General features: G+C 36.0%; 2 protein-coding genes and 1 pseudogene across 2 annotated transcripts; all 3 read right to left on the bottom strand.

The window, feature by feature from the left end:
* Positions 1-32,730: 32,730 nt before the first annotated feature.
* LOC149194628 (uncharacterized) lies at positions 32,731-34,202 on the bottom strand. Its single transcript, XM_089407737.1, has 3 exons — positions 33,722-34,202; positions 32,934-33,187; positions 32,731-32,796 (listed from the first exon to the last, which is right to left on the bottom strand). The coding sequence occupies exons 1-3, from the start codon at positions 34,200-34,202 to the stop codon at positions 32,731-32,733; spliced, it is 801 nt and encodes a 266-aa protein (XP_089263863.1).
* Positions 34,203-39,287: 5,085 nt separating this feature from the next.
* Positions 39,288-42,051, bottom strand: LOC149194627 (disease resistance protein Roq1-like). The gene is made up of 5 exons (XM_089407736.1): positions 41,921-42,051; positions 41,490-41,826; positions 40,731-41,222; positions 40,509-40,611; positions 39,288-39,430 (listed from the first exon to the last, which is right to left on the bottom strand). The coding sequence occupies exons 1-5, from the start codon at positions 42,049-42,051 to the stop codon at positions 39,288-39,290; spliced, it is 1,206 nt and encodes a 401-aa protein (XP_089263862.1).
* A 1,148-nt stretch (positions 42,052-43,199) lies between these two features.
* LOC149194626 (pentatricopeptide repeat-containing protein At2g13600-like) lies at positions 43,200-46,423 on the bottom strand (annotated as a pseudogene).
* Between the last annotated feature and the right edge of the window lie 25,666 nt (positions 46,424-72,089).

Below are 72,089 nucleotides of genomic sequence, written 5' to 3'. Positions count from 1 at the left end.
GTTGAAGAAACTAGTTAGGATGTTTTGATCACTCATTAAAATAAACTTCTTACCTAGGAGGTAGTGTCGCCACAATTTTAAGGCATGTACTACAATAGTCAATTCTAGATCATAGGTAGAATACCTCTACTCATGATATTTCAACTTTCGTCACTCATAAGCTATCAGTCTGCCTTCTTGCATCAAAACTCCACCTAATCCTTCTCAGCAAGCATCTGTACATATTACAAATTCTTTTGCAGGGTATGTAATTTTTAATATAGGGGTTGTGGCCAGTAAATTTTTTAATTCATCAAATCAATGTTCATAGTTTTTTGTCCATTTAAAATCTTTTCCCTTCTTCTAAAAATAAATTATAGGGTAAGATATTCTAAAAAAATTCTTCGATAAAACAACGATAATACCCTGCCAAACCCATAAAGGACTCAATATCTGCCATATTTTTAGGAATGGGCCATTCCATGATGGTCTTGATTTTCTCAGGATCTACAACTATTCCTTCATATGAAATTATATGTCCTACGTATTTTATTTGGTCCTTATTAAAATCACATTCGTTGTACTTAGCATATAGATGATGTTCCCGCAGAGTTTGCATCTCTACCTGAAGGTGTTTCTTAGGCTCTTATAATTTCTCTCAAAAATTTAAATATCGTCAATAAAAACTACAACAAATTTATCAAGGTAAGGATAGAAAATACCATTCATTAGACTCATAAATGTTGTTCAGGCAATGGTAAGCCCAAATGACAGTACCACAAATTGATAGTTCCCATATCAAGTTCTAAATGTTTTCTTCTAAATGTCTTCCTCCTTGATTCTTATTTGATGGTAGTCTAACCGTAAATCAATCTTAGAGAATACGGTGACACCTTTAACTTTATTAAAAAATCATCGATTGTCGGCAATGGGTATTTATTTTTTATAATTAATTTATTTAGTTTCCTCTAATCAATGCACAATCCTAGGGTGTCATCCTTCTTTCTACTAACAACATAGGAGCCCCCCATGGTGACACACTCGGATGGATGGAACCTTTATCAAGTAACTCCTGCAATTGCATTTTAAGTTATGTTATCTTAGGTATGTGATACGATAAGGGGTTTTGGGAGCTGGTGTTTCTCCCAGGATGAGTGCTATTATGAAGTCAATATTCCATTTTGGTGGCAACCCATGAATTTCTTCTGCGAATACATCAACAAAATATTGAATGACTAGTATGTTTTCTAAAGTGCTTGTTGTATCTTCAACATTAGAGTATCCAACTTGCACAACATAAATCTGGAAACCTTTTCTCGGGCATTTACTTAATTGGGTAGTTATAATAGTCTGTAACTTAATAGGCCTTTTAATGCCTTGACATTGTTTCCTATAACCCTCTTCTGTGAGGAAACTTATGGTATTCTCTTGACATTCCTATAAGGAACAATGTCCTTCTAACCAGTCCATACTGATTGACACATCATAGGATCCTAAAGGAAACACATTCAAATTCACCCTAATTGGTTGTCTAACTACTTCGATGAAATGGTTTTCTTCCTTAGCAGTCACCCTTCTTTTAGCCTGACTGTCCAACTGTACTAACAAGGTATTTTTGAATTTGTTGGCTTGTAATTGGCATGATTAGACTTGTTTTGGGTTGATATATTTTAGGCTTTCCGCTAGATCTATCAAACTGGAAATAATACAATTAGCTAGTTTACCTTCCAGTTTTATCATTGTAGGTTGGTACTCAGCCAGATGGTCCTCCATTGCAGCATTAATCCTTGGTATATTTATTGAAACCTATCCAACCGTAGAGGCATCTTGAATGTTCATGGCTGGTTATATTTTGGCGTGATGTAGACAATTCTTGTAATAATGGGGTTCTCCACAACCCCAACATAGTAAGAGAGGATTTTGCACCTGACATGACTCTAGTTTACTCGAAACTTCAGCTTTCTTAGATTCATTTTATAGTCTGATCTTCTGGTGATTTTACCCAGGTTGTTTATTTTGATAGGATTTGTGCCCATTCCTAGTGCTGGTAGTTTTTTGCATTTCTGATATTCTGGAGATTCTTTTGTCCTTTCTTATTTGATCATATTTTTCCACTATCTTTTTTTTACTTCATTCATTGATAGAAAATCCAAGCATTATGGATTTCCTCATCCATTATCTTTAGTTTATTAAATCCCAATTCCTCTTTCATCAATAGTGGTAAGCTATTGATGAAACGTTGTACCTTAGCTTTCTCTTCCCGGATGTAGTGACATATTGCAACAAGGAGGTGAACTTAGTTACAAATTCATCCATGGAAAAGTGCCCTAACCGCAAATCGTGAAACTCTTTATATTTTTTATTATATAATAGATCCATCAGATATTTATCTTTAAAATGTTTTTGAAAGTTATCCCATGTTACATCTTGCACATCGATTCCTCAATCAATATTAATCTATTCCCACCATAGATTAGGCTCACCTTGTAATTAATAAATCACCAAAATTACTTTTAAATTGTCATCATACTCTTAAATTTGGAAGTATTTATTCATATTAATTAGCCAAGCTTCTAATGTTTCCTCCATTTATCCATCAAATGTTGGGGGCTTAATTTTTTTAAATTGCCCTTGGAGTTCAATTTTTTGCATTTTGATTGCCTTTCCGCTAGAAATATTATCATATCCCTCTTAATTGTTCTTTCATTCCCCCTCAGATTCCATATGATATTCTCTTTGTCGATGCATTTTTTTTCTATTTTCATTATCAGGGACATGATCTGGGTTCCTCTGATTCTGTCTATCTGAGAGACTTTTCATAATTCTCCTATGTTCCAACCTCAACCTCTCATTATCATCTCTTAAGTTTTCCATCTCAACTCGTAGTTGTTGCAAAGTTTCTAACATCATCTCATTGGTATTGCAAGATTCCTCCCCCAATTGAACACACATTTCTAGGTTAACTTGAGCCAAAGCAACATGTCCCATTACCACAGTCAATCATGTAAATCCCTCTCCTCTTCTCATATTCTCTCCCCTCTTTGCATCATTAGATATTTGTTATTTATATTTCACCCAAATAGGCCACAATGTTGAATTTGTGGTGCTTTAACCACTTGTAACATCTATCCATGCAAACATTGTTAAAAAAAGAATAATACTAATAATCTTTATTATTATTACTATTCAAATATTGGTTTGAAAGCACATGGATTGATATTATAGGACTTAGAAAAGTCCACAGGTCTCGAAGTGGTAGATTATATTTTGTTTTAAATTTTTTATAAACCCAACATCCCAAATCTTACCAACTCATAACATTAGGGTTTCGGGAAAACTTAAGGTTATCCCTTGACATGAAATTCTATAGTTTGCTAAGGGTACACCATATTATTTTCTTATGGTTTCCATTATGCCCGGATCACCATAAGGTCATGCAAAATATTCAACATATGACATTGGTATGGCACATGTCCATCAAACCTCCCCAGCGCTTAGTGATTGAAAACATAACTAATCCTAAGCATAGATTCATTAGGGTTTGGATCTGATGGTCCAACCCTATTTTATGGAGTTTTGGTAACTACCTGGTTTTTCCAACCCTTATGTTTGTCATTTTTTTTCCTCTGCATGTTGTGAGAGCTCTGCACTAGTTTCAAAAGGGGTTTTGTCAACTTTCAGAGGTATGCTCTAGTTGGCTTACATGTAGCTCTGTTTGTTTAAGTCTCCCTACCTTTATTTACTTTTTTCTAACTTTTTTGACCCATATGCTCACAAGTATGATGGAAAGGGACATATTCTTGTGGAACTACGACCATATATCAAGAGATTTATGCATTAGGTATGGTTAGAATTTTCTGCTCCTCTCTGTTAGCTCTTTTGCCAAGATTTTATAGTAAATTATGCCTACATATTTGACTTATTTTATGTTTAGCTCGAAGACTACAACCCCGACATATTTCCTTTTCAAGTATCAATTAAAGATCCAACACAATTGTTTCCACTATAATTTTCCTATCCAGCTTCTCAATTTGAGAATAACTGTGTTTTTTTTTGTTCCCTGGTTGGTTCTCGCACATTAGCTCTCACATATGAGTGTTCCTTCTCTGGGTGGGAGGTCGACTAACTAATTGTGGAAATTTCATGTTGCTAGCTCGACAACCTAATGTAACTTGAGGTTCTTATTTCTAGGTTTTGTCGAATGCTTCCTCCAATTTTTCAAAGGTCATTTTTCGTGTCCTTTTGGTCAATGAATTTGTTTGTCAATTTGATGGTTACAAATGTGCTCTAAGACTTTCACCTCTGGTTATTTTAGGACCTATAAAATGTCTCTTGGATGTGGGGAAACAGGTCGATGTAAACCCTAACTAAGTTGTGGAGAATTTATTTACACTCTGTATGTTTATGTAATATATTGTGAACAGATGGGTTGGTTGTTCACGCCATTCCCTGTTATGGGTTATTGTCTATACAATTGTATATCAGCAAGACCTATGGATCTTTATATAAGATTTCTATTCCAACAAATTATATTCATATGGATCTTTATATAAGATTTCTATTCCAACGAATTATATTCATATGGATCTTTATATAAGATTTCTATTCCAATGAATTATATTCATATATGTACAGAGTGTTATTTCTTTTTGTGTTTGTTTTAGATGGTAGTGTTGTTAAGTTATTATGTTTAGATATTTGTTCATTTGGATTACATTACTTATGACAAATCCTTGCATGCGGTTGCATTTAATATTTTTGTAAGGGTTATGAACCAGAACGGACGCCTAGTCTGGCTTGGTCTGGAACTAAACCAGTTTCTTTCCTAACATTGGCCTTATGAAACCCCCTTACCACCAGTGAATATTCCTCAAGTTTTTTTTTTCAGTGTTGGGTAATAACTACAAAGTTATGTTGCTTCATATGTTCATAAAGCTCCAGTACCACTCCTATGTTAACTTTTTACCTCAAGCCTGTCTGCATATTGTTCTATGCTATTAGCCTTTTCTCACATTGTAACATGTGGCTTATTTCATCTATAGTTGGCTATCTATTTTTGGATATAGTTATGTCTTACTTTCTTGGCCGACCGAGGTTGGTAAGACCCTTCCATCAAGGGCCAGAATCAACATTATGTATAACGGTGTGTGAAATCGTGAAATCAATATTCCTGTTTTATATATATATATATATATATATATATATATATATATATATATATATATATATATATATATATATATATAGATAGATATATCAAAGGATAGGAGTCTCAACTACTCAACTAAGATAAATAACATTGTTGGTTTGCAATTAATTTTTTTCTTTCATCTATAACTTCAAGATTGTTCTGTGAGTGTTTTATCAGTTCCTTTATTTCTTTATTCAAAATAAAAACACAAAACATTTGTTTCCTTAGTTATCAAAACACATAAGCACATCTAATCTCATCAAATCAATTAACACAAATGATGTATATCTTTTCATTCAATTGTTCAAGAAATAAATTTCAGTTTACAAGAATAATCTTGTTTGCAATTTAACGAATTTCAATATATTTACGTTGTTAAACATAGACAGCTAAGGAATTGAACCAAGAGTCCTCTCCTCCCAACCACGAGAATGACAATTACATCTGGTTCTCTCCTCGGCCCCCGAGCTTTTAGTCTCCAAAAGAGAAGATAAACAGTGGCCCCTAGGACAAGTTCACTGGCATAAGGACCTCCAATCGAACCAAGAACTTTCCATCCACTTAATGTCTCCATTGGTTCACAACCTAGCTCAAGAGTACCTTATTGACAAGGTCCTGCAAAATCTTTTGTTTTCCCTCTCTTTCTTCGAACGCCTCCAACTTTTCCCACTTTTCTTCCTTAACATCATTTTCCCAATGAAATGTTTTATCTCTAGAGAAAGAATAACTAGATCTCTTTAACTTTGTGGTATCTAACAATCTCATTTTTAAGCCTCTTTATGGTATCTAACAATCTCATTTTTAAGCCTCTTGCTCTGAATTCCTAGACTTGTCATGTTTAAATAAAATTGAAATAATATTTTTTTTTAAAAGAAACAACTTTGCAATTATTTCTGTTAATTCCATTATCTACCAAGTATGCATAGTAAAAATAAATTATTAATATTTACAATACCAAGTGTTACATCAATGAAGCACGCTAATGAATTATTAGGGCTAAATTCGCCGTACTCACTCTTCTTGATGCAAGGAATTATTTCATGACCCCGCCATAATCGAAAGGTCCATTCAACTCAATTATCCACAACACTGGTGTGCGGGAGCGTTGTAGACCACATACACTCACTCTTTCTTTCTAACCTTTTATTTTTTATTTTTCGTTGTTGGTGTAATCAAGATCCTTATTTGTGCGCTTTATTGGTTAGAACACATAATTGTGAGGCGTGGTATTAAGTATTTAGTTTTTTTTTGTTTATTTATTTATGTTTATTTACTTATTACTTATATATTTATGTTGGACGATGAAAAAATTACATATTATTTATAATTTAATATTACAATTAAATTTTGTTATTTTTTAATATTATTTTAATTTATTTGTTTTAATTTTGATAAGTTATTTTTTTCCTTTGAGAAATTGTATTAAGCATTTTGTTTTTTTTTGTTTATTTCGCTATTATTTATATTTGATGAAAAATATATATATATTATTTCTAATTTAACATTAGAATTAAATTTTATTATTTTTACATATTATTTTCATTTATTTATTTTAGTTTTGATAAACTATTTTTTTCTACCTTATGTAATTCTTTGTAATTTAATATTACAAATTAAATTTTATTATTTTTTAATATTATTTTAATTTTGATTAACTATTCTCTTCTTAGGTAATCATTACATGTCACATTTAAAGTTGGCAAAAGAGTTCGATTTTTCCCTAACTAATCCTCTGCACAACGAAAAATTTCACGTAGTGAAGCGGGGGCATTTAAAGTCTGCTCGTCTTCACAGACGACCACAATTATAATGGAATGAGATTACTTCAGGAGAATGTTATGAAATAATTTGTTCGACTTTGTCAAATTTACCGACATATAAAAATATATGTAAACCACCAAATCTACTTCCAAGTTCTCTCCCTGTTTTCAGTAGTGATTCAGTAAATGAATTACTTTAATTTTCTAATTTATCTATGGGCAAGCTTGAATGGTTGAAAGTGTACCAAATGCAGTCTTCTTTTATTTTATTATAAGTTAGTGTGAAATAGTTTTATTATCATATTTTTTCTTTACACAATATTATCCATTTAAATTTATGTAAAAATTGTAAAGGAAAACCAATTTATTTGTCGTGTGAGATCCAGAAGGTTGATTTAATTAATTAATTTTAAATTATTTAAATAGTATTATTAAGTATAATTTAATACAAATTAGTTTAATACATTTGAAAGAGCTATTTAATATAAAATAAAGTATTAAACTTTCCTTTCTGGATTTAATTGAAATTTCAATATAATCATATCTTACTAATCCAATTGAGAATTTTGATTTGACTTAAATCTCATTAACACAATTAAATCTCAGTCAACTTTGATGTTTCATATAACAAAGGGTCATTTAATAAAATGTCAGCAACATAAATTCGATTTAAATTCACTACCACGATTACACCAACGACTTGGTCGCTGAGCGCGGTACTTGAGGAGCGGGAATCCCAGATCACGCCGGCCGTTGGCTTTCAGATGATTGACGCTGTGGCAGTTGAGCAACGGTCGTCTTCCTCTTCCTACGATACATATTATCTGTTTGCTTTTGCACTTATGACCTTGTTTTTGGTTATTGATTATTATTGGTATTTTATTATTTTTAATTAAGTATATTTTAGTAAATCAAATATTTGAATGATATATTTTTTAAATCAATATTATATAAAGAATAATAATATTTATTAAGTCGTAAAGTGTGTTTTTAGAAAAACTCTCCTATTGCTTATTTGTTTTGGTGAGAAAAACTTCCGTATTCGTTAGACGATTGAAGTATGTAAAGTTGTTCGATCATCGAAGGTAAAAGTAGTCGGAAGGAACGAGGTCTCGCACCTACCGAGCATAAGGTTTTTGCTTCGTGTTTGGAGGTTGAGGGTTTTTGAATATGTGTTTGGAGCTTCAGGGTTTTTGAATACGAGATCTGTCATGTGCGATCACCTCTTTCTAGCCATCGTCATCATCTTTCACTTGCAAACATCCTCCAACCTCCCCGATGATTTCAAGCTCATCCTCCGATTGATAAACAAGGTCTCCCGTCTCGACGAAGCTCTGCGGTAAGGGAATACGGGGCTTAGAACGTTTCTCTCACCGAACATTCCCTCGGGGCTGCCTCGGAGTTTCTTTTGATCTCAAAGTTGGCTGAATAATTGTTGACGAGACGTCATTGCCCACCATTGCTTTCAAAATCGACTGAATAATGGTCGAGGAGGGTCTTCTCCAGCTACCTAATCTTACTTGGTCAAAGTACTAACATTTGGTGGATTCAAATATGTAAGATTATGTATATAAGTTTTCATTATTATAATTTTCTACAACTTTATTTCCTCTTTGGAATATTTAGCTTTTAGGCTTCTAAGAAAAAATTGTTGCGTTATCAATAAAAAATTGTGTATTTCTTTTTAGGGCTTTTCTCTTGATCATAGTCGATAGACGATGCCAAGTAGTGGATGTCTTCTTGGATATCTATTATGGAGCTGATAATGACCACTCGAGATATCATTGTGACAGCGGGAGTAACTACTAGTACTCAAACCCATGCACAAACCCTTCTTTTAAATGAATTTATTGCAACTGGTGCACAAACCCTTATTTTAAATGAATTTAGTCAAATCAGGATGTTGTGGCTTTGCTCGATGAATTTTTAGGGAGATTTCCTATCATGGGTAGTTGCAGTTTGTTCATATAATTTGTTGGCATTTGATTTTTGGGTTGTAATTAGTTGGAGAAATATTTGGTGAATTTGTCTGGGGTTTACTTGTTTCTGTTGCACTTCTTCAGAAGAAGGCCAATGTCACTTGTAAAATAGGCCTACAGTCAATGCCCTGGCCACAAGCATAGTCCAAACATTTTTTTAAAGATTTTTCATCAACTACGGGCTTGGAAATGCTCCAAACTTTCCTTGTAGGAAGAGCTACAACAGGACGACCAACAATGTGTGGAGCAGCAAGAGATGGACCTGCACTCTGCCTCATTTATAGTTTCAATTAGTAATAACAGCTACAGACTAAATGAAATTAATAACTATGTCACACAACCTAGCCTTCATAGAAAACCACAATAAGGACCAACACAGTAAGGCCTTTATGTACAAACTTTGAGAAGAGTTGAACTCTAAGTCAAGACCAAGCAAAAAATTGAGAATTCCCTTAGTTGAGATCGCAGCAAGCCCACATCATAAGACATTGTCATAACCATTTTGAAGAGCCCAAAATTGCGCTCCAATAGATGTAGAAAATATGGCCATAGAGTGAGGTGTAGACACCCTAATTTGTTGATCAAGTGAAACCTCAACAAGGGTAGTGTGTAAGTTCGTAAGTTCTTTAATGCAGGGAGCTGAGAAAGCATAACTCTGTCTCCACGGAACATAACCTCGTTCCCCACTGAGATCCCAATGATATCAGCGGCAAGAACAAAAGGAACATTGTTTTTCTTAACCCAATTATGTGATATAGCCAGTTGGTTCAGAGATTGGATTTGGTCATTACTAATAGATACAAGTAACCCAAATCCTATGTTAGAAAAGGCTTGAAGAATTGCAGGATAAATATATATCATCTTGATCTCATTGATTGTGGTTGCTTATATGCAGGTCTATGTGGTGGCTCCCAACATTACTGCCATTTTACAAATGCATTTCGGAGTTCCAATGGTAGGGGTAGTTCTCAACAACATCAACATGTGTTTATATGCTCGAACTATGGCTTTTCAATTCAATCACTATCGCCCCAAGATTGTGTCTGTGGACTAAAATACTAAAATGTTGCCATACAAGGCACATAAGTGGGAAAATATGGATATGGTAAGCAGGCTCTGAGCATAGGACACAACTTTTTAGCAAAGTGATTGGACTGAGCTGATATAGATTTATAGATTCACCTTGATGTAGGAAAACAATTGCAATTGTCTTGTTCCCATAAGATGCCTCTTTGCAAACATCATCCAATATGTGGACACAAATATCTCTTGGTAAAAGATCATTCAAGATATGGATCATTTATGGTTACTTTTTCTTCCATTTAAAATAGGGCATTGAAGTGTGTATATTTTCCCTGTATCCATGCTTGTCCAATAACATAAATAATGTAGCCTCTCTCCATAGTGTTTTATTTGCATAAATGGTTATTGTTATTACCTTGTGAATCTCATCATTGTCTTTAATCATAATGCATTATCATAATCATCAATTATGTTGATTAATTGTTTTGGTTATTATGATTATCGTGTTATGTTTATTTTATTTTGGAGATCGAAACAAGACAAAAGCCTAAGCCATTGTCATGTCAGTTTTTAAGAGATCGAAATTTAAACTTTTCTAGATTTGATAAATTTAATGGCAAATTGGACCTTTCCATATACTAGATTCAACCAAAAATTAGTAAATGCCACGGTTTCAATTATGTTAGTGCTCATTAATTTGGATCATATCATGCATAGCGGAGACAAACAAACATTTTCCAAAATCGAAGCAGTGAACACTTAATAGTGAATTTTATCATAATTATTTCATATTGCTAGTTATTTTCCAAATTTTTTTATTGCTGAATTTTAACCTGGACATGAACCACATGAAAGAGAGGAAATACAGATTTCAAATTTTAGCTAAATGGTTTGTTGACATAATGCATTGTGCAGCATCATGTTACACATTTCAATGAATCTACTTAATAGTGAATCTAAGAAAATCTAAATGAATCTAAGAAAATCTAAATGAATCTAATTGAATATTTAAATGAGTAACATGCTCTTGGACGTTTATTTATGTCAATATTCCCTCTCGCTAAAACTTGAAAACTTTCCTCTCTCTTTCACCTAGTTCTCTTTCAGTTTCAAACTCAAAAAAGTAGCAATGAAAATAATTATGATAAAATTCACTATTAAACTTGCCCTACTTCAATTTTGTAAAATGTTTATTTGTCACTTCTGTTTAGGGGATGATTCATATTTAAGCCTTGGAAAAATCTAAATCATTCCATAGATTGATTTTTCATTAAATCTCGACTATGGCAAGGCATAATTTACCATTAAATTTACAGATCTTGCAAATTTTGAATTTCCATTCCTTAAAACTCACCAATATGAAAAATGTTCAAATAAAAGAACCTAACATGGGAAGCTTTAACAACTTTGACATTTTGATGATTTTAGCAATAATCAAACTATCTTAAAATATAATTCATTTGGATATTTATTAAGAAACTTCTAGAGAAAACAACTAAAGGGATGTAAAGGGATGACGCATCTTTGGTCATTTCACTGTAGGAGCTATTACCCTTGTTAGGTATTTTTTGAGACATGAATGGTCGATGGAAGGGAAATCTCAGGGTAAGGGAACAAGTATCTATATGTTATCCCAAAATAAAAGGAGAAAATTGCACACTGGTTTCTACTATCTTTCTTTTATGTTTATTGTAAATAATCTTACTACAGTTTGAGGTTGGGCATGAAATCTAGTAGACACAACTTCCATTTCTCCTAGGTGACGTTTAACGCCCAAAATTTGATTAACTTTTTTCATCTAAATAGTCCACATATTTCTATATAGAGAGACATGATAATTGACATTTACCTTTTAACAACTCTTTTTGAATGGATTGAAAAATCTTAAGTGGGCACCATGGACCTTCCAGAGCACAATGACTATGTAGGTGCCAATTACATTTGAGCCTTGAACCTTTTTAGCTTAAAATCATGAAAGGGAGAAAATTACCTAAATCAAATGCAAGGAGATGTGTATATATTGACGTTGGATTAGGACAATGATATGTGCATCGCTTTCAAGCATTGGTATGAAGCAAAAAAACTTCACTGTAATGAGTTTCAAACAAAAGATTACAAAATTGAATACCTCAAGGTTCCTCAACTTCTTACTATTTTACCTTGTGTTCCCAAAGGATCTAAAAAAAATAAAATATAGAAATTTAAGGAAAGCATACATGTATTTCAAAATGTTCAAAGGAATTTGAGCAAGAGACTCACATTGAATAACTGCAATAACTTTTGAGTTACTTGAGATTCCATAAGTATTATTATCCATATATGTTATATCATATCCAATCAATTATGTTTCTTGAAGCCATGTATTCAAAGGAATATCATTACACTTATTTTTACGTGCGAAAAAGAGTGTTTTGTCTTACACCATTACTCACGATCCTATAAGTAAACATGCAAATCACTATCTAGTCACCTTCATCAGAGTACATATGCTGAAACTTGAACCATATTCCTCAGCAGTCATGTGACAATTTTCTACTTCCAACATATATGGATCTGCTCCAAAGAAAGCATAGGACAACAGTGATGAAGAGTTGGAAACAAGAAAATGAACTACCTGTCTAATTGAAAATGTTGTAATAGTGTATTCAACTCGCATGACAGGGTTATGTGAGAATAATTTACAAAATTATGGGGTTTCATTAAGTGTGTGGAATATACTTTTTGAATATTTGCCATCAAAAAACATCCAAAAAAAATGAAGGAAATGCCAAGGTTTATCGCATCATTGTAACAGAAATTTTAAATATGTGAAATAACTCAAAAGTATTTTCTTTAGTGATCGCTTGTGATCCAAATTTTTAAAAACTATATTTATAACAATGTTGCAATGATATTTTTATGTGAAGTGGGTTTTATATCATTTATGGTTGATTTACTTGTTCAGCACCACTTGATATAATTCTTGTTTTGAGCAACAACTGATATCTTTATGTATATTGAGGAAAAATAGATTTATTTGAAAACATGATGGTTTTAACAAGCTGAAAAAAATAAGATCCAAATGGACTTATACACGGGTGTTGGTTAAAAGTATGGACTTCAACAAATCATTTTTACCACTCACACACTCAGAAAATCATAGTTTATAAATCATCTCGAAACTCCTCAAGAAAGGATTTTATTGGAAAATTGCACGAGTCACCAAATAGACCATGCTTTGCACAAAACCTAGATTGAGAAATTTTGAATTTCTTCTTGCTTTGACCTGACATTGAACTGTAATTTCGATGACAGTTTTCCTCCTACGAAATCCCTTCTCCTGGCTTGATACATAGTGCTCTGTATTCTTAAACTTGTAATGTAAATGACTCTTTCCAATACATAAGATTTGACACAAAAGCACTATGATTAAAATATTAATTGTAATATGGTTCTCTAGGTCCATATTTTAATAACTTTCAAATGTAAAGAACAAAGAGAATAAAGTCCACATCAATTTCAATTTCGAGATATTAATATGACTATTAACAAACCTCACAAATGCACATACAATTAACTATCTCATACACAATTACAAATTCGACTTGATGATTAGTAGCACTTGTCCAAGGGTGTTGTTTACCTAAATGTTAACTCCACATACCACATCCAGTTCACATAGATTGAGGATCAATAATCACATATTGATCTCACGGATGTATTAATTTTTTTATCTATTAACTTCAGTCCCACATAGAGAACAAAATAGTGCACCCTTCTCACAAACAAAAGCTTAAAGAAGAATGTTCATTTTTCCCCCAAAAGTAAAAAATTGTCTAGGAAATCAGTTCCCTGATGTGAACTAATTTCCTCACTCTGCAACATCAGGAAGCAAGACCTATTTTTAATCTAATTAACTATAACACCCTACGAACTATCCAATCCTATCCTTAACTATTTAAGATTTCTTTTAACTAGATGCTCCTAACTACCCTTAACTAAATATACATAAATTTTAACAATTAAACTTTAAAAAGTTCTAGCCTTGGCAAGTGATCAACCCATCACATTGCTAGGCTCTTGGTCTGACTTCAATAACTTATCTTGTTTATGTGCACAACCTAATGCACCTACATGATACTCCCTAAGAAAGAAATATTTATGAACTCCTGCTCATAAGGTCTTCTACAGAATGTCCTTCTTTCTAAAGTGTTGCTTCATCCACCCAAGTAGAATCCTGCATCAGATGGTCTTTCCACTTCACGAGATACTCCATGTATTATTTCCTCTAGTCTTCTTAAAACACATGTATCCAAAATCTATTCAGCGTTTAAATTCTTTGCCACGGTCATTTGTTTCAACCACTGTTGTTCGTTTCCTTCATATTAATCAATAATCCTAGAAGTTTGATTTGCATCACGAGCTGTGTAGGCATACAAATCTTCTACATTAAAAATGGATGAAATTACAATTCCTAGAGGTAACTCCAACTCATAAGCATTTTCTGAAAACTTGTAGAGGATATAACAAGGTCCTATCTTCTTCATTTTAAATTTATTGTATTCTCCCCTTGGAAACCTCTCCTTTCTTATGTGGGCTAGGACCACGTCTCTCACTTCAAATCTTACCTATTTCCTGTGTAAATCTACTCATTGCTTGTAGTTGTAGCTTTTTTCTTGTAATTTATATTTTACTTACTCGTGAAACTCACTTATGGTTGTTGCAAATTCCTGTCCATCAGCACTTCTATGCTCAAGCTTCCCCAAGTCACTTAGCTCACAAATTCCTCTAAGATATATGCTCTACAAGATACAAAATGGACTCTTTCCTGTGCTCCTATTTGGTGAGTCATTATAGGAAAAATTAGCCTAGGCTAGCACATGATCCCATTGCTTGGGTCGTTCACTTACTAAAGTCTCAACAAGTTCCCCAAACTCATGTTCACAAACTCTTTTTTCCCATCAGACTGTGGGTGATAGGCCAAGCTAAAATTTAGCTTAGTGACAAGTTTCTTCCACGAGGTCCTCCAGAAATTTCGTGTGAATATTTTTTCCCTATCAGAGATTATACTCTTTGGCAAACAATGCAACCAAATAATCTCATAAAAAAACAAATTAGTCAGATGGGTAGCATCACTAGTTTTGGAACACATAATGAAATAAGCCATCTTCGTAAATCTATCCACAAATACAATGATTAAATAATTACCTTGTTTTCCATACTCACCAGATCCTAAGGTCTGTTGGGAATGGGTAAAGGCATGTACAGTCCAGCATGCTCACTACTCCCTTTTGCATGTTGACATATACTACACTTATTCACATACCTTTATACATATACCTTCATCTCAGGCCAAAAATAGAAGAGACTCAATTTCCCAAGTGTTTTCTCAACACCAATGTCTCCGACTAACCCACCATTATGCTTTTCTTGGACCAAGTTTTCCCTCATTGAGCAATTGGGAGAACATAGTTGACATTGAACAATAGTCTATCCTGCAACATAAACTCTTTCCATGGACTTATGTCTCTATTGACTAGATTCTTACATGCTACAAAATATTCTTTGAAATCAACGTCAATGTCATATAAGTCCTTCAAATAATCAAAGCCAAAAAATTGTATTTCACTTTATTGCATGATTAAACATCTCCTACTCAAGGCATATGCAACCTTATTTTCCTTCCTACTAATTTTCTTCAAACGAAAAATTAAATTTTGAAGGAAGTCCACCCACTTTGTATGTTTATGATTCAACTTATGTTGTCACATAATGTATTGTAAGGAAAGCTTATCCATGTACATAACATAAAGTCCTTAGGCATCAAGTATTGCCCCAATGCTTCAAAGCTTGAACCATTGCATAAAATTCTTTGTCATAGGAAGATTATTTCTATTTTGAATCATTTAAGTTCTCGTTCAAATACTCAATGGGCTTATCGTCATCAATTAGTACAGCTCCAATGGTTGTCCCACAAGCATCACATATTATTTGAAAGGGATGATTTAAGTCTAGAAACTTCAACACCGGCTTCTCAGTGATCTTCTTCTTCAATAATTGAATTTATTTTTTGTTGTTGTTGTTGTCCAATAAAATGGATTCCTATCCTTATTGATGGTGTCAATGATAGGTGCACAAATACCACTGAAATTCTTGATAAACTTCCTTTAGAAGCTGGCTAAACCATGAAAACTTCTCACCCAAAAATTGTTTTTAGGTGAGGGCCAGTTTATAATTGCCTCTATCTTCTTCAGAGCAATTTCGAAGCCATCCTTAGAAATGAAAAAACCTAGGTACATAAGCCCACTCTTCATAAAATAACACTTCTTCATGTTAATCAATAACTTTTATTGTTACAATCTTTCTACAACATACTTCAAATGTCTCAAGCTCTCTTCTTTAGTTTGACTAAAAGTTAAAATGTGATCCAAATAAACAATGACGAACTTACCAATGAACTCCTTCAAGACTTCATTCATCAACCACATAAAAGTACTAGGTTCATTTGACATCCCAAAAGGCATGACCATCCACTAATACAAGCTATCGTTGGTCTTGAAAGTTGTCTTCCACTCGTCTCCTTCTCTGATTCGAATTTGATGATAACCAATTTTCTAGTCAATCTTTGAGAAGTAAGTTTCCACACACAAGTAGTCCATCATATCATCCATCCGTAGCAATAGAAACTTGTAATGAATGGTGATATTATTGATTTTTCTAGAGTTAATGCACATTCTCCTTTCTCAACCCTCCTTTGGACTTAGTACCGTAGGTACAACACACAGAATCAAACTTTCTCTTATTAGTCCTTTGTCCAACAATTCTTGGACTTGCTTCCTCACTTCCTCATTCTCCTTAGCTATCATTCAATATGAAACCTTGTTCGGAAGACTTGCTCCCTGCACCAAGTCTATGTGATGACTGGTGCTTCTTTTGGGTGGAAAATCACTTCGAAATTAATCAACTACAATATCATGAAACTCATGCAATAACTCCCTAAACTCAATAGGTAAATCTATAATTTGAGTGTGCAAAAGTAATACCTTTGGCTTGCAAACCATTGCATAGCTTATCTCTTCTTATTCCATCTATTGTACAAATTACTTTCCACAAAGAAGTGGTTCTTTTGGGTTGCTTGTTTCAATCGTACGTTCCTCTTTGAATGGTACAAGAGTATGTGTGATGCCATCCATTTCGAACATATAACAATTTCTCTCTCCATCATGTGTCTCCTTCCCATCAGCCTCCCATGGGTCACCCAAAATAATGTGACAAGCATCCATTGGCATTATGTCATAGAGCACCTTGTCCTTATACCTACCTATTTAAAACTCAACTTCACTTTCCTCATGCACCAACAATTGGTGTCCTTCTTGCAACCATGATACCTTATAAGGTGTGGGATGATTAATATTTTTCAAACCAAATTTTTCCACCATTTCATGGGAGACTAGATTGTCCATACTTTGTTGTCAATCACCAATTTTCCGCATTTTCCTTTTTCCTTACACATTGTATTGAACAAGTATTTTATTTGACTTGGTTCAACAACCTCCTTTGATGGTTTTAATAGGATTTTATGCATCATCAACACCTCTACAGTCTCTGGAACATTCTCTACCTCTAGTACTGGTGCCTCTGATGCTTCAGTTTGAGCTATGTATGCACCTTGTTGTCTTGCATTTTCATTCTCAACACATTCAAAAGATCAGTGACCTAAATTGTTACATATGTAACACTGGTAAATAGTATTTTTTCCTCTTCCTCTACCTATAAATCTCTAATAAGGTCTTCCTCCTCTATTTCCACCTTCTTTTTATGACTGCCCTTGCTGATTTGAGTTTCCTTCATCATTAGTTTGCACTGGAAGCTTCCTTCTTCCAGTTGACTCTCCTTTCCCTATGGAAAAGCCACGTTCTTTGCGAGAGCTTTGCTTCCTGGCTATCTTTTCTTCTTCCTTCAAGGCACACTGGTATGCTTCCTCTATTGTCCTTGGAGAAAGTATGTTGATTTCATATTGGATATCCAACCTCAAAGAATTGATATACCTTTTTGTCTTCTCTCGGCTATCTTTTACATAGCTTGCTCTCAAGTTCACCTTGTAAAGCTCTTTGATATAATCCCTCACTATCAACATATTTTTCTTAATATTTTTCATCTGTCTATAGGGATCTAGCTGGTAATACTTTGGCAAGAACTTACTCTTCATCTTTGCCACCATTCTATCTCAGCTCTTGATCAATGGTTTTCCCTTCTTCCTTATTTCAGCCTGTACATTATCCCACCATAGTGCAGCATGACCTTTCAACCTTGTCACTACAAACTTAACTCCCTTGTCCTCCCTAATTTCTTCATACTCAAAATAATTTTCCATCTCATTGATTCTGTCTATTAGATTCTCAGCTTTCAAACTTCCATCGTAAATGGAGATTTCAGGCTTTAGCCTTGAACTTGATCCCAATACTACTCTCAACAACATAACCTTAGCAGCTTCAACAGGTGTTTCCCCTTCTTCTTCAAGTTCCTCTTTGGCCTCACTAACATCTCCACCTTCAAGATCCCTTTGTCTCCCCACTTCCACTACTTCTAACCGAACTTGCACTCTCCTTATCTCTTCTCAGAGTTCTGCATTACCTCCAGGTCAGCCTCCTCAACCTCATGCCCTTTTGGATCACCTATTAATCTCTCTATGTTGTAGAGAACAACATCGTTAAATCTATGATACCACAAATTCATGGTTTTAATAGGTTGAAAAAATAGGAACCAAGTGGACTTATACACAGGCATTGGTTAAAGGTATGGAATTAAAAAAATCATTTATACGAGTCACACACTTAGAAAAAATAGTTTAGAAATCAGCTCGAAACTCCTCAATCAAGGATTTTCTTGGAAAATAGATCGTGAATCACCAAATAGACCATGCTCTGCATAAAACCTACATAGTAGAATTTTAAATTTCATCTTCCTTTGACTCTAAATTGAATAGTAAGTTCGATTATGGTTTTTCTCCTGCGAAATTCCCTTCTCTTGGCTTCATACAAAATTCTCTATATTCTCAAACCTATAACATAAATGACCCTTGCTTGTCATCCAAATGTAAAGAATGAAGAGAATACATTTCATATCAATTTCAATCTCTAGATATTAATATGATTGTTAACAAACCTCATAAATGCACATACAATTAACTATCTCATACACACTTACAAATTCAACTTTCTGATTAATAGAACCTTTCCGAGAGTGTTGTTCAGTTAACTATTAACTCCACATACCACATCGAGTTCACACAGATTGAGGATAAATTAACACAGATTGATCTCACAGATGTATTAATTTGTTTATCAATTAACTTCTATCTCACACAGAGAACAAAACATCGCACCCTTCTCCCACATAAAAGCTTGAAGAAAAATGTTCATTGTTCCCCGAAAACTAAAAAATTGTCCAAGAAATGAGGTCACTGATGTGAACCAATTTCCTCACTCCACGAAATGAGGAAACAAGATTTATTTTTAATCTAATTAGATCTAACTCTCTACGATCTATCAAATCCTATCCTTAACTATTTATAATTTCTTTTAAATAGATGCATCTAACTACACATAACTAAATATCCAAAACTTTTCACAAATAAACTATAAAATGTTCTAGCCTTGGCATGTGATCAACCCAACACATTGTTAGGCTCTTGGTCTAACAGCCTAATGCACCTGCATCAAAACACATCATGGAATCATGTAATATACAATGTAATACTCGATAGTTGTTGGATGTGTGAGGTAAGTTTAATTGTAGGATTTGTGGTTTCTACGTGAAACATAATCATAAAAAAATACATGTTTTGTTTCTTCAGGTAACATGCGTACATATAGAATCAGTAAAATTACCTCCCCACAATCAATGCTTGTGCAACATAACTATTTCTTAGATATAGAATGGGTAAAAACTACTTCCACACAAGCAATGTGTGTGTGACATAATCACTGCTCAGAGAGAAACTTGTTATTTCACAAAAAGATTGTGGGACCAAGAATAAATCATTACTCAGAGAGAAGATTGTTATTTCACAAAAACAATATGTGACAAATAAATAAATATAAGTAAACAATACACACATATACTATGAGAATCACTAAAAAATACAAATTCACATGAAATGCATGACCAATATAACCATTCACAAATATTTTTGTCATTTGACAAAATTAGCAAAAATTCAGTAAATAAGACACGGATAGAGATAGAATTTGGTGAGTTAACTTCTTCACCAGTTTCGTTATTATCTACCTATGTGGTTTACACAAATGTATACTTGATTCAAATATCATGGAATTATTTCAGAGGAAAATTGTAACATTTATCCATGCAAATGTTTTCAAAATAATAAAGTAAAAAAAAAAAAATCTTTATTATGATCACTATTCAAATCTTGGTTTAAAACACATGGCTTGATCTTTTAAGACATAGAAAATGCCACACATTTTGGGGTTGTAGACAATATTTTGTTTTAATTTTTTTTATAAAGACCACCTCCCTAATCTTACCAACTATTAAGAGTAGGGTTTTGGGAAAACTTAAGGTTATCTTGTAAGACGAAATTTTATAATGTGCTGAGGGTACACCATATTATTTTCCTGTGGTTTTTATTATGTCCGGATCACCATAAGGTTATGTACAATGTTCAACATATGGCATTTGTGAGACACCTATCAATCGAACCTTCATGACAATTAATGATTGACGTCGAGACTAATCTTGACTGTAGATTAATTAGGGTTTGGATATAACCTTCCAACCCTCTTCAATGGGGTTTTGCTAACTACGTAGTTTTTCCAACCCTTATGCTCGTCATTTTTGCACCGCCACCTTTTGTGGGATCTTTGCACTAGTTCCATGTAGAAGAAGGTTTTTTTTCAACTTTCACAGGTATCCTCCACTTGGATTACATGCAGCTTATTGGTTTAACCCTGCCTTCCTTTCTTTACTATTTTCTAAGTTTTTTGACCGATACACTCACAGTTCCAATGGAAGGGGATGTATGCTTGCAGAACTATGACCATATCTCGAGGGATTTAGGCATCATGTACAATTAGAATTTTTTTCCCATCTATGTTAACTGCTTTGCTAAGATTTTACAGTAAAATGTGCTTACATATTTTACTTCTTTTATGTTTATCTTGAAGGCTAAAGCCCTGACATATTTCATTTCCAGGCATCAAGTACAGATTCAACACCATTGTTTCCCCTATATTTTCTTTTCTGGCTTCTGAATAAGAGAATAATTTCGGTTTCCTTTTGTTCCCAAGTTGGATGTTATAGGTTAGCTATCACAATTGAGCGGCCCTTCTCTGGGTCGAAGGCCGACAACCAAATTGTAGAAATTTCAGGATGATGGCTCGAAAATCTCACATAATTTGAGGGTCTTATTTTTAGGTTCTATCAAATGCTTCCTCTAGTTTTTCGAAGTTCATTTTTAGTGTCTTGTTGGTCAATGAATTTGTTTTTTAAGTCGAGGGTTATAGAGGTTCTTTAAGAATTTCATCTTCGGTTATTTTAGGACTTGTAAAAGATGACTTGGATGTGGGTAAATAGGTCGATGTAAACACTATTTAAGTTGTGGATATTTTATTTACACTCTTTCTTTCTATGTAATATATTGCGAAAATATGGGTCAATTTTTCTTGTCGTTCCCTATTATGAGATTTTGTCTATACTATTATATATCAATAAGACCCTTTTATATTTATATAATATTTCTATTCCAATTAATTATATTTATTTATCTACAAAGTGTTATTTCTTTTTCCATGTGATTTAGATTGTAACGTTGTTATGTTATTATGTTTGGATATTTGCTCATTTATATTAGATTGGTTATGGCAGAAGCTTGCATGTAGTTGCATTTAATCCTTTACAAGGGTTGGAACCAGAAAGGACCTCGATTGTTCCCTTAGTCTGGCTGAGCCTGGGACTAAAAAGGCTTCCTTCCCAACGCTACTTTCTAAAACCCCCTTACCAATAGTCAATATTTCTCAAGTTTCTTTTTTTAGTGTTGGGTAATCACTAGAAGCTATGTTGCTTATTTTATTCATAAAGTTCCAGTTCAACTCCTGGGTTAACTTTTTTCCTTGAGCCAGTGTGCATGTTTTTCTTTCTTATTATCCTTTTATAGCATTACAATGTGTGGCTTATTTCATCTATAGTTGGCTATCTATTTTTTGCTATAGTTATATCTTACTTTCTTGGTTGGAAGAGGTAGGCAAGACCCTTCCATCAATGGTCAGAGTCAACATTTTGTATAACGATGTGTGTAATCTTGTGATCAAGTCTGAACTAATTCGTTGTGACATATAACATTGCCAGGTTGCAATAAATGTATGTTTCTTTTGTCTATACCTTCAAGATTATTCTTTGCGTGTTTTATCAATTCCTTTCTTTCTTTATTCAGAAGAAAAACACAAAACATTTGTTTCCTTAGTTATCAAAAAACATCAGCACATCTATTCTCACTGGACCAATAAACACAGATGAATTCTATATTTTCATTCAACTATTCAAGAAAGAAATTTCAATTTGCAAGGAGAGTCTCTTCTACAATTTAAAGAACTTCAATATAATTATCTTGATAAATGCAGAAAACCAAGGAATTCAACTGAGAGACCTCTCCTCCTAGCCATGACAATGGAAATTACAACTAATTACCCCCCAAGATTGCAGTCTCCAAAATAATATATAAATAATGGCCCCTAGGACATGTTCTTTGGCATCAATACCTTCAATCCAGCCAAGAAATTTCAGTTAGCTTAAGCTCTCCATTGGTTCACATCTCAACTCAAGAGCAACTTATTGACAACTCTTGCTAGATGTTTTAACTTCCCTCTCTTTCTACATATCCCTCGAGCTTTTCCCCCATGCCTTCCTTGCAATCCTTTAGCCACTAATATTTTTCATCTTGAGGGACAGAGTAAATAGCTATATCTAATTGTCTGGTATCTGAAAATATCATTTTTGGGTCTCTTCATATGAATTCTTAGACTTTTCATTTTTAAATGAAAATGAAATAATAAAATTGTTAAAAGAAACAAATTTGTGGTTTCACTAGTCTTTTCCACTAAGCCCATTATCTACCAAGACTTCATATTAAAATTAAATTATGAATATTTATAATAAGTATGGGTGCTACATTATCACCCCCTTAGAGCTGAACACCACGCCCGATGTTGATTCCTATTCTTGGAATAGGTCACACTTTTTTGCATACCGTTGGAATCTTCCCAAGTGGCCTTCTCTAGGCTAAAATTCCTCCATTTCACCTGAAATTAGGTGATAAATTGCCTTTGTAACATTATTTCTCTCTTCTCAAGAACACGCGGAGGTTCTACTAGAAATTCTTTGATTTGTTCGACCTGCACCTATTTCTAGTTAATAATATGTTTGGGGTCATATACATACTTCTTAAGTAATGAGACATGAAATACATTATGAACTCATATGTGATTAGGTAGTGCAATCTAGTATGTTATAGGTCCAATTCTTTCCAATATTTGAAAAGGGACACAATAATGAGGTGCTAACGTTTCACAACCATCCCATATCAATGTAGTTTTATAGGGTTTAACTCGCACATATACAAGGTCCCTAACTCAAAAGTCTAGAAAGTTTTTATTTTTATTTTTTTTATCACCATAATCTTTCTGTCTATATTGGGAAGACCTTAAGTTTTGACATAACGTATTTACATTTTACTCCATATCTACTAACATATCAAGCCCTAGGATTAGTTTGTCTTCAAGATTTCTCCAATTAGTAGGGGGTTTGTACTTCCTTCCATATAGTATGTAAAAAGGACTCATCTTCAACGATTCATGATAGTTTTTTTAATATGAAAATTCAAGTAGGTGAAGGTATTGTTCCCATTGGGTTGGTTGTTGCATAACATACATTCTTAACATGACTTCTAGCACCCGGTTCACTCTTTTAGTCTTCCCATCTGTTTGATGATGGTAGGAGGTATTGAATTGAACTTAGGTGATTAACCCGACAAAAATAGCCTTCGGGAATGTTGAGGTGAACTTCACACCTTTATATGAGATCAACACCTTAGGTATGTCATGCAACCAAAATATATCAGGGCTGATAAAGATGTGAGAAATTTGAGCAATCTTATATGTGGCTTGTACCAGAATAAAATGGGTTGTTTTACTTATCTTGTCTATCACTACCATGATAGTTGTTGTGCCCTTCAGATCTAGGTAATCATGTTACAAAATCCAACATGACAACACCCCATTTCAATTCTCGGATAGGTAAGGGATGCAACAATCCTGCAGGGTGTTGGTGTTCAACTTTAACTTGCTTACATTCCAAACACTTTGCCAGGTAATATACAATGCTTCTTCTCATTCTAGGCCAAAGATATTTTTTCTTCATCACAGAAAGTAATTTATGATATCCAGGTTGGGAAACATAATGACTCATAGGAAATTCACCTAAAATTAATTGTTTAATACCCAAGTAGTTAGGAAAATACACTCTTCCATTAAAAGTTGGTAAATTCTCCTTATTTATACCATATTCAGATTGATTTCCATGTTTTGTTGCAAACTTAACTTTCTACCATAAAAATTCATACTTTGGATCCTTTAAAGCAACCTCCTTAATCTGGTTAGAGAAACTAATTCCAGCTTGACTATAAGATACTTCATGCACACAATGTAATTTCCTACTTAAAGCATCAACCAATATATTTTCTTTCCCTTTTAGATGCTTCACATCAAAGTCAAACTCACTCGAAAAGGCGTTCCATCTAGCTTGACATGCATTAAGATTAGGCTTTTGAAGAAACTAGTTAGGACGTTGTGATCGCTCATCAAAATAAACTTCTTACCTAGGAGGTAGCGTCGCCACAATTTTAAGGCATGTACTACAATAGTCAATTCTAGATCATAGGTAGAATACCTCTACTCATGATATTTCAACTTCCGTCACTCATAAGCTATTAGTCTGCCTTCTTGCATCAAAACTCCACCTAATCCTTCTCGGCAAGCATCTGTACATACTACAAATTCTTTTGCAGGGTATGTAATTTTTAATATAGGGGTTGTGGCCAATAAATTTTTTAACTCATCAAATCAATGTTCATAGGTTTTTTTCCATTTAAAATCTTTTCCCTTCTTCTAAAAATAAGTTATAGGGTAAGTTATTCTAAAAAAATTCTTCGATAAACAACGATAATACCCTGCCAAACCCATAAAGGAGGCAATATCTGCCATATTTCTAGGAATGGGCCATTCCATGATGGTCTTGATTTTCTCAGGATATACAACTATTCCTTCATATGAAATTATATGTCCTACGTATTTTATTTGGTCCTTATTAAAATAGCATTCATTGTACTTAGCATATAGATGATGTTCCCGTAGAGTTTGCATCTCTACCTTAAGGTGTTTCTTATGATCTTATAATTTCTCTCAAAAAATTTAAATATCGTCAATAAAAACTACAACAAATTTATCAAGGTAAGGATGGAAAATACCATTCATTAGACTCATAAATGTTTTTCAGGCAATGGTAAGCCCAAATGACAGTACCACAAATTGACAGTTCCCATATCAAGTCCTAAATTTTTTCTTCTAAGTGTCTTCCTCCTTGATTCTTATCTGATGGTAGTCTAACCGTAAATCTATCTTAGAGAATAGGGTGACACCTTTAACTTTATTAAAAAATCATCGATTCTCAGAAATGGGTATTTATTTTTTATAATTAATTTATTTAGTTTCCTCTAATCAATGCACAATCGTAGGGTTTCATCCTTCTTTCTTACTAACAACATAGGAGCCCCCCATGGTGACACACTCGGGTGGATGTAACCTTTATCAAGTAACCCCTGCAATTGCATTTTAAGTTATGTTATCTTAGGTATGTCATACAATAAGGGGTTTTGGGAGCTGGTGTTTCTCCCAGGATGAGTGCTATTATGAAGTCAATATTCTATTTTGGTGGCAACCCATGAATTTCTTCTGGGAATACATCAACAAAATATTGAATGACTAGTATGTTTTCTAAAGTTCTTGTTTTATCTTCAACATTAGAGTACCCAACTTGCACAACATAAATTTGGAAACCTTTTCTCGGGAATTTACTTAGTTGGGTAGTTATAATAGTCTGTAACTTAATGGTCCTTTTAATGCCTTGACATTGTTTCCTATAACCCTCTTCTGTGAGGAAACATATGGTATTCTATTGACAGTTCTATAAGGAACAATTTCCTTCTAACCAGTCCATCTGATTGACACATCATAGGATCCTAAAGGAAACACATTCAAATTCACCCTAATTGGTTGTCTAACTACTACGATGAAACAATTTTCTTCCTTAGCAGTCACCCTTCTTTTAGCCTGATTGTCCAGCTGTACTAATAAGGTATTTTTGAATTTGTTGGCTTGTAATTGGCATGATTAGACTTGTTTTGGGTTGATATAGGTTAGGATTTCCACTAGATCTATCAAACTGGAAATAATACAATTAGCTAGTTTACCTTCTAGTTTTATCATTGTAAGTTGGTACTCAGCCAAATGGTCCTCCATTGCGGCATTAATCCTTGGTATATTTATTGAAACCTATCCAACCATAGAGGCATATTGAATGTTCATGGCTAGTTATATTTTGGCGTGACATAGACAATTCTTGTAATAATGGGGATCTCCACAACCCCAACACAGGGAGGATTTTGCATTTGAAATGACTCTGGTTTACTGGAAACTTCAGCTTTCTTAGATTCATTTTGTAGTCTGAACTTCTGGTGATTTTACCCAGGTTGTTTATTTTGCTAGGATTTGTGTCCATTCCTAGTGATGGGAGTTTTGCATTTCTAATATTCTAGAGATTCTTTTGTCCTTTCTTATTTGATCATCTTTTTCCAGTATCCTTTTTTTACTTCATCTGTTGATAGAAAATCCAAGCCTTATGGATTTCCTCATCCATTATCTTTAGTTTATCAAATCCAAATTCCTCTTTCATCAATAATGGTAAGCTATTGACGAAGCGTTGTACCTTAGCTTTCTCTTCCCGGATGTAGTGACATATTGCAGCAAGGAGGTGAACTTAGTTACAAATTCATCCATGGAAAACCACCCTAACTGCAAATCGTGAAACTCTTTATATTTTTTATTATATAATAGATCCATTAGATATTTATTTTTAAAATGTTTTTGAAAGTTATCCCATGTTACCTCTTGCACATCGATTCCTCGAATAGTATTAATCTATTCCCACCATAGATTAGGCTCCCCTTGTAATTAGTAAATCACCAAAATTACTTTTAAATTGTCACCATACTCTTAAATTTGGAAGTATTTATTCATATTAATTAGCGAAGCTTATACTGTTTCCTCCATTTATCCATCAAATGTTGGGGGCCTAATTTTTTTAAATTCCCCTTGGAGTTCAATTTTTTGCCTTTTGATCGCCTTTCCGCTAGAAATATTATCATATCCCTCTTACTTGTTCTTTTATTCCCCCTCAGATTCGATATGATATTCTCTTTGTTGATGCATTTTTTTCTATTTTCATTATCAGGGACATGATCTAGGTTCCTTTGATCCTATCTATCTGAGAGAATTTTCATAGTTCTCTTATGTTCCAACCTCAACCTCTCATTATCATCTCTTAAATTTTCCATCTCAACTCGTAGTTGTTGCAAAGTTTCTAACATCATCTCATTGGTATTTCAAGATTCCTCCCCCAATTGAAAGCACATTTCTAGGTTAACTTGAGCCAAAGCAACATGTCCCATTCCCACAGTCAATCATGTAAATCCCTCTCCTCTTCTCATATTCTTTCCCCTCTTTGCATCATTAGATATATTTGTTATTTATATTTCACCCAAACAGGCCACAATGTTGAATTTGTGGTGATTTAACCACTTGTAACATCTATCCATGCAAACCTTGTTAAAAAAAGAATAATACTAATAATCTTTATTATTATTACTATTCAAATATTGGTTTGAAAGCACATGGATTGATCTTCTAGGACTTAGAAATGTCCACACGTCTCAGAGTGGTAGATTATATTTTGTTTTTAATTTTTTATAAACCCAACATCCCAAATCTTACCAACTCATAACATTAGGGTTTCGGGAAAACTTAAGGTTATCCCTTGACATGACATTTTATATTTTTCTAGGGGTACACCATATTATTTTCTTATGGTTTCCATTATGCCCAGATCACCATAAGGTCATGCAAAATATTCAACATATGACATTGGTATTGCACATGTCCATCAAACCTTCTCGGCGCTTAGTGATTGAAAACATATCTAATCCTAAGCATAGATTCATTAGGGTTTGGATCTAACGGTCCAACCCTATTTTATGGAGTTTTGGAGTCCAACCCTTATGTTTTTCATTTTTTTCCTCTGCATGTTGTGGGAGCTCTGCGTTTTGTCAACTTTCAGATGTATGCTCTGGTTGGCTTACATGTAGCTCTGTTTGCTTAAGTCTCCCTACCTTTCTTTACTTTTTTCTAATTTTTTTGACCCATATGCTCACAAGTATGATGGAAAGGGACATATGCTTGTGGAACTATGACCATATATCAAGAGATTTATGCATTAGGTATGGTTATAATTTTATGCTCCTCTCTGTTAGCTCTTTTTCCAAGATTTTTAGTAAATTATGCCTACATATTTGACTTATTTTATTTTTAGCTCGAAGACTACAACCCTGACATATTTCCTTTTCAAGTATCAATTAAAGATCCAACACAATTGTTTCCACTATAATTTTCCTATCCAGCTTCTCAATTTGAGAACAATTGTGTTTTTTTTTTGTTCCCTGGTTGGTTCTTGCACATTAGCTCTCACATATGAGCATTCCTTCTCTACGTGGGAGGTCGACTAACTAATTGTGGAAATTTCATCTTGTTGGCTCGACAACCTAACGTAACTTGAGGTTCATATTTCTAGGTTTTGTCGAATGCTTCCTCCAATTTTTCAAAGGTCATTTTTCCTGTCCTTTTTGTCAATGAATTCGTTTGTCAATTTGATGGCTACAAATGTGCTTTGAGACTTTCATCTCTGGTTATTTTAGGACCTGTAAAATGTTTCTTGGATGTGGGGAAATAGGTCGATGTAAACCCTAATTAAGTTGTGGAGAATTTATTTACACTCTGTATGTTTATGTAATATATTTTGAACAGATGGGTCGGTTGTTCGCATCATTCCTTGTTATGAGTTATTGTCTATACGATTGTATATCAGCAAGACCTATGGATCTTGATATAAGATTTATATTCCAACAAATTATATTCATATGGATCTTTATATAAGATTTCTATTCCAACGAATTATATTCATATATGTACAGAGTGTTATTTCTTTTTGTGTGTGTTTTAGATGGTAGTGTTGTTATGTTATTATGTTTGGATATTTGTTCATTTGGATTACATTTCTTATGACAAATCCTTACATTCGGTTGCATTTAATCTTTTTGCAAGGGTTACGAACCAGAACAAATGCCTAGTCTGGCTTGGTCTAGAATTAAACCAGTTTCTTTCCCAACATTGGCCTCATGAAACCCCCTTACCATGAGTGAATACTCCTCAAGTTTCTTTTTTCAGTGTTGGGTAATAACTACAAAGTTATGTTGCTTCATATGTTCATAAAGCTCTAGTGCCACTCCTATGATAACTTTTTGCCTCAAGCCTGTCTGCATATTGTTCTATGCTATTAGCCTTTTCTCACATTGCAACGTGTGGCTTATTTCATCTATAGTTGGCTATCTATTTTTAGATATAGTTATGTCTTACTTTCTTGGCCGACCGAGGTTGGTAAGACCCCTCCATCAAGGGCCAAAATCAACATTATGTATAACGGTGTGTGAAATCGTGAGATCAATATTCTTGTTTTATATATATATATATATATATCAAAGGATAGGAGTCTCAGCTACTCAACTAAGATGAATAACATTGTTGGGTTGCAATTAATTTTTTTTCCTTTCATCTATAACTTCAAGATTGTTCTGTGAGTGTTTTATCAATTCCTTTATTTCTTTATTCAGAATAAAAACACAATACGTTTGTTTCCTTAGGTATCAAAACACATAAACACATCTAATCTCATCAAATCAATTAACACAAATGATGTATATCTTTTCATTCAATTGTTCAAGAAATAAATTTCAGTTTACAAGAAGAATCTCGTTTGCAATTTAACGAATTTCAATATACTTATCGTGCTAAACGTAGATAGATAAGGAATTGAACTAAGAGACCTCTCCTCCCAACCACGAGAATGACAATTACATCTGGTTCTCTCCTCGGCCCCCGAACTTTTAGTCTCCAAAAGAGAAGATAAACAGTGGCCCCTAGGACAAGTTCACTGGCATAAGGACCTCCAATCGAACCAAGAACTTTCCATCCACTTAATGTCTCCATTGGTTCACAACCTAGCTCAAGAGTACCTTATTGACAAGGTCCTGCAAAATCTTTTGTTTTCCCTCTCTTTCTTCGAACGCCTCCAACTTTTCCCACTTTTCTTCCTTAACATCATTTTCCCAATGAAATGTTTTATCTCTAGAGAAAGAATAACTAGCTCTCTTTAACTTTGTGGTCTCTAACAATCTCATTTTTAAGCCTCTTGCTCTGAATACCTAAACTTGTCATTTTTAAATAAAATTGAAATCATATATATATATATATGAAAGAAACAACTTTGCCATTATTTTTGCTAACTCCATTATCTACCAAGTATGCATAGTAAAAGTAAATTACTAATATTGACCATACCAAGTAATGAAGCACGCTATTGAATTATTAGGGCTAAATTCGCCGTACTCACTCTTCTTGACGCAAGGAATTATTTCATGACCCCGCCATAATCGAAAGGTCCATTCAACTCAATTATCCACAAATAATTCAGTGCTAAATTCGCCGTACTCACTCTTCTTGACGCAAGGAATTATTTCATGACCCCGCCATAATCGAAAGGTCCATTCAACTCAATTATCCACAACACCGGTGTGCGGGAGCGTTGTAGACCACATACACTCACTCTTTCTCTCTAACCTTTTATTTTTTATTTTTCGTTGTTGGGTGTAATCAAGATCCTTATTTGTGCGCTTTATTGGTCAGAACACATAATTGTGAGGCGTGGTATTAAGTATTTACTTATTATTTATATATTTATGTTGGACGATGAAAAAATTACATATTATTTATAATTTAATATTACAATTAAATTTTATTATTTTTTAATATTATTTTAATTTATTTGTTTTAATTTTGATGAGTTTTTTTTTTAATTAAATATTAAAACACATAATCAGAAATAGTATTAAGCATTTTTTGTTTGTTTATTTAGCCATTATTTATATTTGAGGAAGAAAAAAAATATTATTTCTAATTTAACATTAGAAATTAAATTTTATTATTTTTAAATATTATTTTCATTTTAATTTTCATAAACTATTTTTTTTTTTATCTTAGGTCTGTAATTTAATTTGTAAATTAGAAATTAAATTTTATTATTTTTAAATATTATTTTCATTTTAATTTTCATAAACTATTTTTTTTTTTATCTTAGGTCTGTAATTTAATATTACAAATTAAATTTTATTATTTTTTAATATTATTTTATCTATATTATTTTAATTTTGATTAAGAAGATGATTAACTACTCTCTTCTTAGGTAATCATTACATGTCACATTTAGAGTTGGCAAAAGAGTTCGATTTCTGCCTAACTAATCCTTTGCACGGGGAGAAATTTCACGTAGTGAAGCGGGAGCATTTAAAGTCTGCTCGTTTTCACACACGACCACAATTATAATGGAATGAGATTATTTCAGGAGAATGTTATGAAATAATTTGTTCGATTTTGTCAAATTTACCGACATATAAAATATATGTAAACCACCAAATCTACTTCCAAGTTCTCTCCCTGTTTGCAGTAGTGATTCAGTAAATGAATTGCTTTAATTTTCTAATTTATCTATGGGCAAGCTTGAATGGTTGAAAGTGTACCAAATGCAGTCTTCTTTTCTTTTATTTTAGGTTAGTGTGAAATAGCTTTATTATCATATTTTTTTTTTACACAATATTATCCATTTAAATTTATGTAAAAATTGTAAAGGAAAACCAATTTATTTGTCGTGTGAGATCCAGAAGGTTGATTTAATTAATTAATTTTAAACTAGCATTTGCATCTTATGTTGCAAAGGAAACGCCGTAAGGCATAGAGTGGGGAAGAATAGGGACATGTGAATGGACATTGTTGAAAGCAATGGTGGATGATAATGGGTTACAATTGCAATAGCTAGTTATGTGTATTCTGAAAATGGATATTTTGTAAATAATAATAGGTTGTGGAAGAATAGCGACATGTGAATGGACGTTGTTGAAAGAAAGGGTGGATGATAATGAGTTACAGTTGAAAGTATTAGTTATGTGTATTTTAAAAAAGCACAGGGATATCCATAGGCATCGTTGGGCTGTTGATTCCTTCCTTGTCTGACTTTGGGATGTCATGGCTAAGCTAGCGCTTCATATAAACAAAGGATAGATTCGAAAAATTTATAAAACGGTTCCCTTTTGGAATCGAAAATCATTCGATTTTGCCATTTCCATATGGCCCAGATTGTTAAAAAAGAAATGGGCCTCCACTTGCAGTACATGTTGCTCCGTGCTTTGGAAGCCTCATAGATAGAAGGAGCATTGACGATGACGAAACCAAATTCAGTAGTTAAGTTCTACCAAATCAACTGGGATTGAGGACATTGTAGGAAAATATGCAAATTATTTTCAGAATTTGATCTACAAAGGGGGCATATGGCAGGCCCACACCATTTGCGCTTCTGGAGATTCTCCCAAGTGAGATTCCTGTCATGAAAAACCAGCCAAGAAAAAATAATGATTTTTAAAGGGCATCCAAATTTCCAAAACGCTGGGGGGAAAATATTATGATATGTATCGGACTCTGATAATAAAATTTGGAGATATATATGCTTTGCATATACAGCCGATGCACCACTGAGACCTTTCCAAACGAGGCAATCCCTATCTGACGAGCGATACAATCCACGCGATTGCAATGAAATAGTGATAGCATTCCATTGGGATTCCAGAGCACCGGGTAATTGCATTTCTGTAGCAGTTTTCCAGATTGGAATAACACCATCCCATTTTTTTATTGCACTGGCCCAAAAGAAATATCCCCTGCTGTGTAAATTTCTCAAAAGTTGAGAGGAGATACGGATCTTTTCTCCCATACCTGCGAATTCATCAAATCCAATGATAATATTGGATCCGGATTGGAATTTCCAAATCAATTTTTTTCTAAAGAACGACTCCAATCTTTTAAAACCTCTCCATATATATGAGCCGTTGGTGGATCTAGTGGAGCGCTGTCTATACCAATATGTCATGTCTTGCTCATCCATGTACTTAGCTCTAATGGTTTTGCTCCAGTTGGATTCATCCATAATCACTTTCCACATTGATTTACATAGAAGGGCTCTTCTAAAGGAGTGTAAATCCAATATGCCCCAACCTCCCATATTTTTTGGCCGTGTCAACTTCGAAAGCTTGCTGAGGTGATATTTTATCTTCTCCTTCTGTCCTCCCCATATGAAATTAGCTATCATTCTGTTTAAACTGTAAATAGTAGATGAAGGGATATAGAAAAGGTGTGCCCAATAAACCATGATTTGTAGCAGCAGGGATTGTGTGAGAATGGCGCGACCTCCAATTGATAAGCACCTGTATTCCCATGTAGATATTTTCTTATAGAACCGATTTGGAATACATGACCAGTCGGCCAATCTGTAACCCACAGGTTTCAAATTGAATCCCAGATGTTTGAAGCCCTTCAGGATAGGAAATGCTTTAATGTTGAAAAGATCTGTTAGAAATGTGATTATACCTCCATTCACATCAGCGACATAGAATGAAGATTTTAAATCGTCGATATACATGTCGGTGGCTTTTTGAAATCTCCCAAAGATTTCATAGATACATATCCATGTTGATTTGCACAGTATGGCTGACGGAAGGATATCATCAACAAAAAGATTATGCGACATGAATATATCCCTGCAAATGGGGAGAGGCTTGTATATCTCTTGTTGGATCGCTTTCTTTATGTGTAGGCTCAGAGATTCCATAACTAGAATGAAAAGGAGTGGAGATAGGGAGCAACCCTGACGTAAGCCCCTGGCCGCTTTGAAGAAAGGAGTTGGGACACCGTTAATTAGGACTGCATAATTTACTACCACCACATAGGCCATGATCCATTTGATGCACCTAACATCTAGGCCAATCCTAGCTAGTAGGCATCGAATAAAGCCCCAGTTCACACAGTCATATGCCTTTTTAAGGTCGATTTTAAAAGAGCAACTTCTATTTTCCTGCTATGCATTGAGTGTAATAATTCTTGAGTGAGAGCCACTGCTTCTAAGATATTTCTGTCTTTAAGAAACCCGTGTTGCTCTGGAGATAGATGTAGAGATAGAGTGTTTCTAATTTGAATAGCTATAATCTTTGATATGACCTTGTATAATACGTTGCACAATGAGATTGGACGATAATCTGAAAATGTGGAGGAGAGATTTTTCTTTGGAATTAGAGCGATATATGTTGAGGAGATTTTTTGGCTTATGAAACCCTGTGTTCTCATTTCCTCGACCATCTTTAGGATATCTGTCTTGAATAATTTAAAGAAGTGGATGAAGAAATCGGTGGTCCACCCATCCGGCCCAAGGCACTTGTCTTTCTGGAATGATTTCATTGTTGCCAATAATTCTTCTTTTGAAACTTCACCAAATAGAGCTTTGCTTAGAATTTCATCAAACATAGTGGGGTATGGGTCTATTCCCCATAGAATATCCTCAATATCACAGACAGAATCCTCACTGTAAGCCCTTTTGTAAAATTTCACAGCTTCTCTAGAAATAGCCTCCTGTGAGGAGTGAGAATTTCCTTCCTCATCCTTGATCTCCCAAATAGCGTTTGTATTCCTTCTCTTATTTGCAAACCTGTGAAAAAACTTGGTGTTTTTATCTTCCTCTCTGAGCCATAATGCTCGACTTTTGAGCCTCCAAGAGGCCTCTTCTTCTAATATCTTTTGTTTTCTTTTTTCTAAATCCCATATATGTTTTCTGATGGTGGATGTCATGGAGGGATTTTTAAAAAGTGTAGATAAGTACTCCAGTTTCCTACATATGTCCTTCAGCTCCTTTTTATTGGAGGCCGATTTCTCTTTTTGCCATTTTTTAACCTCCTTTTGAAGAAATTGCAGGGGATCAAGGAATTGCCGGGAAGAGTCATTTTCCTGCATGGGAGATAACTTCCATGTATCATTTATAAATTTGCTGAATTGACCAACAGCAAGCCATGCACAATTGAACTTGAAAGGATATCCAAATCTGCGTCTAGCATATTTCCATTGAAAAGAAATGGGGCGGTGATCAGATATGAAAGATGGTATGATGTTCATGGTAGGAGGCCCATATCTTTCTGTCAGTCTTTCATGGTAGATAAATTTGTCTAATCTTTTCGCCAGGAAGGAATTGTTGGATCGCCCATTGTCCCAAGTTGGTCCCTGACCAATAGGCAAGATATCAATAAAATTATTTTGTATAATAGATTCCCGAATGAATCTCCCCATCGGATCATATTTCTTTCCATTGCCCCATATTTCGTCATTACAAAAGGTGCAATTAAAATCTCCACCAATTATCAAAGAGTCAATTTCAAGTAGTTCAGAAGAAAGAAGATAATTCCAGAAAGGGTACTGGTTTTTATATGGAGCATAAATATTCAATATGTGAATGGGGTCTGAAGATCCACAGAAATGGGCCAGCACAAGAATGCCAGTGAAACATTGAAAAGCAGCAGTCGTAATCCATTTAGGGTCCCATAATACAGCTAGTCCTCCAGACATGCCCACAGCATTTGAAGCGACCATATGCCATGTTGGTAACATCCGCCTGAAGTAAGAAATGGTTTGTGAGCTATCGTGCATGGTTCCCTGCATAAGAAGCATTTTAGATTTTGAAGAGACAAAAAGATTTTTTAGGGCCAGAAATTTGGGGTCAGCTCCAAGGCCCCGAATGTTCATTGATAGAATGTCGATCATTTGGGAAAATCATTAGGCCGACATGCTCTAAGAGGCCTTTTAAGAGGAATATCTTCAGCTGCAATTTCTGTAATAGGAATTTCAATTAAGGAAAGATCTCGGGTTGACGAGTCCTGTCTTCCCTTCCTACCCCGAAAGTGTCTACTACCACGCTTCTCTTTGCGGCGGATAGTTATGTTTCTAGCTGAATTAGGGCTAATATTGGGCAAGGGGGAACGATTGGGTCGATGGACAGTTAATGGCTGAAATTTTAAAGACGCTTTTTTAAGGAGGTCAATATCCTGATCAAAAGAATTACGGGGAGAGGTTCGAGGGGATAGTGGAGGGGAAATAGGGATATATGGAGCCTTACCTTTATGGTCAGGTACATGTCCAAGGGATGGAGGTTTAGGGGAGTGAGCTATATATGGAGATTTATTATTTATATCAAAAGAGCGACCAAGTGAGGGGGAAGACGGGAATCTTTGGATGGGTGGAATGTGAGAGGAAGGGGATTGGGGTGATGAAGATATGTATTGAATATGGGCAGACGCAGGATCAATACATGGAGGCTTAGAAGATGCAGGAGGGAGGGGAATCTCAGGGTTTGGTTCCAATTCATGAGGTGGAGAAATATTGGAGAAGCCCGTTACTCTGGCCGATAGGTCAAAAAAGGACAGCGAGGGAGTTTCAGAAACAGTGGAAGAACGGGGTCGATCAGAAAAATAGTTAGAATTACGATTTGTATGGTTCACAGATACAGATCGAGATTGCGGAAGACTGGCAGATCAATCTAGGGAACGGCCTTTCGGCGAGGATAGGACGTCATTAGTTCTGACTGGAGCCCGATAGACCTCCATGGTGTTAGGCCATTCATATGCCAAATTTTCTCTTTCATATGTCGAAACAGGAATATTTACAGCATGGAACTTTTTCTTCTGTTTACCATTGGGGTGACGAGGACAATTACGAAAAAGGTGTCTAGTTTTGTGACAATTTGAACACCTAAATGGGACGCCCCAATAATCTAATCGTTGTTGAATTTTGGACAGCTCCCAAGTTAAATCAATAGACTCTGGAAAACCCCCTTTGAATTCCTTTTCTATGAGAATCTAGGCCACCTGCTTGTCTTTTGCCCCAATACACCTAGGATCGACGTATATGAATCGCCCAATAGCATTTCCTATTTTTTCCATAGATTCTTTGGTCCACAGTTCAAGAGGCAGGCCAGGCAATTTTGGCCAAATGTAATTGTTTTGGGGCGTGCAACGAAGCGGATTAAAACCAATAAACCATCTGTGCAGAGCTAAAAAGCTCTTCTCTTTCACCCAGAGTTTTGAATAGATAATTTCCAAGTAACGTACCCAGAGGAAGTGGAAAGTAGATATTTTATTGAAAATGATTAATTAATTCTTTTAACTAACTTTACATTATTTGATAAGAGAGAAGTAGATTAATTAATTCTTTTAACTATTTATTGTATTGAAATATATTTTTTTATAACCTAATATAAAAGAAATATATAATTCCTTCATAATTCTATATAAATAATAAAATAATTAAACATGTATAATTATTTTAATGTTAATATGAAATTTAAATAGAATATCTATAAATATTAATAAAAAAAATAGTAATAAAAAAATATTTTAATTTCTATTTTAATTAAAATATTTTTATTTCAACCTCTTATGCATAAAAATATATATTATGAAAATATAAATTTGATTTAAATTTTAATTTAAAATAATATCATAAAAAAATATTTCATTATTAAAAATAATATCATAAAAAAATATTTCATTATTAAAAATAATTAAAAAAAAATCATTATTAAAAATAATAAAAAAAAAATTCATTATTAAAAATAATCAAAAAATATTTCATTATTAAAAATAATCAAAAAATATTTCATTATTAAAAATAATCAATTCTCTCAAAATTAAGATTAAATTGATCTATTAATTTTTCATTTACATACAGAAGAATCTCAAGTTATCATTGAGATAAATAAATCTCTATAGTACATAGTTGTTATATCTATATATATATGAATGAAGATCTTTGCTATGATTTATATGACTATGGCAATGCCATTTTTCCACAACAAATTCTTTTATTAGTATTTAATACATGACCCTTAAATTTTTCATATACTCAATCTTGACTTAAATACACATGAGTGCATTACAGTTCACTTTAGTTACATTTAGAATTAATAACATCACATCAATCACATGATTATTTTTCATATACTCAATCTTGACTTAAATACACATGAGTGCATTACAATTCACTTTAGTTACATTTAGAATTAATAACATCACATCAATCACATGATTTATCCATGGAAATGGTACATATGATAATTAGATTGCCACCAGGAGGATCTAAATAATTAAGTTCCAATGTACTAAGTTAATGTAGGTTCTCCACAAAACATGTATATTGGGAAATGAAATTACAATGAATGATTCTCTATGCAACACACTAGGAATTGGAAATGATAATAATTCTAATAATTCTTTGAATGTATGGTTTTAATCCCATACTGACTCACTAACGTACTGCTCCTTGACCTATGTGATACACTAGACTTTGGTTTTTTTTCGAAACTCCTTTGCTTTCTTGATCTCCCATAATCCTCTACTCTCCCTCCTGGCACAATGTTCTTTAATTTCATGTACCATGTTAACATGTGGTCTAATAGTGGTATACAATTGTGCCACCTTTTTCTATTCATCTAGTACCTATTTAACATTCCAAACTTTCTCACATACAAAAATATTTTGTTTGGGATCCTCCGATCCAACACAGTGAAAGAACGTAATTCGCATAGAAGGATCAACGTCCATTACCATTCTCTACGTAGTTCCACACTATGAAACTTTTGATTGATTTGTTTGGCATCCTAGATCTTGATTGACTACTTCCACTATTCTGATTATTATCACTATTCCCTTCACTATTTGGATTTAATTATAATAACTTACTGGGTGATCTTACTTCTTGACGTAGGTGATAAACTCATCTTAAATAAAATCTCTCTGCTTGTCCTCCATTTATAAGGCCGGCATAGTTTGCCCTAATTTGCAGTAGGTGGTGATATCATACCCAAAAGATTCGCTCTCCTAATGGATATACATTCTGCCAGATTGGCTGGATCTGGCTACTTTCTAAATTTAACTTGACTCGACTACCTAAATTTAATGTACTTTAACAAATACAACCTCTGTCTGTGCTAAGTTTGCCCTATTTAGCTGTAGGCGGTGATCATACTAGCTCTCCTAGTGGACATAAATTCCGGCAGCTTGGCAAAATCAGGGATTACTTCTTTCAGTCCATCGGATTTATAGAATCGATCAATCCATGCGCTCAGCAATGGCATTTTCTCTGGATCTATTAAAACGCTATCGGTAGCCTTTGATAATCACTGACAAACCACCCAATGCGATGTCAAGCAAGCCGAGACCTCACTTTTTTTTTCGAGGTAATGAATGCTGTGGAAGCCACCTGTAATCAAGAAATATGTTATATTTACTATCTGTTTTTTTTTATTTTTATTAATACAGAAGCGTTTTTTATTTAAAAAGAATGGCGTTTTTTATTTAAAAAAAATTGGTTCTGAGATAACTCATAATATTGAACCAACAACAGAATTTGAAGCCCAGAACCATTCACATTCCGGATTGTTTTCCAAAATGCAGCAAGGTCCCGTATAAAATTACCCTTTACAAGTTTTGTATTTTATGCAACACTTTTTACAAATTTTGTATTTTATGCAACACTTTATACTAGGTATAAAGGATCTTTCCAAAAAATTAATTGCATTTCATTCTGGTTTCTATTACATTCTATACCAAAGCTTCCTTTTCATTATGGTTTCTATTACATTCCTAATCAACGCACATTGAACAGCGGAATGACAGCTACAGTATCGGAGAGATACATTAAAAACTTGTTGGCAAGCAAAAAATTTTCAGATGCATATACATTTTTTTTATCTGTTTCTTTCTTTCTTTTTGTACTAGCAGCCTGTTGCTTCTTGGGTTCAAGCCAAAAAGCAGCCTGTTGCTTCTTGGGTTCAAGCCCTAAACGACTCACTATAGGGGATTTGAATCTGAATCTGTGTTGTTTCAACAAACTTATTAACGAATTGAAATGCCCCTGGGGCTACATTTTTTCTCTCTTATCTTTGAACCTTTTTCAATTTAATTTAATAATACATCTACAAAATTAGCAACCGTAAATTTTGAGTATTCTGGACAACAACCAAAAAGGGGAAAAAAAGAAGCATTCTTTACCACACTTTCACTATGGCACCATGTTTCCAATTCGCCACCGGTCATTTGTAAAGCTCTCAAATTCCGAATTCGAAGACAAGAAGGCAGGGAAGTGTCTGGACACTTACTCCCGCAAAGCCATAGAAGCTGATCCGCTTGTTTCAGAAACTCGGATATGCTTCTCAAACAATTACCTTCGGCCCTCAATAGGTGCAACGTGCTCATATCAACATAAGGCTGCAAAGAGTTGTGGAACGACTGGTTAGGTATTCCTTGAACCCTGTTTATCCCGCGCACCTGAATTATTATCTGAAAACTGTTAGAAAACAATATGGACTTACTCGTAAATCCAAACAGTATTAACAATATATAACTTGTAAAATTTTCAGAACTAACATTTTGATTCAAACACGTACATTTGGTTGTATAACCGCATTACGAAAAAGGCCGTCAGTGGGGCGCCAAAGACGACGATGACATCTCGGAAGTTCTCTATCAGCGAAATCTCTGCCCAAGTCTCTGAGGTGATTGTGCATTTTTATACGGTTTTGACAGTCGATCTCCAGAATACACTTGTACTCTAGGTTCTGCAGATTCAACTTTCCTCCCCAACCAGATCTGTCCCATATGCTTATGGCCAGATCTTTATCTTCTTCTATGAAGAAACAGGCAATATCTAAGAATATCTCTCTTTCGTGGGTGTCGAGACTGTCGTAACTAATCCTAAGACTGTTTTGTATTTCGGGGGGAAGTACTAAACCCGATAATTTCAGCAATTGGGCTTCCCAATACTCTAAATATTGTTTATAAAGATGAGACCCTAGCACTCTGAGAGACAATGACAATCCATCACACGCATCCAAAAACTTTGCAACCACTTCTTCAAATCCCGCACGGGGTTTAGGCTCCTGAAAGGCATGCATGCAGAAAAGCCTTTGTGACTGTTCTCTGTCGAGGCCTGACAGCTTGTAAATCAACGAGACTCCGTTGGTTTAAAGAAAATCCCTATTGCGAGATGTAAGTAGGATTAAGCTATCGGAACTAAGAATATCTTTAAGAGGTGAAAATAATGCTTTTAACTGTCTGGAATCATTGATATCATCCAAAATTATGAGGGCTTTATAACCCAAGAGACGATGAGAAAGCTCTGATTTACCTTCAACAATGTTACTAACTGCCAGATCCCCTGAAGTCAAGCCTTGGAGGAGTTTATTTTGCACAGAAATTAAAGAAGTTTCGGCTCTCACATCTTCCAAAAAACAAGATCCATGGTAGGCTGACCTGTTGCGGTTAAAGAACTCTAATGCGAAGGTTGTCTTCCCTACACCACCAGAACCCACAATCCCCACAACCTTAGTCTCCACGCTGGGTCGCTGCTGCAGCATCACTGTTTTCTCAAAATCTTGTAGCTTTTCGTCCAAACCAGTTGGATATTCAGCTACAAACAGTTGAGGCTTTCTAATGTTTTCTTCCACCAATTGAACTACGTTCTCCAGGAGTTTGCCTTCGTCGCTGGTTATTCACAGTAAAACCAAACGTGAGTGCGAAAAACTTCGTTTATCAATACAATCAAACTATTAGGGACACAGAGACTAAAAGTTCTTACCCATAATATGCCTTTAGCTCCAAACCGCAAGTGTGAAACCTCAAGCAATGCTTTTTTCCAATCTGCAATTCTTTGTTGTGGGTATCTCCTTTTCTTTTCATGACCTCGCAAGGCTTTACCATAGACTCCATTGTTGCCGGCCGCGCAACCAATAAATCTCAAGATTTGACCCAATAGTCCATGTTGCCTGTCATCTGTCCTGATCCGTAGATCACAAGGATTAACATTATAAAAGATTGGAATAACAGTAAGAATGAACTAAATTACCTTATCGTCTACAAAGGCAGCCCAGAAACGAGCAATGGCTCGGTCATATGGATCTTTGGGAATTCTTGCGAACAGGGTTCGATTTCAGGAGCAGCTCGCTCTTAGCTCTGAGATTCTCTTCCGCGAACTGGTAATCGATACCTAGCAAATGCCACTCGAGTCATACCGAACCGCTTTACCTGCCCCTTTTCTCCCCGTTTTTTTATTTCAGTTTTATTTTAGTTTTCGATCAACGATCTAAGGGTGAACAATAAGACACGGGGGCAGCTGGGGGAGTCCATTTCAGATGGGAACGCCTTACGGCGTAAACATAATAAATAGTTAATTACTTAGATGAAATATGTCTTATTAAAAAAATATGTCCATTAGTGGAAGAACACCCGACTTAGATATTAGTGGAAGAACACCCGACTTAGATATTTATAACGAGCGCCCTCATTGTAGTATTCATCATTCTATCAATTATTTATCTATCAATACATTTATACAATTACGGATTTATTCTATCTTCAAATACAATCAAAAACTGTTTATTTACACCCACATACATAACAGATCCGAAATATAAGTACATTATAAAAAATTCCCTATACCAAAAGCTTTATTAATTTGGAAGTTGGCTTTGAATCCAAATCTCCAAATCCCTACATGTAATAGCGCCCTTTGTCTTTGCTACAAACATCACCATCTTTGGCTTCTTGTCATTATCCAATTGCATGTTTTACTACTGCAATGGTACTTCCATGTTGGTGAATTTTAGTTTGCCATCCCCAAAATTTGCTCATAGAGCTCTCTAAATATATAGTTACCTGTTTATTTATCCATGTTACATAAATATCATAAAAGAATGGTTCTCTGTTTCTCCCAACCTATGAGTACGTATCTTCCTGTCAATTTAACCGTGCTTCATAACTCTGATAACACAATGGTAAAGTGAAAATATGTTCTGGACATTGAAATGCTACATATATTAAATAGAAAATATAACACCTATTCCTTGGCTACACATCCATGATAGAGAATATAGATAAGCTTGATTGGTAGGAAAGTCATAATCCGCAGAGGAACACTGCTCATCATCACCAATGCAAGATTGCCAACATATATAAGCTTGGTCATCATGCAACCAAAATTTAACGGCTATTCCATGGCTACCAATCATAATTGATTACGTAAATCAGCTTGACTAGTAGGCAAGTCGTAATCCACAGTGGAACACTGCCCATCTTCACCAGTGCAAGATTTGCCAACATGCATAAGCTTGGTCATTATGCAAACCAATGCTTATGGCTTGTTTTACTGGGTTTTTCTTTTTTCACTAACTCAGGGTTCATTCACTCAATGCTCGAGACATCCACAACTATCTCTACAAGAACACAGTTTCTTGTTGAAACAATAGAAACAATGAGCATCCCTCACGACAATCTCCTGCATAAGAAGCTTGGGCATGGACTTCATAGCAGAGTGACAATGACTAGAACTTAAAAAGGTTCTTCTGTACATGTACGACTGTCTTAGGAGAACTGAACATGTTATAAAGTCCAGAGTCCAAATGCGATGACCAGATTTTGCTATGGTGGGAAAGATCGTGATCCTTTTACTCAAAACCATTTGGTAGAAATCCCATGTTGGGTATGGTGGAAACGAACGTCATCCTTTTACTCCTCAAAACCATTTGGTAGAATTCCCACGTTGGCTGTATATGCCACAGCATTCATCTGATCAGACAAAGTTTCAACTTCGCATAAATTGTTTCTCTTTGTGGGAGTAGTCTATCCCCCTACGAGGAAAGCATGGACCTGTTTGTTAATAACAATCCAACTGCAACCGGGTTTCTTTTTCACCTTCCTTTCTTTCATCCTGTTCCGCACACTGCCAATGTCATCCCACCTACCAGCTGCTGCATAGATGTTTGACAACAGTACATACGGTGCTGGATTTTGGGGATTCAGCTCAATAAGGTGTTGTGCTGCCTTTTCTCCGAGGTCTATATTGTTATGCGTTCTGCAGGCACTGAGAAACGAACCCCACATGTCAGCATCCGGTTTAAATGGCATTTTGTTAATAAGGTCGTTTGCCTCATCCAAGCACCCTGCCCGGCCAAGAAGGTCTATCATACAGCCATAGTGCTCCATTGCAGGAGTAATGTGATAAAATCGAGTCATGACATCAAAGTATTGCCTTCCCTCGTCCACTAACCCTGCATGGCAGCAAGCAGACAAAACACCCACAAAAGTAACACGGTCAGGCTTTATGCCAGTGAATTGCATTTGTTCAAAGAGTTCCAGGGACTCCTTGGCACATCCATTTATTGCATACCCTACAATCATTGCAGACCAGGAAGCAGTGTCTTGTTGGCGCATTCTGTTAAACACCTTGCGTGCATCTTCTGTGCTCCCACATTTTGCATACATGCCTACAAGGGTATTTCCCACAAGCACATCAGAATGAAACCCACTTCTAATTACTACTTCATGGGCTTCACTGCCTCGTTCCAGAGCTGCCAAAGCTGAACATGCAGGTAAGACAATGACAAAAGGTTTCTGTATTCGGTTTTATATTTACCATTTGCATCCGTCCAAAAAGTTTCAGGGCATTTTCAGCTTGCCCATTCTGTGAATATCCTCCAATCATTGCATTCCACGAGACAACATTAGATTCAGGCATTGTCTTAAACAAGTTTAGAGCCTCTTCAACTTGCCCATTCTGTGCAAATCCAGAAATCACTGCATTCCACGAGATCACATTTCTTTCAGGCATGATCTGAAAGAGCTCGAAGGCCTCTTTAACATATCCATTCTGCACATACCCTGCAATCATAGTATTCCATGAAACCAAATTATGTCCAGGCATTTTCTCAAACAGCTCCACCGCGTTTTCCACATCCCCACACTGCGCATACCCTGCAATCATTGTATTCCATGAAATGACATCTCGTTTGGGCATCTCTTGAAACAACTTCAGGGCATCACCGACCAGTCCATTCTGTACATAGCCTGCAACCATAGCATTCCATGAGACAACATCTCGTTGAGGCATTTTGTCAAACAATTCGCGTGCAAACTCAATAAACCCGTGTTTGGCATACATATCCACAAGTCCATTTCCCACAAACACATTCGTTTCGAATCCACCCTTACGAATTTCACCATGAACTTCCCTCAGGACTTCCAAATCAGTACACGCCGGGAGAATGCTGGAAAAGGTAAAATGATTGGGCTGTAAACCCATATCTTGCATTTCATGAAAAAATCCCAAGGCCTCCTGAGCATGCTCGTGCCGGGCATAAGCTGCAATCATGGCGGTCCACGAGCCACATTTTTCAGAGGCATTTCATCAAAAACCCTGCGAGCCTCTATGAGGCTCCCTAACTTAACGTATATACTAACCAGTTTATTTCCTAGCGAGATATCCTGGCATTCAAATTGCGTTTGAACCATGTGGGCATGGACTAGTTTGGCATCTGGAAGAGATTTAGCATTCAGGCATCCCTGCAACAGAGAATCGTAAGTAGAGGAGTATGGCCAAATCCCATTCTCAACCATGTCCTGCAAAATGCGCAGTGATTCCCTCAACCGACCCTGTTTACACAAACTTTTTACCAACCCATCATTCCCTTCTTTCGTTTTCAGAGTATCTGTTGTAGCTTTGCATCTGTTGGAAATTTCGAGAACTGGTTTCACTGACAACACCATTTTTCTTCTTATGATCGTTTCTCGCTGCCATTGCCATGGCTATTTTATTAGTCCCCCATTACCTGCCGCAAGGCAGCAGGGACCATTGCAACGAGTACGCGTTTGTTCCAATGTATTTCAGAGTAGAGGAGTATGGCCAAATCCCATTCTCAACCATGTCCTGCAAAATGCGCAGTGATTCCCTCAACCGACCCTGTTTACACAAACTTTTTACCAACCCATCATTCCCTTCTTTCGTTTTCAGAGTATCTGTTGTAGCTTTGCATCTGTTGGAAATTTCGAGAACTGGTTTCACTGACAACACCATTTTTCTTCTTATGATCGTTTCTCGCTGCCATTGCCATGGCTATTTTATTAGTCCCCCATTACCTGCCGCAAGGCAGCAGGGACCATTGCAACGAGTACGCGTTTGTTCCAATGTATTTCAGGAGCAGCTCTGAGATTCTCTTCCGCGAACTGGTAATCGATACCTAGCAAATGCCATGCGAACCCGCACAATGAAGGGACTCAGAGTCATACCGAACCGCTTTACCTGCCCATTTTCTCCCCCTTTTTTTATTGCAGTTTTATTGCAGTTTTATTTTAGTTTTCGATCAACGATCGAAATTCGTTCAATCGTCTAACACCATCCATCTAAGGGTGAACAATAAGACACGGGGGCAGCTGGGGGAGTCCATTTCAGATGGGAATGCCTTACGGCGTAATTATTAAATAGCATTATTAAGAATAATTTAATACAAATTAGTTTAATACATTTGAAAGAGCTATTTAATATAAAATAAAGTATAAAACGACCCACGGGGCTTTGGATTGACGGTGAATGGGTGCCTTGTTAAGGCACTCCTTGCGATAGGTCACCGGTTCAAATCCCCCGTGGGTACTTAGGTTAGTCTTAACTTAGAAAAAAAAAAAAAATAAAGTATAAAACTTTCCTTTCTGGATTTAATTGAAATTTCAATATAATCATATCTTATTAATCCAATTGAGAATTTTGGTTTGACTTAAATCTCATTAACACAATTAAATCTCAGTCAAATTTTCATGTTTCATATAACAAATGTTCATTTAATAAAATGTCAGCAACATAAATTCGATTTAAATTCACTACCACGATTACACCAACGGCTTGGTCGCTGAGCGCGGTTGTTGAGGAGCGGGAATCCTAGATCACGCCGGCCGTTGGCTTTCAGACGATTGACGCTGGGAAACTCCTATTTCATAGACCATAGAAAAGTAAATGCTGCCTAACATGCGAGGCATTTAGCTTTCGCCCTCTCTCTCGAGGTTGCTATCTCGATTTGCATGTTGTCACTCAGAGGGTGAAAGCTAAATGCATAGCATGTCAGGCAGCACGCGAATCGAGATACCAGCCTGGAGAGAGAGGGTGAAAGCTAAATGCCTGGCATGTTAGGCAACATTTACTTTTCTATAGTCTATGAAATAGGAGTTTAGTTGACACTGTGGCAGTTGAGCAACGGTCTTCTTCCTCTTCCTACGATACATATTATCTGTTTGCTTTTGCACTTATGACCTTGTTTTTGGATGTTGAATATTATTGGTACTTTATTATTTTTAATTGAGTATATTTTAGTAAATAAAAAATTTGAATGATATATTTTTTTTAATTAATATTACTTTCTACCTTTGGATTATAAAACTTCCCTATTGCTGACCTGTTATTGCTTTTTACTTTTGGATTATATGTTAGAAAATTGAAATATCTTAAGTCGTTAGATCATCACAGGTAAAAGTAGTTGGAAGGAATGGGGTCTTGTACTTACCAAGCATAGGTTTTTTTCTTTGTGTTTAGAGCTTGAGGGTTTTTGAATACGTGTTTGGAGCTTTAGGGTTTTTGAATACGGGATCTGTCATGTGCGATCATATCTTTCTAGCCATTGTCATCATCTTTCATCTGCAAACATCCTCTGACCTCCCTGATGATCTCAACCTCACCCTTCGAGTGATAAACAAGGTCTCCCATCCCAAAGAAGCTTTGCGATTAGGGAATATGGGGCTTAGAATGTTTCTTTCCCTCAACATTCCCTTAGGGCTGCCTCGGAGTTGCTTTTGCTCCCAATGTTCGCTGAATAATTGTCAAGCAGCCACCATTGCCCACCATTGCTCTCTCATTGTTCCATTATTATTCCTTGTCATAATTGACCCAATCATGAAAAATAAATACATAAATCATTAATTATCTTATTTTCCTCTAAGAATAATTAATTAATCACTAATTAATTATTATTTTTTGTTATAAATAGAAGGGTTTTCCACTCATTATTCACTTTTGATTATTTTCATTATTGCACTCACTCTTGTAAACTTGATTATTTTCGTTGTCGCAGACTATATTTCTGTTGGGTTTACATATTATAAAGGAGACAAACTCTACACAAGTTGAAGGCATTTGAGGATAGCCAAGAACCCATCACATAAAGGGGGACTAGTAACATTTATTTGTTCCCTTTACATGTGTTAATAAAACTATTTTTTGTATACCTAACTTCCATTACACGATTGGAGTTATTACTATTTCTTTTTGTTGTTTAAATATGATTGTGGCATAGAGTCCCAGTCAAACATGAACCAAGTCAAATGGAAATAATGAGTCCCTCTTCTTGATTCAAGGCACCGAACAAGAATGGAAGTTGGAACTACGATACATTGCCCTCTAGGCCATTCCTCTAGAATAAATGAGGTGATGTCGATAGAATAGGGCTCGTGATAGAAGAGGCAATGAGGATACTCAACTAAGGCATGAGGGAAAATAGTAATGTGACTCATGGACCAACACCAGGGAAAATGGGTAAAGTGGGATTGAGGGACAAAGAGATGACTTCCCTTGTCAGAGCATAAAGTTCATGGTTGACGTCGCAACGACTAACTCAACTCCGGAGGGGATGGGGACAGTATGATTGGAGGCCAAAATGGGCAACGCATGATGAATGATATGCAGTTATGGATGGAATACTGTGACATGATATAATGAGACATGAAATAGACTCTGTGGATGCAAGGGTGACTCATCGTGGATGCTCTGAACAAAGGTGACTCGATGACGCTACCACACAGACTAGGTCTAGTGGGGACCATCAAAACATGAGTAAATGAAGTTTATTCATAACGAGAATCAACACATGGTACGACACGTATTAAGAGGAGGTGGACCACAAAGTACACGTATCACTTTATGAAGAAATTTGATTTTGAGAGGCGACGAAGTGACCCTTTTTGGAAAAATGACTTCCTAGTGAAGTGTGAAATCATCACAAACTGAGAAAGACTCGTTATAGAGCTCGACGAGAGCTTTACGATGGTGCTGACGGTTCTTAAAACTAAGCTATGGTTTGGTCGCAATGGGTGACAGAAAAATTGTGGATTTTTCTGTAAAAGGACGTTTTCCCTCCAATTTGGATTCATTTGGTAATTGACCTGTGGTGAATTTGGAGAGGAGGAGAAGGGCTTAAATCTTGTGGAGTTGTAGCAGACAAACCAACCATTGGAATCAGGATTTGTGAATTTCAGGCAAGTGGACTTACTTCCCTAAAGATGGCCTTAATGCTTCCTGGAACGATGGTTCCTGGTGAAGAATTAAGGGAAGAGGAAAACAGGATTGAACTACTAGAGGAGGTCTAGAATCATACTCGCCCACTAAGTCAAACATGGGGACTGTGTGGACATAGATTAGAATATTTGATGATATAGTATCAAATGTCTACAATATGTGATGTGCATATGGCTCACCGGAGAGGCTAGTAGGACAAACTATCCAAGGAATGGGAGGATAATCAACCAGACCTAGATCCAGTGGGATCTAGGCTGAGACTTAAGGTAATTAATTTGAGAAGATGGCCAGGGGAAAACCATCATGCCCCCAAGCATGGGATACTGATTTTGTATGCAAAGGTGGGAATGATTCCCCCTAGCAAGAGGAGTTTGTGGAGTGCCATTGTGTTCCAAGCACTCGAAAAAGGGATTCAAGCATCTCAGCTCAACTTGGCACGAAATCAGCTAAAGGAGATGTAGGGGCCTATGTGCCCCCCCAGTATGTTATGGGCGTACTGGATGTATTTGGAGTGGTGGACTCCAAACACATTATATGCATTATGTGATACATAATATGATTATGCATTTTTATATGACGATGATGGTTTTCAATGCATTTTGGTTATGGTTTTCTTCTGTGGTATACATGTGATAAATGCCAATCTAGAATGGTGTTTGCAATGGCATCTAGATAGTTATTTTGGGCTCTAGGAACGTGACTGAATGTAATGGTTTCAAATTCATGTACCAACAACTTAACTCATAGATATTTTCTAAATAGGACTTGGTTATGCACATGATACACACCATTCAATTGCATGACAAGTAGAAAGGAATCTAAATGAACATGAAGATGAAGGATGCGATGAGCAAGGGCATCAACTAACAAACCTATCACTGCATCATATTCGTCCTGGTTATTGGTGACAAATCCAATGCACATGCCGTTTGAAAGAGCTAAAGTATGCAAGGGGGTAAACATGGCCCAGGTTGTCGAGGTTAGATTCCTGGAGAAGCGACTCAGATAGTCGGCAGGACCAATATACGATGTGGATGATGGATCCTTATGAAAGGTGAATAAGACAATGGAGGAGATGATGCAATCTACCTAACTTCATGGTAGAAATAAAGACATGCAAATCAAAGGGATATGCTATGAGTGAGATTTCATGATGTAGAGTGCACAGGGGGAATTAGGAAGGAAGTGGCCTTCCGAATCCTCTAAAGATATGCCCCCTTGCCTAAGTACAAAGGTAATCAGGAGTAGACATAGATTCCATGATGTCCTCATCGGACTGGGAGATGGGCGGACCGGAGGAAGACTGACTATATGACGTAGTGACAATACCTGGTGCATCAACCTGAGAAATAAGGTTCACATATGCATCATCTGGAATGGTAGACGACGGTATGGTAGATGGAGGGTATACAGATGTTGAGACGTGGGATTATTTCAGAAGAGGTTCGATAGAAGCGTGTGAAAAAACCTCAGAAAGGTTTGCATGCGACAAACTCAAGGATGACGATAGGTAAAGGATATGGTCTGTTGTGTTTGTCATTTTGACATCGAGGGGAGGGATCACGACGGCGGGACCGTAGTCCCCCTGTTCTAGTTTACTAGTGGTACCAGAATCCATGGGTAGAGGAGTAGGTGATCCATTACAAGTGGTCTCTTATTCGCGAATCACCTCAAGGAAATCTTGAAATTCATCAAGACGAGGGCAAAAATGGGAATAGTGACCATGATGATCACAGAAGGCACAAGGGTGATTTGTGCGCAATGTTCTAAGTTTCTTGGGTGGACTCGGAAAGTTGACATTGACTTCAGGGATTTTTGACTCAGGGGATGTTTCATGAACCAAAGGTTTGAGATGAGGAATATTGGGAGAATTATTGGTGATGTGCCAAGCAACTTTACACAAAGCGCACGAAGGTGATGACTTCCGGGCCTTAGTGGTTGGAGTAGCTTGGGGAGCCTTGTCTTTCGTTTCTTTCCTCTTAGATTTTCTCCCCTGTCTGTATGCTTTTGCAATAGGAGTGTGTTCCTGTTGAGGTTGTGATGGAACTAAAGCAACGACAGGGGTCGTAGGGACCGGTTGAATTGGGGTCAAAGAATGATAATGTCTTAGCTGACCAGGCGTAATGCTTGCAGGGGGATTGATGTACCATACTGGGATCCCTAGATTCATCTTAGGAAGGGCCATCGAAGCCATGACAGGGATATAAAATACTCCTAGAGGGGGAAATAAGAAAGGTACGGGCCTGCAGGGTAATGTTCCGGTGGAACAACTCCTACATGGTTGAGACCTCGAGAAACAGTTCATGGTGGAAAAATAGGAGAGGCACCCACAAACCTAGGAGGTCCTAGGGGGGTGGACCGAGACGACTCGGTTGGGATGGCAACAACAGGATGCTGAGGAGTTGGTTGTTGATCAGATGTACTAGACTTCTTGAGAGCAGCCTGTGATGCTTGTAACATGTAACCACTCATAGAGTTAGGATCTGATATGGGAGGAGGGGGGCAAGGGAAAGCACCCAAAAATGAGGAATCCTTTTAGAATCCGGGTGAAACATCGGCGAGGGGAGGTGAAGACTTCTTATCTGACATTGACGAGATAAAGGACTTGGGGGAGGTCATAGATGTCGGCTCGTATTATGTCTAATAATTGATGGTAACAATCTTCCCTTCATGGGGGAAGCACATTTTGTGGAAAATCACGAATGCGATGGCTAACATGGCATATGTGTAACTACAACCTAAGAGAATGTTGTAATCAAAAGGGGCATCAATAACATCAATGTTGACATGAACAGTCTTGCCCGCAAGAGTCACTAGACAATTGTGGTACATGCCGAGGGGTTGGGAGGAGTGTCTGTCCCAAGAACGCAAAGTGATCGTGGAGGGGGACAACTCAAGTGACTTAAGCTGTTTCCAAATGGCAGTAGAAATCACACAGGTGGATGCACCTTCATCAATGAATCGGGAGATGATGGCATTGCAGACTGGAACTTGTATCTGGAAAACAACAGATGAAGGCAATGGGGGATGTTCTAATGTATCAACAATGTAAACAATTAAATGATCGTCAGAGGGATCTACTACACCCAATGTAGTTAGTAGGGATCTCTTTTGATATGGACATGGCTGGAGGACTTCCAGCGTCGACAGGAAGTAGGTGATTATGCCAATTTGTCTATTATATTGTATCTATGGGAAACTCAGTTAGAAGATGCATTACAGAGTAATGGTCCCTTTGCGATTTTGGGAATGGCCTCAAATTTGGGTTGAGGGATCTGTAACAGACCATTTGGTGTCGTAAGAGGCTCAACAAATGCTTTGGTTTTGGACTCAGTGGTGGACGAAGTCGATGGCTTGTCATATTGACACAACTGAGTTTGCAGGTTGATATCGGAGGAATTAACCTCATCATAATTCATCATAAGGATCTGGTAGTCACGAGGATGAGAAGGTTGGGGGGGGGGGGTTGGGTCGCTTGACCTGGTTGAGGTTGAGCAGCAACAAATCCTTGCTGAGGTAAAGTATTTGTAAGCACTTCTAGTTGAGATGGTGCAGGATTTTGAGGTGATTTTTTACCTCTAGAAGCTACTTGAGCTTCCCACATTCGGCACATCTAGAGTAAGAGAGGACACTCATGTGTATAATGGACATGTACACCACAACATGCACAAGGCTTGTTCGTATAAATAGCCTTGTTCCGCTTGGGCTGGTTTCCCTATTGCTGGTTGTTGGTATTAGGTTGGTTCCCCAGGGGTTCACTAGGATGATTACCTTGATAACCTAATTACCCTTGTTACCCTTCCCCTTATTCATTTTCTTCCAATTTTTGGGATTGGTCCCACTCTGCGATGCAAATGCTTCACCATGAGGGGGTGGTGGCTACTGGGGCAAAGGTTACATGGGAGGCTGTGGCACTACTTCTTGAGGGGTTGGAGCGCTCGGTTGTGCATAAGGAGGAGAAATGGTTTGGTAGACAGGTTGGGGCCCTAAAAGAATGTTAATACCAGGAGGGGCATAAGTGTTGGAGGAACTAGTGCCCCCTACAGATAGCCATAACATTTCTAAGCATATGGCGAAGGGTGTGAAATCAACGATACCGTCGGCGTCGTGAGATGCCCCTACCATATTGTCACTTCGAGGACCAGGGAGGTATGGAATGACGGTATAGACATAACTTGATTGCGCATAAATTAGGTCATATATATGAGAGCAGTTTGGAGAGATTCTTCCTCGGTTTGAGTAAAATGGGATGCGACATCTTTTCCAATGGGAGATAAAAGGCCCCTAAGAAACAAATCTAGATAAACATGGTCTTTGAAGGGCGGGCTATGGTAGGTGCTCCTCCTTTGACGCCACTCTTGAACATGGTCGGAAATGCGAGTGGTGGAGGATTGACAGAATGAGGTCAATAGCTCCATACCAGTGTCATACCAGAGAGGTAACTGGAAATATGAGAGGAACACTTTAGCAAGTGTCGCAAAAATGGAATGAGATGTGGTAGACTAGTCTACATACCATTCTGCAATGTTTCTATTGAGAGTGCGTTGGAATAGCCAAAGGTGAATGGAGTCATCAGTAATGGAGTTGGATGAAAAACACATGTGGAAGGATCAAACATGGTTGGTAGGATCCTCTCCAACATTACCCTCAAACTTTGGGATGTTTGAGGGAAGCTTAGTCAGCATAGAAGGCCAAAGAGCATCGTGGTGTATTGGGTTGTTTATCAACTAGCTAAAATCTGGTAGACTTTACCCAGCCATAAAGGGGAGCATGGGGGCTCTCTGAACGGTTCCTGAGACTATTTCCCTTGATATCACCACTGAGATAGAACCGGAGCCAACAACAGGTTGGGTTCCTGCACTAGATCTGGGTCTAGACATAGTGACGATATGCGATGAAGGAGGCTCAGAATTAAATGAGGAATGAGAAGACCCAGGAGAAGAGTTGGTATGGGGACTCAGAGGGCTATGAACTCGAACTTGATGGGGAGGGGTAACATACCCAAGAAAAAGTTGGGAGTGAAGGCCTAATAGTCTCCACAACAAACGCCTTGGTGGCACAATGGTGGAACGACACACGCGACACAGAAATGGTAAAGGGAGATCAACAATATGCCTTTGTCTCGACGAAGGGAGATAAATTTATTATGTTAAGTCTTGGCTTGGCAGTGTAAAATGAGTGCCCTTCGCCTAAGTTGTTCTTGTGTGTGCAAGTGTATTTATTGATTAAGCCCAAATCATGTTTTTAGAAAAGAAAAAATATTGTTGAAAATAAGCTGAAATTAACAACAAAAAATGAACAGCAAAATAATTAACTAAAGCCCACCCAAACTAGGTTTGAAAACATTATGCTGGTTGGTGGCTAAATTGATGGGAAATACATTAAATGGGAAAGATATCTAAATGTTGGTGTGACTAGGATCAAGTGACACTAGGCTACTGGAAAGTGGTGCAGCAACAACAAAAAACCAGAGAGGAAGATCGCTACAAAAACATAGGGAGATGGTTGAAACAACTAGGGAAACCGATGGGACCCTAAGGCCAATGACCAAACAAGTTGTAATGTGAAACTATGGATGGTAAAAACCTATCTTTATAGATTTGAAACAGAAGGGTATAGATCTAGAAAATATGGCTGAAAGCGCTATAGAAACTTAGACTACTCACTCAACTAAACTCCTCCTATAAAGGTGGAAGCGTACTAGAATACCTAGGGGGGTTGAATTCCACTTCAAGGAGTAAATTAGAGTAGATCAAGGCCTAATCAGGATGGGACAAAGGTCAGACAACCCAACAAAAAACTCTCTGAAAAACCCAGAAACAGATCTGAGAAAAACCTAGAAACCCAAAAATCGCAGGTACTGACCTGTTTTTTAGGTGGGATTGCACTTTTTGGGCTAATAAGTGCGTTGTCGCCTCCATATCACACTTTTTTTGGCTAAAAAGCGTGATTTCTGCTTCGTGGAACTGGGTCGACAAGTCTTCGAAAAAATTGTCGCCTTTGTTGCGGCTGGTTCCTGTGACTTGCGTAAAAGATGAGAAAGCTTGTGGGCATAAGAAATTTAACAGGTCTAGGGTTAAAAAACTAGGAAAAATTAAGGGAATTGAAAAAAAAAGAAACCCTAAGATGAAAACCAAAGGTCACCCAGTTTTTTGGACTGAAGTATAAAACCAGTGGAGTCGCCAATTTTATTATTGGCAACAATCAGAAAATCCCCAGTGGAGTCACCAATTTTGTTGTTCTTGGCTATCCAATTACTATTCCCCCTCTATGGGATGGGTCCTTGGCTATCCTCAAATGTCTTCAGCTTGTGTAGAGTCTCTCTCCTCTATAATGTGTAAACCCAACAAAAATAGGGTGTGCGATAATGAAAATAATCAGAGTTACAATAGTGAATGCAAAAATGAAAATAATCAAAAGTGAATAATGAATGGAAAACTCTTCTATATACAACAAAATATCGAGTTAATGAGAAATAATAAAATATTATTAACCCCATTCTTGGAATAACCACTTGGAATATTTTATTATATTTGGTTATGAGGGCAAAAGTACTTAAACATTTATTTAGAAATAATAAATAAATAAATCATCTCAAGGAATTAGTTAAGGAATAATGAATAAATAAGGATTTATCTAATTATTCCTAAGCGATTTAGTCAAATTTGACAAAGAATAATAATTATTTAGTGATTAATTAATTATTTTTAGAGAAAAGTAAGATAATTAATGACTTACCTCTTTATTTTTCATGATTGGGTCAAATATGACAAGGAATAATAATTGAACAATAGTTTAATTAATTATTCCTAGAAGAAAATCAAATAAATAATGATTTATTTAATTATTTTTCATGGGTTTAACTATAAATTACTTAACAAAGGTGGTTTATTAAGTAATTTCTCATAGTGAAAGCCATTTTACTATGGTAAAATTGGTTTTTCATGGTGTACTTCAATCCATCTAGTAAGTTAGCTAGATGATCAATTTTTTGGTGATAACAATCATATAATGATGTTGATTGATTGTTTTGGTTATTGTGATTATCGTGTTATGTTTATTTTATTTTAGAGATTGTAGGAAGCCCACATCATAAGTAATTGTCATATTAGCTTTAAAGAGCCCATAATTGCGCTCCAGCAGATGAAAAGTATGGCCATAGAGTGAGGTGTAGACGCCTTAATTTGTTGATCAAGTGAAACCTCAACAAGGGAATTGTGTAAGTTATGTAATGCAGGAAGCCGCTGAGAAATCATAACCCTATCTCAACTGAACAAAACCTTGTTCCCCACTTGGATCCCAATGATATTAGCGCCAACAACAAAAGGAACAATGTTGTTCTTAACTCAATTCTGTGCTACAACCAATTAGTTCAGATATGGGATTTGTTCATTACTAATACCTGCAAGTAACCTAATTCTTGTGTTAGCAAAGGCTTGAAGATACGGAGGATCTGCTCATATATTCTAAGCTTTGAAATATTTGTACTTTGAAATTGTGCTCCAACATATGAGGGTGCAGATGTAGAGAGTATGGCCATAGATTGAGGTGTGGACACCTTAATTTGTTGATCAAGTGAAACCTCAACAAGTGTAGTTTGAATCTTTGCAATGCAGGAAGGCACTGAGAAATCAAAACCCTATCTCCATTGAACAAAACCTCATTCCCCACTCAGATCCCAATGATATTAGTGGTAGAAAAAAAGGAACAATGTTGGTCTTATCTCAATATGCTACAACTAGTTGGTTTAGAGATGGAATTTGGTCATTAATAATACCTATAAGTAACTTGATTCCTATGTTAGGCTTGACGAATTGAAGTATTTTCTCCATATATTCTCAACTTTGAAATAACTATACTATGAAAGAGCTTTGAAATAGTTGTAGTGCATTGGAAGAAGCTAATAGGGTGGGTGTTCTATTAACTCCTTGAATATTGGGGTCATTGTAATATATCAGGGTGTGAATTCTATCAACTTTGTATATGTTTATCATTGTGAATTATATGTTATGTTATATATACATACAAGAAGCTTGAGCATAATTCCACTGAAAAAAGTGTGAGGGTGGGTAATGTAACAACTCTTTGTATATGTGTATTTCATTCTGAATTATGTGCTCTACTACATACATAGAAACAAGAATTTATCATCTTGGTATATTGATGCCAATGTAATACATCAAGGTGAGAATTCTATCAAATCTTTGTGTATATATGTGTTATTGTGAATTATATGCTTTATTATATACATACAAACAAGATTCCCAAGGGAGGATAACTGCACTGCAAGAAGTGCAAAAGGTGGCTAATCATCAACTTTGTGTGTCATCCTAATTATGTACTAGACAAAGGGTAAATATTCATCAACACTTTGTATGCTTGTGTAATTTTAATGATGTACTAAATTTATATGCTTAGCTGGACCTTCTCAATACAAATGCTAACAAAAACCCATTTAAATCACCATATGAATTTAAAATATTGAGACGTGGGATATGCAACCTCTATGTGTATATGATACTAAATTCATATGGGTTTAGTACTATAGCACTGTTGAATAAGAGGTTTTCTGTCATTATGAGCTTAACGGTTAAGAATATGTTCTTCTTTGTAAAAGGTCACACGTTCAAAACCAAAGGAGGGTAATGAGTAATTACTCCTTTGTAGACTTTAGAAATAACTTAATTAAAGGATGATTCTGTATATGGATGAAGCATGCCCTTTTGGAATAAACCTCTAGAAAATTTGTTTCAAAATATGGCTACATGTACTAGAAATTGTACCATTTTTCCCTTTTATTTTGTAATGATTGTGCATTGGACAAGAAATTCATTCACCTCTTTATGATACAAATATCTCTTCTTAATACTTAAATTCCGTATTAAATTTATTATTCATTTTCTCTTGATCCACATCCATATAAATATATTTAATAAATTAAAATATTCAAGGTACTTTCTCTTTCTAGCAAGCTCAAACAACTTGCACCTTCCAAGGAAATACAGTCTGCCATGGAGGCTCATGGCTCAAAAGATCCACTATGAATTGGTACGGTATGCCAATCCTTCGTTTCTCCATTTCATTATGCTTCTCTTGGATAGTCTTTTTGATAAGGATGTCTCAATTTTTTTATGATGTAAATCCATACGCCCAACTGTTGGTAAAGATTTTCGCTAATGGAACATCCGTGATGTTATTGTATCAAAGTTCTATCAATTTGAGTTGTTGGCTGACAGTTCCTTCCAAAATTGAGAGAGGCCCATCTATAGAATTATTGGAGAGAATACTACGCCATTGGAAAATGAAGATCACCGAATGCTCAAGTTTTATCTTTCAATAATGTAACATTGAAGGTATTGAAGAAAAAATAGTAATACACTTACATTGTCTCATCTTGCGGTGAGATAAAAACTTCAGAAGGAAGCTGCCCATTCAAATCATTGTTTTCTATCACACTATAGAACAAGGCATAGGGAAAGGAAAAATCAATTAGTTCGAAACATGGTTAAAGCTTAATTTCTGTTGTATTTGAAACCACATGAACTTACGTGCTGGTCAAGGATGCGAGAGTAGATAGCCAGGTGGGCACATCAGAGACCTCTAATGAATTGTTACAAGTCCCTAGAAAAGAAAATGTCGTACACACACATACTTAATATCCTAAATTGGTGAAATCAATTCGAGATGCTTTGAGAAGAGTTTGGGCCTTCTACTCACAAGTACTGAAGATATTTCATCAAAGATAAGTCATGTATATAACCATTGAGTCGATTATTTGATAGATGCCTAAAAAAATGCAGAGATTCAGTGAGTTAGTTTGGTCAATACTAATTCATTGTATTCCATCTTAACATGCGCAATCCATCGTTGATCTTACAATTCATTAATATTTTCCAAGCGTGCGATGTCGGACGGAATTGGGCCTTCCAAAGAGTTTCGATCAAGCCTCCTGTTAATCATAAAGCAAGATTTAATAGATGGTCTGTCAAGATATTGAGAACTAGGTAGAAAAAATATTGCAACAGAATTTTATTATCAGAGTAGGAGAACATTGTCGCATTGGAAAGCCGTGTGTTTGAATACTCTTCACGTCTTACATTCCCTACTTATGAATAATCTTGATATTCTAGATTCCAGCAATTATCTATGGACACTTGTCTACCCCTACACAAATTTCATTTTAAGTTTAGAATATATTAATTAAATGGTAATAATTAGATTTTATAAACCTCACACATCTCTAACCTTTCCAACCCCTCTACCCACATCATGTGAAAGTATATTTCACTTGCAGTTGTAAACTCGTAGCTATGATGCCATATTAAGAAATAAGCAATATAACTGTCAGAAGGTCTTAAGCAATATAACTGTCAGAAGGTTGCAGTATTTTGGGTGAGGCTTAGGATCAAACTCAATTGTTGCTACTATAATACAAGGAAGCCATATATATCATGAATTTATGATTAAGCAAGAGCCTAGATTCCACGAGGGCGGGGAAAGGTGCATTATCACAAGCGGCCAAAAATGCCCCCATGAAATTTGAAACTGGGTAGAGGAGATAAAATCTAGTTATACCAACCACTCAGTAATGGAAATCTAAGCTTTATTTCCAACATGATCACATAAAGAGTAGTTGGTGAGAAGTCGAGTGATTTGTGTACTTTGAAATCTAATGGAAATAGGAGACTCACACGATATTAAGGATGATACATTTCCAATAATTGAGGGCATCTTTCCTGTGAACGAATTGTCATCAAATAACCTGTAAAAATTGGACAATGGATTTACGCTGAGAATATAATTTTATGAAAATAGCTTAGTATGAATTGAATTAAGGATTTATTCCTTATGCTTTACAGTATAATGAATATGGTACTTACACATGTTTTAAGGTCATAGTCTCATGGAAACCCCCCGGTGGAATCGATCCTTTCAAATTGTTTTTATTGAAATGCCTTGAATCATCAACAACATAACCAACAACATAACCACAAGTTTAAGATACCAAGGTAGAAAATGTATATTCATGTACGTAGGTAAAATTCATCCCAAATAAAAATGTAATAGCTACAAGTGACTGCAGTTAACAAGCTCCTTCAACTCGACAAGCAATTCTCCACCGATGGTATTTTTGGACAAATCAAATACGTAGAGACTCGTAATATTACTAAAAGATGGAGGAATAATTCCTGATAAATCATTTGAATTCATGTCCCTACCAAAATCAACAACGATTCATGATCTTATAAAGTGGACTTGTTCATAAAATCAAGGGTTTTTTGGGAGTATTTTCTTACAGAGTAACCAGTCTCTTCAATTTACCTAGCTCCTTCAGAATGCACCTATAAAACCTACAGCTCGTCAATATTCTAAGACGAGCTAAAAAATAGTCCATTGTAAAGTATTCGAACAAAATTATCAACTATTTAATTACAAGGTTCAAAATGCTTACAACATAAGAAGGCATTGCAAATCTCCCAAAGTACCTGGAATCAATTATGTCAGGCCTCGGTTGTATGACAAATCCTTGCAATGATGACTTTGTTCAGTCAATATACTTATTATACCCTCTTATTTACCATGCAAACCCAAGAGGTTTTTGTTATTATTATTCTAAGTTCATCTAAAGAAGGAAGATGGTCTGTATAGAGGGTAGCACTGGAAGATCAATCCCCACTACACTGTGTGTTCAAATGTCGGATAAAATTTACAAGGTGCATTGACTGCATTAAAAGAACAAATTATTACACCCAAGTAAATAAATCTCCGATATACATATGGGGGAATTCAAACAAATTAACTCTACCTCGAAACCTCAATATTCATTGGATAAATGGGTTTGGATGGTATCAACTCTGTGGTACCCTTGCAATTACTTCATCAGTCAAATTATACAAAACTTGTAGTGCTGAAAGCCGTCGAATTTTAATCGGCAGTTTTCCATTGAGATTCATTGAGGATAGAGTCCTTAAAATTTTATCCATGGAAAGATTCAATCAGAAGAAACTACCAACGTTTTCTATAGATCTCAAGAAATTTCCATGAACGACATGGATATTCATCTAGAAGACGAGATGTTGCCATGATTTGAAACCAAGAAGCAGAAAATATTTACAAATAAGTTATTAAGTTACCGATGCAAGACACACCATCCCATTTTAAACCACACGGATCTCATCCTTTCCATGTGGACAGTGTATTTCCCAATTTACGTTTTCTATAGATCTCAAGAAATTTCCATGAACGACATGGATATTCATCTAGAAGACGAGATGTTGCCATGATTTGAAACCAAGAAGCAGAAAATATTTACAAATAAGTTATTAAGTTACCGATGCAAGACACACCATCCCATTTTAAACCACACGGATCTCATCCTTTCCATGTGGACAGTGTATTTCCCAATTTATTTTCTATCGACAATAGTGTGTCCACTGAACACATTGAAATGCCTAATTTCCCACTTACATCAACATTAACACTGCTAAAGGTTTTCATAAATAAATGTACTTATTAGGTTCTCATTGACCAATATCGATAGAGCTCACGATCGTTGGTGTGTGTAAATCCTGCTGTAAAGAAAAAAGAAGAAAGCAAATGCATGAGACAGAGGAGAAAAATAGATGCAGAGAGACTAAACATGGCTGACGCAGATACCGATGAAACAAAAACAGGAAAATAAACATATCAGATATCATTTATATGGTTTTAGCTTGATGTCATGTGAAATTATGTTGGGGTTAATTTCCACATATTTCCAATCAACATCAATTTACATTATATGGGAAATATGATGGTGGGATGGTATGTCATGATGATGACTCCCTTTTAGTATAGTTGATTGTTGTAAAGTCTTGATTAGACTCCTTAATGGTAGACACATGATTGTTTCTCACTACATGTTTATGAAAAAATTGTGCCACTTATCATTGACTTATTAAATGATATTCTCATGAACAAAGATTAAGATGTGAATATAATCATGGTAAAATAACAATTAGAATGGGGAATTTCATAAGTAAAGGTTCAAGATTTAGATGACATCATCACATGGTAAGAGAAATACAATTTCCAATGTACACTCCATTCTACAAAGTGAAATATATTGGTTTTCCACCAACCTTTATTAAACCAAATTTATGAAATGCATTTGAAGACATTGAGTCACTATGGAAAGAGAATGATGGGCACCTAGTTGAGGCTATGGAAATGATTGAGTTAGATAAAATAGAATGGTCCAAAGAGTCAACAAATAATAACATTCTTTTATAGTTTGGACATTTTACACCAATGAAATAAGAACACGAAGCAACAAGTAACCAAGTAACCAAATTAACAACATCATATAACAAATGATGAGGGAGTTTATTAATTCTCCCCTTACTACTAAAGTCTTTCTATGAAGCTTTCCTCATAAAATTAGACCAATTTCTAATGAACAAAAACTATTATCCATTGCATTGTGAATTAAGGTGATATGAGATCGCTTTGTTATGAAATGTTTGATTTAAATCTTTTACTTATAAAGGTTCCATAATCTTAATGAAGAGCATTTTCATAAATCCTTTGGAGTGAAGTGTTGTGCATTACCTTCACTTTGAACATATCTTGGTTGGAATCTCCTCAAGATATGATAAAAAAAGAAATGCCAATAAAGAAACAAATTTGCATAAAATTTTGACTTGTTTTTCCTGTGATATTGATTCTTATGCCATTGCCTTAAGGCCTTTCCTTTGCAAAATGTAGTGCAAATTCTAGTAATTAACATAGTGATTATAAAATTTTTGGAGAACAATAAAATAAGTTATAGAAAATCTAATATTGTTTTAAAAATTAAGGATTGAATTCTCCACAACCACAATGTAGAATTACAAATAACAAAATACTTCAATTTAAGAATGAGTAAAACTTAAATTCACTGGATTCTAAATTTTAACAGTAACTTGAATTTACTATTTTACTTTAATTTAGCTATATTTAAAACTTAACAAGACACAATTCATAATTGCATTTATGAATCATAAATGTTATGTTTTCTTATGTGTTTTTTATTTTTTATTTTGAAGTACAATTTTCAAAATTTTAATTTATGTATCACTAAATAATAGGTGGATTGTAATATTTAACTTCCACATAGTATTGAATTTTTTGATAATATTGGTAGATGGAAGATTGGGATCTATCTAAAAAGTAGTTATGCCCTTTTCTACCTCTTTAATTAAAGTAATTAATTAAAAAATTCATATTAATAAGTGTCATATAAAATGACTTATGGTATTTTAGCCATGTGGTTAAACACACATATAAAGCCAAAATTTACATTTTTTATAACTATTAATAATAATTTAAAATAAAGCTAGAATTTAGTTTAACTTTTTATGGTATCTTGCCTAAGGAGGCACATTCTATAAAAATAAAAATGATTGTACATATTTGGTTAGTTTTAAATAAAATGATTGTAAAAGATCAATAATTGTAATATGTGATTTTGTCCCAACAATGTGAGATATGATAAAAATAGAAATGATTATATATAGTTGGTAAGCATTATAAATTATCAATAATCCCATTCTCATTCTGCTCACTTAGTTAGTAGTTAATACTACAATCCTATGTGAAACAGTTGTGGTAAAAATATTTCACTTTTTGTTTTAGATTTATAATCCAAAGATTTTAATATTTATGTTAAATAAAGTAGTTTTATATCAATTTTGTAAAAATAAACTAATTAAAATTTAAATTTAAATAACTTATATTTCTCTTGTTAATACTTTAATATAAAAATTGAATACATTGTTTGAATATCTATATTCACTAATATCTTTATATCTATAAATACACATACACATATACATATATAGAGGAAGTGTATATATATAGATACAAAGAGTCAATATATTTGTATTTAAATATATGTAAGTTAATGCTGAGTTTAGTAAAATATTTCAATACTCAAGATTCATCCTAATCACAGATTTATTTAGCACTAAAAGGGATTAAATCTCTTGACATGTAATTTTTTTTTCAAATTTTTATTCTAAACATAAATTTATATATCAACAAATTTGATCTCTTCACCCTCAATAAATCCATAGTAAAAATAAATCTATATTATTTTAATTTTAATAATATGAAATAGATCCTAAAATATTTTTATTTTACTTTTGATAATATAAAATTCTTATCCATGCTTATCAAAATTTATCGCGCATTTAATTTATTTAACTACATTAATATATATTAATAATATTATTATTAACTCTAATTAATTAAAAAAAAAAAAATTATTAAAAAAATAACTAAGATATTTATTATTACATAATATCATCGTAAACATTACATTCCAAAAATGTCACGATCCCATCGAATATATATATATATATATGATAACATAAAAAAAAAAATTATATGGGTTATTTACTTTAACCCGTCCCTCTATTCAACCAAGGGCTTATGCATTCACGGCATCATTACAGGTTTATGCACTTTACACTATATCCAAACCTTAATCATGCACATATTACTCACTATGCACATATTACTCACCTAACATAGTTCTATAAGGTTTATTGTTATAACTTTGGATGTTTAATGTTAAGTTCTGGGTCGGAACATCACCGGCTTATACACTTAACCAGCTCCGGCCAGGTGGTGGACGGAGACTTAACCCATCTCACCAACCTTTTCGCCAGGTGGCATAAACCCATGTGAAGCCATGTGATCCTCGGTTGACCCGCTGGGGTTTCGCGCCAGACTCTCCCGCTTGAATGGACGATGGAGATGCATTTCCTACATCGGAGGGTTCCGGTTCGCCCAAGGGTTTGGTGGACGATTCATATACTGTCGGGTCTTGTGGTTTGGTTCATTTTTGCAACACTGGTAAGGCCGAACCCTTACCCAGCTCGGCGGCCCTCCTCTGCAATGCCTATCGGATTTACTTTGCTGCTACAGGTATTATTCAATCCTTACTGCCATGCCACTGGGTTTATTGTTCAGTTCTCGTATAGATAAATGCATTGCGTTCTAATTTCTTCGAATCATTCGATTGTTTTAACTGTCCATGATTAACTACAATGAAAATGGTAATGTGCAGGTGTCCTCCTCGATGGCCTCTTACCGCCTGCGGAAAGGTTATGCTGGCTCAACGCATACACAGGTGTGCTTCCTCCCTGAGGATAGATGATTTTCCCGTTATTACAAGGGTTTATACATAAGGATTGAATTCGTATCAGTCTCTTGACCAGAGGGTGTCTCATGGCTCTCTCTGTTTATGTCTCAAGTCCTGTATTCGTCCAAACCCTAGATTCTATTTGCAGTCGGCCACTTCATGCCTGAACCTGCATTTTGTTTAATTTACTTGAGTTTAGATAGAAAGTATTCTTGGCTTATAAGCCGCTTGTTCCATGTAAATTGGTCAAGATTTACGGTCTTCAAACCTGGACTAATTTTGTGTCGAAGTTTGTATATTTATCAGATTGTTTCCTGAGCTTTAAAGGTTAATAGAGATTCAGTATTTCGTTGTTTTGAAATACAGATATTTTATACCACTTGATGGTTCTGTAGTCCTTCCATATGTGTTGTTTACTGTACTCGTCAGTATAAGCATGCAACTGGATGTTTAACATTTCTATTATTCCTTAATGAAGGCGCTATTCACAGTTTATTCTCTGTCGATCTGTTTCGAAGGCGGACATTGCCTTATGTGCTATCGATTCTGTCCTTGGAATAATATGCCTTCCAGTTAAATGCTCTTTCTCTGCCTAATATTGCGTTGCTACCCTATAGGGTTTACTATTCCGTCGGATACAGTAATCTGTTACAGGGTATACTATATGGATATATGTTCTTGAATCTTTATAGAGTTTATTGCACTCGTATGCAACTGGTTCATTAACAGTTCAATATGCGTTTCTCATGTTTGATTCATTACAGTTTTATAAGTAATATTTGCATTGATACACTGTATAGCTTCAGGGTACATGGCCGTTACCACGACTGTGCTTGCCTGGACCGATACCTTACTCGGTCTCCGGCTATTCTGTGTATGGTTTTATGGTGCGTCTAAATTGTGGCGGGATAACCCCGGTAATTGTTTTTCCTTCAGGCTTTTAACTTATAAAGTTATATGTAAACGTCGTGACTGTTGCTCTTTTCAGGTTTAAAGTTTTGTAATATACATGCAACCCTCGACACAGGGTTCTATTATCTCTTTGTATTCACAGCACTGTTGTCTATGTTCATCGCTCTGGAACTTATTTATCATTCTCTACTGTTCTGGTAGTATGCTTTTATTACTGTTTAGCTGAGCTACATTCTGTAGCTGTAAAGTACTATTTACTCATTTTATCCATATCCGTCTTGTACACTTCGGCTGTCTTCAGGCCGCCTAGGGTTTTGGTACTGTTATATATGAGTTAAATAACTAGAATTGTTTACCGCAGACGATTCTTTAGTTCACAGTCTTAACATCTAGTTTACAGATGTCTATTGAGCTGTATGTGCCATTCTATTTAAGACAACTACAGTTCCTGTTTGCATTTAGCTAATGAAGGAGAACACAAATTCCACTGTTCTCTGTATATACACTTTCAGTATTCTGTTTAACATTGTATAATTCTATAAAGGTTCATACCTGGTCAATCTGCTACAGGCGTTCTTTCTCCAGAGATTCACCTGCAATCAAACTTGCTCTTATCCTCCCAACCTTGAGATCCACGTCACGATGGATTCTCCCCCCGAGCCGTCTTGCAGGCCTGCAGCCCTCAACAAGACTCATGCACCTCTGTGCTTGGGTTATCTGGTCTTTACCAGACTTAACCCTGTCTTTCCTTTCTCTTTTCTTTCTTTGGAATCTTTTTCCTCCCCTGCCTGTCCCAACAGCCCAGGGGTTTTCCCTCCCAGGACTTTTCCTGTGTGAGGGGTAGTTCTTTCAGTTTCATAACTGATTCTTTTCTTTTAATAGAAAATCCTCTACCAAGAGGTTGCCAGCATTTCAAAATATATGTCATCCAATATATTAACTTTCATAATTAAATAATGTCATTCAGTAACAATAAGTAACCACTCCTAATAGTTTCTTACCACAGTAATTATTCTATATTTACAAGTTACCCGGGGTCATCACATCTCCCCCCCCTGGGATTGGACATCGTCCCGATGTCTATTCCCATTAAATAAATCTGGGTAAACTTTTCTGATGAGTTCTTCGTCTTCCCATGTATCCTCCTCAGGCCCATAGTGCTGCCACAGAACTTTAACATGGGTAATAACCCGTTTCCGCAGCCGCACTTCTCTCCGGTCGAGAATGCTCTGTGGTTCGACCAGAACCTCGCCTTCCGGTTCGACCTGCAGACAATCAATACCTTCAGTCAGTTTTTGTTGAGTATATCTGCATAATTTAAACAACCGGATTAATTCTTACCCGTACATCTTGCCACCGGATAACATGTTTAGGGTCATATACATATTTCTTTAGAACAGAAACGTGGAACACATTGTGACTCGGCAAAGCGAGTTGGTAAGCCACCGGCCCCACTCTAGCCAAGATCTGAAAAGGTCCAAAGTATCGAGGAGCCAGCTTGGCGCATCCGCTCCACTGCAATGTGCTTCTTCTGGCTTGAATCCTCACAAACACATGGTCACCAACCTGATATTCTGTGAATCTTCTTTTTCTGTCCGCAAAACTTTTCTGTCTGTCTTGTGCAGCCTTTAAGTTGGCACGCACCCTTTTCACCATGTCTTCCATTTATTTAAGCATTTCCGGACCCAAACTCAGCTTGTCCTCATGTCCACCCCAACTTGAGGGTGTGCGGCACTTTCGCCCATACAGGACCTCAAAGGGACTTAGCTGTGTTGACGTGTGATATCCTTTATTACATGCGAATTCGACCAGATGCAAATACTCTTCCCATTGGTTTGGTTTCAGCATCACATACGCACTCAACATATCTTCCAACACCGTATTTACTCGCTCAATTTGACCATCGGTCTGCGGGTGATAGGCCGTGCTAAAGTTCAGCTGAGTACCCAACTCAGCGAACAACGTCCTCCAAAAGGTGGATGTGAACTTTACATCACGATCTGATATAATTACCTTCGACAATCCATGCAATCGGAATACATTTTGCATAAAGAGGTGAGCAATTTGCACCGCCTTATAAGTGGACTGCACAGGTATAAAGTGTGCCGCTTTACTCAGCTTATCAACCACTACCATGATAGAATCATTTCCTTTCTTCGTTCGTGGCAAACCAGTTATGAAATCCATGGAAATGGTTTCCCATTTCCACTCCGGAATAGGCAAAGGCTGTAACAGCCCCGCTGGATGCTGATGTTCCGCCTTAATCTGCTGGCATTCCAAACACCGCGCCAAATACTCAACTACCTGCTTCTTCATTCCTGGCCAGTAATACTCCTTCCTAAGTGCAGTGACCATCTTTTGGTATCCTGGGTGGCCAGTGTAGTGGCTGATATGAAACTCGTCCAAAATCAGTCTCTTAAGGTCATTCGAGTCAGGTACATACAATTTTTTATTAAAATACAGCATTCCAGCACCATCTAGTGTATATCCTTGCTGTAATCTTCCATTAACGGATTGTTGTACCTGCTGTTTTAATTGTTGGTATTCAGCATCGCGACTTGCTGCTGTTTTTATCTGCTCAACCAGCGAGTTCCGCCACTTGCTGACTGAAAGTTCACATAAACATTGAACCTTCCGACTTAATGCATCAGCCACTCGATTTTCTTTGCCTTTTAAATGCTTTATTTCGAAATCAAATCCACTTAGGAAATCTGCCCAACGACCTTGTCTTGCATTCAGGGTAGGTTGGCTGAAGTAATTTGTCAAACTGTGGTGATCTGTTAACAACAAAAATTTCCTCCCTAGGAGGTAATGTCGCCACATTTTCAGCGCATGAATCACAGTTGTTAACTCTAGATCGTAAGCAGAGTATCTCTGCTCATGCTCTTTTAGTTTTCTTGATTCATACGCTATTACTTTTCCTTCCTGCATTAATACTCCTCCCACACCCTCCTTGCTTGCATCGGTGCACACCACGTAATCCTTATTAGGATCAGCTATACTCAGGATGGGTGCAGTGGTGAGTAAGTGCTTCAATCGTTCAAAGCTCTGCTGACATTCCGGTGTCCACTTAAATACCTTCCCTTTTTTCTGTAATGAGGTGATAGGGTAGGCTATCCTTGAGAAACCTTCCACAAATCTCCTGTAATAGCCGGCTAGTCCCATAAAGGATCTGATATCAGCTACATCCTTGGGTATGGGCCATTCCATAATAGTCTTTATCTTCTCCGGATCTACCGCAATTCCTTCCTTAGTAATCACATGGCCCAAATATTGGATTTCCTCTTTGAAGAAATCACATTTACTAAACTTAGCGTATAGCTGATGTTCTCGAAGAGTTTGCAACACCAACCTAAGGTGCTCTTCGTGTTCCTCTTGGGAACGAGAATATATCAGAATATCATCGATAAATATCAGCACGAACTTGTCCAAAAACCTGTGAAACACGTTGTTCATCAAACACATAAAGGTGGCAGGTGCATTGGTCAAACCAAAAGGTAACACTACAAATTCGTAGTGTCCGTAGCGTGTTCTGAAGGCGGTTTTGGCAATGTCCTCTTCTTTAATCCTGATCTGGTGATAGCCAGATCGCAAATCGATCTTGGAAAATACTTTGGCCCCCTTCACTTGATCAAAGAGTTCATCTATTCGAGGCAAGGGATATTTGTTTTTGATCGTGAGCTTATTTAGCTGACGATAGTCTATGCACATGCGGAGAGTTCCATCTTTCTTTTTAACAAATAATACTGGAGCTCCCCATGGTGATACGCTGGGGCAGATATAATTCTTATCCAACAGTTCTTGCAGCTGCATTTTTAATTCTGTTAGCTCTGGAACGCTCATTCGGTATGGTGCCCATGACACCGGTGCTACTCCTGGTGTTAGCTCTATAGTAAAATCTATGTCCCTTTTAGGGGGCAATCCTGGTACCTCCTCAGGAAAAACATCCGCAAATTCTCGTACTACCGGGATATTGTCCAGTGAAGATATTTTATCTTTCTGGTTTGCATAACTAGCTTGAATAGCGTAAATTTGACATCTCTTTCTGAGACATTTAGCTAACTGGGAAGCAGTGATAGGTCGGATCTGTACAGGGTGTTTGATCCCCTGCAATTCTTACTGCTGCCCCAAGTCATCCTTGTAATATATGGTTTTGGTCTTGCAGTTTACCAATGACCAATGTTTTTCCAACCAATCCATACCAATCAGGATGTCGTAGGACCCCAATGGAAGTACATTCAGGTCTGCGGTAATTGGCTGCCCCGCTATGCTGAAAGGATAGTTACTAATTTTGGCTAAGACTCGTCCCTTAGCTCCTATGGCTAGCTGTACCAGCCATGGGTTCCTGAACTTTTCAGAAGATAATTTACACTGTTCTACTATTTTTGGGCTAACATAACTTAAAGTAGCTCTTGGGTCAATAAGAACAGCTATAGAAAGATTTGAAATTTTACCTTCAAACTCCACCATGGTCGGCTAGTATTCCACTTGACGGTTATCCAAGGCTGCGTTAATTCTTGGCATGCTGCGCGCCACTTCTCCAACAGTCGATGCTTCTAGGATCTGAGATATTTGGTCCACTCCTTTACGCTGAGGGCGGTTCTTAACATAGTGCGGTCCTCCACAACCCCAACATTGGACTGGAGGTCTGGTCAACCCTTCAAGGTTGGACCTGGCAAGTGGTTCACTGATTCTGCTCTCACTTGGTTTAGTTCGAAAGGTATTCTTTGTTGCATTTCTGCTAAACTGTCCCTTACCAGCACCCTTGCTGCCATTACCACGACTCCCTTTATTATTACCAGCAATTCTGTTGCTCTTCCTTTCATTCCATTTTTTATTTGAAATGTCTCCTTTCTGTTTGTTTTGCTGATAACAGATTCTTGCCTTACGAATCGCCTCATCCATTGTTCTGGGATTATCAAACTCAATGCGTTCCCTTATATAGGCAGGTAGACTACTCACAAATCTCTGCACCTTGGCCTTTTCCTCCTTGATATAGGGTACGTAGCGAAGCAGGGAAGTGAAGCGATTAATAAATTCGTCCATAGACTGCTGTCCTAGCCTTAAATCATGGAACTCCCGTGCCTTCTCATCATAGAATCGCTCTGTTAGATATCTTTCTTTGAAGTACTTCTGAAATTTTTCCCATATTATGTTCTGCTCACTTACTCCTTTCACAATCTTGGTTTCTTCCCACCACAGGGTTGCCTTGCCTTGTAGCTGGAAGATGGCCAGCCGTGCTTTCAAATTCTGATCATACTCATACAACTGAAAATACTTATTCATGTTAATTAACCATGCTTCTGCTGCCTCCTCTTGTTCCCCATCAAAATGTGGAGGTTTGATTTTTTGGAATTCCCCCTGTAATTCCATTTTCTGTCGTTTTGATGTTTGTTGTTCCAGCACGTTGTCAGAATGGTCCTCCTTTTCCTCTGAATTTTCAGGTGCAGTTGGGTAATTTCGTTCCTCAGTTGCCCTTTGTTGTTCTGCACTAGGATTGGCTAATGGTGGATTTTGTCTATCCGACAGACTCTTCAATATTCTTTCCTGCTCCACTGTCAA

This window comes from Pinus tabuliformis, chromosome 2_2 (assembly GCF_031772625.1).
Source record: "Pinus tabuliformis cultivar Carrire ecotype Pingquan chromosome 2_2, CPIR1, whole genome shotgun sequence".
Taxonomy (NCBI): Eukaryota; Viridiplantae; Streptophyta; class Pinopsida; order Pinales; family Pinaceae; genus Pinus; species Pinus tabuliformis.
This window is presented reverse-complemented; position numbering and strand designations above follow the sequence as displayed.

What these genes read in the sequence shown, in the direction of transcription:
- LOC149194627 (XM_089407736.1), bottom strand. Translation starts at nt 42,051, where the DNA reads ATGGAGTCTATGGTAAAGCCTTGCGAGGTCATGAAAAGAAAAGGAGAT. An exon ending in TGACTTCAGGGGATCTGGCA is followed by an intron (nt 41,223 to 41,489) that starts GTTAGTAACATT and finishes CATGCCTTTCAG; the next exon opens with GAGCCTAAACCCCGTGCGGG. An exon ending in ATGCGGTTATACAACCAAAT is followed by an intron (nt 40,612 to 40,730) that starts GTACGTGTTTGA and finishes ATAATAATTCAG; the next exon opens with GTGCGCGGGATAAACAGGGT.
- LOC149194628 (XM_089407737.1), bottom strand. Translation starts at nt 34,202, where the DNA reads ATGGCCTATGTGGTGGTAGTAAATTATGCAGTCCTAATTAACGGTGTC. An exon ending in CAGATTGGCCGACTGGTCAT is followed by an intron (nt 33,188 to 33,721) that starts GTATTCCAAATC and finishes ATGAATTCGCAG; the next exon opens with GTATGGGAGAAAAGATCCGT. An exon ending in GTCTCAGTGGTGCATCGGCT is followed by an intron (nt 32,797 to 32,933) that starts GTATATGCAAAG and finishes TTTTCATGACAG; the next exon opens with GAATCTCACTTGGGAGAATC.